Source organism: Mobula hypostoma, chromosome 10 (genome assembly GCF_963921235.1).
Source record: "Mobula hypostoma chromosome 10, sMobHyp1.1, whole genome shotgun sequence".
Taxonomy (NCBI): Eukaryota; Metazoa; Chordata; class Chondrichthyes; order Myliobatiformes; family Myliobatidae; genus Mobula; species Mobula hypostoma.
The window spans coordinates 34827604-34895448 of NC_086106.1; the positions used below are offsets into that span (position 1 = coordinate 34827604).

Below are 67845 nucleotides of genomic sequence, written 5' to 3' on the forward strand. Positions count from 1 at the left end.
GTCACGGTTGTTAATTACTATAATATGTTCCCACCAAACATGACTACTGAGCTCCATCCCTTGAACTCGTTACTACAGATCGAGGAGTGGCAATGAACAAAGCAATGTGAGACGGCTTTCCAGGTGACAAATGAAATGACGACGTCAAGCACAGTACCCACATATTATGATCCATATCGTCCAGTTAAGCTTGTTTGTGACGCCTCGCTTATGGTATAGGTTACGAGTGATGGAAATGAACGCCCCCTAGCTAATGCATTATCTTCTCTTGCCACAGCAGATTAACAGAGAAGCTTTCAGTTTGGTTTGAGGTTTAAAACGTTTCAAGCAGTAGCTGTATTTGAGGGAGTATACCCTCATTGCTAATGATCAAACACTGGTGTCATTTTCAATCCACAGAAGGGTATTCCACTAACAGCGACAGCATGAACGCAGAGATGGACTCCGTTTCCTGGAGGACATGATTACAAGTTCTAATTCAAGAAGACAACTAATCTGGGACATGCATTGTCCGGTCAAAATTGGAAAAGGAAATACTTGAAAAGTTTACAAAAGAGGACACTCCCCTTGATATATTCTCCCTAATACAAGTCGAAATTTTCTCCATTATGGCACACATGATCCAGAGGGAAACCACAAAAGACCTCACGTTGTCCCAAGGAAACATAAAATGATTGAATTGTGCAGCAGAAATTCCAATCCCCCCATTTTGCGTTGGATGAGATGCATACTATTAATAAAAAATGGATTTTTGGCGGTAAGCTTTTGCCTGGTGGCCTGTGATTGATGAGCAGATCAAGCAGCTAACCACACACTATTCGGAAGGTAATATGTCTAGAAGATACACAGGACAGCTCATCTCCTTCCGTGGTAATAGTCTGCTTTGCCCTGGGAGAGAATTCATGTGAGATTTTCCAAAGTGGCCAAAAGTGCTCCTAATAGACTCCACTGCAACCTCGAAGTGTTCACAAGCAGAATAATCCTCTTTTCCAGAAGTGGTGTTCCTGAGCACTTTGTCATTGAGGATGAAGCACAGTTTGTTGTAGAACATTTTCAGCCATTCCTGAAAATAGTTGGAATAAGATATATTACATCCGCACCCACCCAGAAATTGCTTGGTGGAAAGCTTTAGCCAGAGACTAAAGAAGGACCTGCGAGCAATGTCAGCAGAACCCAGTATACTGTATCAGCAGCTTGCCAAATTCCTCTTTGCATATCGCAATGCAGCACATTCCGCAACCAATAACTCACCAGCTATGCCGTTCCTTGGTCGTCCCTTGCCCTGACACTTGGATCTCCTCAAACCCAATGTCAGAAGGAGTATGCAGGACAAACAGCTGAGATAAATTGAGGGCTCCTCAAACAAGTAGCTCAGAACCTAAGATTCTTTATATATAAGATTGTTACAAGGAGGGCGCTGGAAGCGAACCCAAATACAAGACACGGACACAGAAGAACTGAGAACAGGACTAGGTTTATCGAGATAGCAAGAAGAGTAAGTCAGAAACAACCCTGGACATGGACACAGGCCCTGGATGAGGCAAGGACACCGGGCCTGGGCTAGGACTAAGACTGGGAAAGCGGGATCAGGAGAAGGAACTTCGAAAAGGAGACTGGGATAGGATTCAGAGCCAGAGACTGGACAGGGACCCGGAACCTAGCTCTTGTGTCGGGATCGGACCCCGGATCAAGGTGAGGACAAGACGTGGCTACAGAACTGAACGTGGCTAGGCTACAGGACTGGACGTGGATCTCCTGCACAGGACGAGGCACATGGACAGGACGAGAACACAAAACCTTGACGTGGACAGGACGAGGTTCATGGACGTCGCTCGGACCGGACGAGAGACTTCTGGACCGGACGAGGAAACTCCAGAACAGGACGAGGGAACTCCAGCACTGGTCTGGGTGAGGTACCGGAACCAGAAGAGGACACGAAGTGCATATTTGGACGGGGCTGGAACACGGTGCCTGGACTGGGTCTTGGAATTCAGGAACTCAGAGCCCTGGACGTGCATCGGAAGCTCAGAGCCCTAGACGTGGACTGGACGCTCAGAGCCTTGGACGTGGACTGGAAGAGGTAGTCCAAGGCAGCACGAGGTACTCCAGGGCAGGACAAGATTCCTCGACTAGGATTGGCTCGGCTCTAGGACTCGGCTTGGTTAGGCTGTTGGGTAGGGAGCCGGGACTGCTCCTCGGAGAGCAGGGCCGGGACCCTTTCTAGGACACAAGGCCAGGATGACTGCGGAGGTAAACTGCCAAGGTTTCGGATGGGGACGATCCAGCACAGAACGAGGAATCTCCAGCACCGACTGGCCGAGGAACTCCCGGGCTGGGCGAGGAATTCCTGGGCTGGGCGAGGAACTCCTGGGCTGGACGAGGGACTCCTGGGCTGGGCGAGGGACATGGACAGGACGAGAACACGAAACCTTGACTTGGATAGGACTGGAATGCAGCACCTGGAACTTGGAACACAGGAATACAGAACAGAGAGCCGGGACCCCTCCTTGAGAACAGGACTTAGGGTCGGGGCTTTACACAGAGTCAGGACCCCTCCTTGGGAACAGGGCCTAGGGCTGGGACTCTTCTTTGACACAGACACTAAATACGGGGATGCAAAAAGATAGTTCCAAACTCAACGATAGTTATTTCCTTATCTTCGCGTGGCAAGACTCTGGTCTTACTCTGGCGGTGGCACTTGACGGGGATATAGACGAGGCTTCAGACGGACGAGGAAGGGAACAGTCCAGCAGGGAATCCTTTTCTGATAGGTATTTATGTGCCAGCCCAAAACGAGAATCAAGTGCCTCAATTAAGGCACCCAATGGAACAAGGGAAAACAGGAAAACCTAGATTAAGGAAACGACAGACCAGACCGTGAACCGGAATGCAAACTTCACGAACCAGACCATGACAAAGATAATATAATATAATATAATATATAAGCTGACTAGAAAGCAATACGTTACATATTTGAGTTCAGATGCATTCGATATCGTGTTCGAGTTTATAGCTATGCAGTGACGAGTGTAGTGTATTTAATATTTCACTAATTTTAGAGTAATATTATAAATATATTGATTGATTGAGTATTCCTTCTTTGTACACATAATTCAATCTGGGTTATATGTAAGATGGACGTGAATGGCATAAGTCATTACGCCACTACGTCATATGTGAGCGCCTCACAAAACGTTTTAAAAATATGTAAGTAAACAATTATCCTTGCTCCTGTATTTTTTTTTCAATTAGTTTGCTCAGTTACAGAGCATAATATTTGTCAATTCTTTCTCCCTCCCAAACCCTAACCCCAGCAGATAAAGCGATCGAGGCAGAATGTAGATTTGGGTTGTCACATTGAAAAATACTGGAAAAAATAATTATATATTAGAGAAAAGTGAACCTGAGTCCTTAACTCCTGAAATCCTGATTGCAGTAACTATAGAACTGAAAACATATTGATGTATCCATTTCAGAAATGAATAAACGCTTTTGAAGATACGTATAAATACATATAACGCCAAATTGCAGTTAGAGGCAGGTGGAGGTCGTGGTGGTGCCAAGGTCGGGCATATAAAGGGGAGGCAGACATGTATTACTTGTGTCGAGTTTCAGCTGAATGAATAATAGCATATTTATCTCTAATTTAGAATAGTGTATTCGGTGCATTTGCAAACTAAATGCTAATTGTGTCATCGTTTGGCAGAGAAGATGGTGTTTGTTAGAACGATCGCGAGCTTCCACTCGCCTGACGGACTAACTTCGATATAACCTCCACTCAAAGCTCTCTTTCCACAATTTTATGAAGATCAATAGCTCAGCTTTAGGCTTGAAATCGAGAAATTTCAGGTTCCTTCCCAATATTGCAGCTCAAATTTCAGCTTTTTGTCTCTCTCTGATCCATTGTACCTCCACCTGGCATGTTGTCATCTCAATAAGACCCTAAGACCATTAGACATAGAAGCACAATTACGCCTTTCAGCCTGTCGAGTCTGCTCCGCCATTCTATCACGGCTGATTCCAAATCCCACTCAGCCCCACACACCTACCTTCTCGCCGTATCCTTTGACGCCCTGACCGATTAGAGAAAGATCAACATTCTGCCTTAAATATGGCAGCAGCAGAGATACAGAGGAGCAGATTGGGAGGCAGATGTTGGAAATGTGCAAAAATAACAGGGTTGTTATCATGGGTGACTTTAACTTCCTTAATATTGATTGGAACCTGATTAGTTCCAAAGGTTTAGATGGGGCAGAGTTTGTTAAATGTGTCCAGGACGGATTCCTGTCACAGTATGTGGACAGGCCGACGAGGGTGCATGCCATACTAGATCTAGTACTAGGTAAGGTACCGGTCAGGTCATAGATCTCTCAGTGGGTGAGCATCTAGGGGGCAGTGACCACAGCTCCCTGGATTTCAGCATTATCATGGAAAAGGATATAATCAGAGAGGACTGGGATTTTCTTTAATTGGGGATGGGCAAATTATGAGGCTATGAGGCTAGAACTTGCGGGTGTGAATTGGGATGACGTTTTTGCAGGGAAATGTACTATGAATATGAGGTCGATGTTTACAGATCTCTTGCAGGATATCAGGGATAAATTTCTCCTGGTAAGGAAGATAAAGAATGGTAGGGTGAAGGAACCATGGGTGACAAGTGAGGTGGAAAATCTAGTCACATGGAAGAAGGCAGCATATATGAGGTTTAGGAAACAGGGATTAGATGGGTCTATAGAGGAATATAGGGAAACAAGAATGGAGCTTAAGAAGGGGCTGAGAAGAGCAAGAAGGGGGCATGAGAAGGCCTTGGTGAGTAGGGTAAAGGAAAACCCCAAGGTATTTTTCAATTATGTGAAGAAAAAAAGGATGACAGGAGTGAAGGTACTACCGATTACAAATAAAGGTGGGAAGATGTGCCTGGAGGCTGTGGAAGTGAGCGAGGTCCTCAATGAATACATCTCTTAGGTATTCACCAATGAGAGGGAACTTGATGATAGTGAGGACAATATGAGTGAGGTTGATGTTCTGGAGCATGTTGATATTAAGAGACAGGAGGTGTTAGAGTTGTTAAAGTACAGTTGGACAGATAAGTCCCTGGGGCCTGAGAGAATATTCCCCAGGCTTCTCCACGATGCGAGGGAAGAGATTGCTGAGCCTTTGGCTAGGATCTTTATGTCCTCGTTGTCCACAGGAATGGTACCGGAGGATTGGAGGGAGGCGAATGTTGTTGACTTGTTCAAAAAAGCTAGTAGGGATAGTCCGGGTAATTATAGACCAGTGAGCCTTACGCCTGTGGTGGGAAAGCTGTTGGAAAAGATTCTTAGAGATAGGATCTCTGGGCATTTAGAGAATCATGGTCTGATCAGGGACAGTCAGCGTGGCTTTGTGAAGGGCAGATCGTGTCCATCAAGCCTGATAGAATTCTTTGAGGAGGTAACCAGGCATATAGATGAGGGTATAGCAGTGGATGTGGTCTATACGGATTTTAGTAAGACATTTGACAAGGTTCCAACGGTAGGCTTATTCAGAAAGTAAGAAGGCATGGGATACACGGAAATCTGGCCAAGTGGATTCAGAATTGGCTTGCCTGCAGAAGTCGGAGTGTCGTGGTGGAGGGCGTACATTCAGATTGGAGGATTGTGACTAGTGGTGTCCCACAAAGATCTGTTCTGGAACCTCTAATTTTCGTGATTTATATTAACCACCTGGATGTGTGGGTGGTAGGGTTGGCTGGCAAGTTTGCAGACGACACAAAGATTGGTGGTGTTGTAGATAGTGTGGAGGATTGTCAAAGATTCCAGAGAGACATTGATAGGATGCAGAAGTGGGCTGAGAAGTGGCAGATAGAGTTCAACCCGGAGAAGTGTGAAGTGGTACACTTTGAAAGGACAAGCTCCAAGGCTGAGTAATAAGTAAATGTCAGGACACTTGGTAGTGTGGAGGAGCAGAGGGATCTGGGGGTATATGTCCACAGATCCCTGAAAGTTGCCTCACAGGCGGATAGGGTAGTTAAGAAAGCTTATGGGATGTTGTCTTTCATAAGTCGAGGGAAAGAGTTTAGGAGTCGCGATGTAATGATGCAGCTTTATAAAAATCTGGCTAGGCCACACTTGGAGTACTGTATCCAGTTCTGGTCGCTTCACTATAGGGAGGATGTGGAAGCATTGGAAAGGGTACAGAGGAGATTTACCAGGATGCTGCTTGGTTTAGAGAGTATGCATTATGATCAGAGATTAAGGGAGCTAGGGTTTTACCCTTTGGAGAGGAGGAGGATGAGAGGAGACATGACAGAGGTGTACAAGACAATAAGAGGAATAGATAGAGTGGATTGCCAGCGCCTCTTCCCCAGGGCACCACTGCTCAATACAAGAGGACGGGGCTTTAAGGTAAGGGGTGGGAAGTTCAAGGGGGATATTCGAGGAAGGTTTTTTACTCAGAGAGTTGTTGGTGCGTGGAATGCACTGCCTGAGTCAGTGGTAGATGCAGATACACTAGTGAAGTTTAAGAGACTACAAGACAGGTATATGGAGGGATTTAAGGTGGGGGCTTATATGGGAGGCAGGGTTTGAGGGTCGACACAACATTGTGGACCGAAGGGCCTGTACTGTGCTGTACTATTCTATGCTCTATGTTCTATATATGCATGTATTTGGTCTCCAGCACAGTCTGTGACACAGCATTCTACAGATTAGCTACTCTTTGGCAAAAAGAAAGCCTTCTTCATCCTGTACTAAACGGTTGTCCCTCAACTTTGAGGCTGTGCCCTCTAGTTCTGGATATCCTCACCAGAGGAAGCATCCTTCCCACATCCACCCTATCGAGTCCTTTCAGCATTTGGTAGGTTTCAATGAAATCGCCCCACATTCTTCTAAATTCCAGTGAGTACAGGCCCAAAGCTGCCACACACTCCTCATTGTTAACCGCTTCATTCCTGGAATCATCCCGTGAATCTCCTCTGAACTCTCCGCAATTTCAACACATACTTTCTGAAATCTGGTGCCCGAAACTGTTGACAATAGACTAAGTGCGGTCTGCCTAGTACCTTATAAAGGCTCAGCATTTTCTTTCTGTTTTATATTCTATTCCCCTTGAAATGATCGCCAACATTACATTTGTCTTCTTTACGACAGACTGCCTGATAATTGATGTTCTGGAAGTTTTGCACCAAGACTCCTAAATCCTAGGTGCTATTATGTTTGGATCTTCTCCCTATTTAGGTAATAGTTCGCACTATGTTCCTTTTTACCAAAATGCACTATCTTAAATTTCCGAACACTGTATTCCATCTGCCACTTTTTGCCCATTCTTCCAATTTGTCCATGTCCTGCTGCAATCGCATTGCTTTTTCAGCATTACCTACTCGTCCACCTCTCTTCGTATCACCCGCAAACATTGCCACAAAGCTATCAATTCCATCATCGAAGTCATTGACAAACAATGTGAAAGCAGTTGTCCAAATATCACCCCTGAGGAGCACCACTAGTCACCGGCAGCCAACCGGAAAAGGCCTCTATTATTCCCACTCGCTGCCTCCTGCCTGTCAGCTATTCCGCTAACCATGCCAGTATTCTTCCTGTAACGCCATATGATTTTATCCTGTTAAGCAGCCTCATGTGTAGCATATTATCAAACCCTTCTGGAAATCCAAGTAAATGACATCCACTGCCTCCCCTTTGTTCACCCTGCTTGTTAACTTCCTCGAAGAACTCTAACAGATCTGTCAAGCAAAATTTCCCGTTAAAGACGGGACTTTCTGTAACCAATACTGACATTGACTTATTTATCATTAGTCTCCAAGTACTTCGAAACGTCATCCTTAATAATAGACTCCAACATTTTCCTAACCACAGGAGTTAGGCTAACTGGCCTATAATTTCCTTTCATTTCCACCCCCCACCCTCTTCTTAGAGGAGTGACATTTGCGATCTTGCAGTCCTCTGGGACCATGCCAAAATCTAGTGATTCTTGAAAGATCATGACCAATGCATCTGTTATCTCCTCGGCAACCTCTCTGAAGACCATCTGGCCCAGGTGACGTATCCACCTTAAAACCTTTGAGCTTGATCAGCACTTTTTCCTTTGTAATAGCGATTACACTCACCCTACTTCCTGACACTCACGAACTACTGGTATACTGCTAGTATCACCCATAGTGAAGACAGATGCAAAGTACCCATTAAGTTCATCTGCCATTTCTTTGACCCCATTACTACCTCACCAGCATAATTTTCCAGTGGTCCACTATTAGCTCTCACCTCCCTTTTACTTTTTATTTAACTGATATCTCATGCCCAGCATTTCTCTGCTGGATGCATCTTTTCCATCCAGTTTCTACTGCTAATATCTTTCAAGGTGTCATTGCGTCCGTCAAGTCTACGAAATTCCACCTTGCTTACTCTGTTACTTACCCTTGATTTGCAATGTACGCAATTAAAGCAATAGTAAGCTCCACCATTCAGTAGGGTCATAGCTGACTCTTTTCCTCTCCTGCATATTCTTGATTACTTTACTATTAATTTAGTCTGAAATATTCCCGTCACCTGAATCTCAACGACCAGCTTGGACGGAGAATTCCAAGCAACCCCTACGAGTTGCTTGAAAGCATTCGGTGTTTTTGTTTTAAACTGAAGCATCATCAGCTCCTAATTATTCTGTGAAGTCCCACGTGATTTCTTGTTCCTCCAAAGTTATGCATCACAGTTTCGTAATTTTCGAGAGATTATTTCTACTTTTTCTAGTATCTTATCAGTCGATTCCCAACGTCACCTCGTCATCCAGCGACTGATACTAAGAATATATATGATTTACACCAATTATCCGGGAAATTAACAGAACGTTACAGTTTATTATCGAGAAATTTGACGCAAAATAAGGGAGGTTTGCTAGAGTTTTAATGGACATTGTTGATATAACACCTGGAAATCTGTTTACGGGCATATTGTATATTGCTTCTTTGGAAATAAAGGCTCGCTGAATTGATAGATGTAACGGTGGGGTTGTGTAACCTGTCTTAAAATGGAATATTGAACAGGTTGCGAATGTATTCGCTCGGCTTTCAGGGTGTTGTAAGGAACAATTGAAACAAAATGTCAGGGATCGCGACGATATTTGGCATTATGCATGTGGACATGCCGTGTCCTGTAGAAGTCGCATGTAAATAAAGATCCGTATTTAAATTCGAGAATTAGAAAATATGACAATTCACTGTTCTGTTTCTTTTTGTTCTCTCTCCCTTTTCCCCTCTGTCATCCCTCTCTCTATCACTCTGTCCTCTTTCACTGCTTTTTTCTCAGTCTGTCTATCTCTGTTTCTCACGCAAGCACAACACACACAAATAAGCAGTGATACAGAACGTTTCCCTCTCATCACGCGCTCGTGCTCTCTCTCTCTCTCTCTCTCACACACACACACACACACACAGACGCACGCACGCACACGCACAAACACACACACACACCGAAACAATCTTTCATTGTTAACTTTCACACTTCTAATTCAAGGATATCAAATTCAACTGTCAACATTGAATCTTTCCTACAGATGCAGCGAGCTGCTGATTAATTTCAGCGTCTTCAGCTTTTGAGTTCAGTTGCATCCTACAGAACCCAACTGTAGGAAAGTTATATTGCTGACTACAGTTAAAACAGCAAGCACGTAATTCAGCAAGCGTTCACAAATGCTGAATTTCACGGATGCTAGTAATCCTTAGGAAAGTAACAAACGCGTATGTCTGTAACACAAAACGCGTCAGATGGTACTGCATCTGTAAGAGGCACAAAGGGATTTTATTGTGAATCATTGTCTTCCGAGCTATGGTCTTATTTACGGACATATATTCCCTGGACATTCAATGTTGAATTAGTGAAATGATATCAGTGGCCACATGTGTACAAAACAGACACGTCCATTGTCTTTTCTACACGTTATAAGAATAAGAGTGATCGCATTGAAGTGTGAAGTGTGAATAAAATTTACGCAGAAAGTAACGCTGGTGTAAGATCCTATAAAAGGATATGAATAAAATTAGTGAGATATGAGTAAAACTTCCTACTTATTCCCTCACAAGTTCAAACAAATATTGCCTAAATTTTACCCGGGAAATTTCGGGTTGGCTGAGACCAATAGCTTTTAGTTTTTTTAGATGAACATGTTGATACTCATGAGATAAGACGGATAAATGGATTTAGAACACAGAAACTTTGAATATGATGAATGCTTCAATCTTGCCTTGGCATACCAACAATGACCAGAGGATGGCAGTAACGGGGTCTATCTGAAATGAAATATATTCCAGTCCATAAGGAAGAATTGGAGATTTCAAATTCAAATTCTTATGGTATTCCAGATTTTTTAATGTTTGGATTCAATTAAGGTAGATTACTATCTTTGTAAGGACGAGGATCCTAAATGTATCGCGGTTATGTCAAGAAGTTCAGTTCGTGACACTGGAGCGAACTGGGTAAAGAGAAGAGACATTCTTTCCTGCAGAGCATGGCCCAACATTTTTTTTCCTGTTTATTTTTCTCATGCCTTGCGATCTGCCAAAGCTAACTTTAAAATATTTTAATGAGATGATGATCTCAAATTCTTGAGTTGCCATTGTTGGATTCTAACTCATATTGTTGGCTCCTAATCTAGTGGCGTATATGTTTTCAAATTAACCATCCATTCTATCAAAGCTCACACATTTTTTTATTTCCTTCACCCACGTTCACAGCAACATGTCTGAAACTTATTCCGGCAACACGGACTGAATGCTGAAGGAACTCAGCAAGCTAGGCAGCATCTATTGAGGGGAAACAGAAACAAAAACTATCTACACTCTTTTTTTCCTTTTCCAGGTGCAGCTCTTCTCTCTAAATCTCTTTCTATTCTCTCTTCCATGTTTTGTGCTAGATTGCCATGTCTAACGAGGGCGACGACGTTCAATTAGATGTCAGCGCCACGTCTTTCACTCTTTGGAGGAAAAAAAATTCCAGTGTTCCAGAATCACACCTCCATGAAACACACCCTCAATTCCAGCATGCATATTTTCCTCACTGTGCCTTTTTACATTTTCCAATTTGATAACAGGTGTTAATATTGCCCAAACGAATTGCATCCTGCTGTCCCAATTCTGTAACCAGCAACTTGCCGACAACCCTTTACTTTTAAATAGACTAATTGAGACTGATCCGAATAATTCAAAACCATTTTTCTTTTTGGAGTTAAGTCGTGGATGAACTTGCAACCTTCTAATAAGGATGATCGCAGAGAAACGGGCCACTCCTTGGATGTGCATATGGCAATGTGCATTCAGCTGAAGGAGAAAAAGTGAGTACATCGATTGGCAAAGCTGATGGATAAATGCAGAGAAGGGGGAATACAAAACTAATTTCGATCTATTTAAATGCAAGCAGTCTAATTTGGGTAGCTGAAGTCAGACCTTTAGTTAAAACTTTGATTTTGATTTTGGTTAAGGTTTTTATTTCCATTGGTGAGACGCAATTAAAAGCCAGCTAATCAGTCAACAGGGTATAAAGATTTCAGAGAAGACGAGGGAAGATGACAAAAAGGAGGTAGTATTACACTTTTGGAAATCTTGGAGTGATACACTTGGAAACAGTGTGTGTGTGCCCGGGTGGGAGTGTGGGGGTGTTGGGGTAGCTGGATCATCAAGGGATATCGGGCATGTTAAGGGCACATCTCGGTGACCAATGTGTATGTTTAAAAGAAAACAATTATGTGTATTGGTGAGGGCAGGATAGTAGATATGGCTGTCATAGTAGATACATCAGAAAGGCCAGCAATACGTCCAATTTAGGAAAGTAATCTGAAATATTAGGGCCTACTAGATTCAGGGAGCTATGCTAAAATGATGTTCCTGGTGACTTCAGAAGGTTTCTTCTGTGTATTTAAGAGGTAAAAAGATTGGTGCTGGGACCATTTATGTTTTCAATAAATGTGAATGGCATGAAAGTGCATCGGGACTTATTGTTAAGTTACAAAGTTCAAAGTTCAAAGCACATTTATTATCAAAGTACATATAATATCACCATATACAATCCTGAAATTCGTTTCCTTGCGGGCATTCTCAGTAAACCTATGAAGCATAATAGAATCAATGAAAGCCACACAGAACATGCCGGACAAACTATCACGCTGCAAAATACAACAAACTATACAAATACTAAATGGAGAAAAAAAATAATAATAATAAAATAATAATAAATAAGTATCGACACCATAAGATTAGGAGTCCTTGAAATTGAGTCGACAGGCTGTGGAAACAGTTCAATCATAGAGCAAGTGAAGTTGAGTGAAGCAAGTCCCATTGGTTGAAGTAGGTCTTAAGGCTCCTGTATCTTCTTCCTGCAAGAAGAGAGCATGACCTGGGTGGTGGGGGTTCTTGGTGACAGATGTTCCTTCTTGCAGTAATGCTCTATATAGATAAGTTTAATGGTGGGGAGTCCTTTTCCATGATAGCTGGGCCGTACCCATTACTTTTTTGTAGGATTTGTCGTTAAAGGGCATTGGTGTTTCCATACCAGGTCCTGACGCAACTAGTCAAGATATAGCTGCACCATATATCTATAGAACTTTTTTCAAAGTTTCACATGACACGCCGAACCTTAGCAAACTTCTTAGAAAGTGGAATGCTGCCATGCTGTCTTCGCAATAACATTTACGTGCTAGTCCAAGCCAAATCCTCTGAACTGATAACACCAAGGAATTTAGAGTTGCTGACACTCTCTATCTCTGATCTCCCGATGCGGACTGACACACGGATCTCCGATTTCCTCCCACCGAAGTCAATAATAATGGTGTTACTGGCAATGAGTAATAGTTTGTTGTTTGGCCCCACTCAGCCATATTTCCAGTCTATTTCCTATATGCTGATTGGTGACCACCTTTGATTCGGCCAATGACAGTGGTGTCGTCAGCAAACTTAAATATGACTTTGAGCTGTGCTTAGCCTCTCAGTTAAAAGCATAAAGCGAGTAGGGCAGGTGACTACGCACACAGCCTTGTGCTGCACATGTGATGATGAAGATTGTGGAGGAGATTGTGTTGCCAATCCGAATTGACTGGGGTCTGTAAGTGAGCAATGGAGGACAAGGTCTTGATGTCTATTGATTAGTTTTCAGGGGTTGATAGTACTGAATTTGAACTGTAGTCAAAGAAGAGCATGCTGTTCAGATGTTCTAATGTTGAGTGAAGAGCCAATGAAACGGCATCTGCTGTGGGTCTGGTCGCTCGTAGGCAAATTAAAGCGGATCCAAGCTGCCTCTCAGGCAGGAGTTGATATGTTTTATCATCAGTCTCTCAAAACACTTCATCACAGCTGATGTAAATACTAACTATAGTTATTCCAGTGGTTAACACGCTGTTCTGAGACACCCATGTAACTGCAGCTGCCTTGAAGCTGGTGGGTGCCTCAGACTACCGACGTGAGAGTTTAAAGTTATCAGTGAACACTCAAGCATAGTTCTTTGGTAATGAGCAAGTTATTCCTTAGGGCCCAGATGCTTCCCGTAGTGTTCCCACTAGAGGGTTACTTTCACATCGGCCTCAGAAATTCACTTGACCAGGTCATCGGGGGCTATGGGGGTTCGTGAAGATTCCGTCATGATTTTAACGGTCAAAACGAACATAAAAGGCATTTAACACATTTGGCTGTGAAACGTTGTTGACGGCTGTGTCACTTGTTTTCACTTTGGAAGAGATAATGGCAGTTAAGACCTGCCACAGCTGTTGAGCTTCCTACGTTGTTTCAGTTTTGGTCTGGAAATGCCACCTCACCTGTGAGATAGCTGTCTCGATATTGTACGTGGACCTCTTGTATCTTACTTAGTTGCTAGACCCAGATGCCTTTGATGTGGCCTTCAGCAGGTTGCGGATATTTTGATTCATCCAGGACTTCTGGTTGGGCATTAGGTTCCTTCAAACAAGCTTGACTGAAGTCTGCAAGCAGGATTTTAAATATGTTTGTCGTGCTCACTTTCTTGTTTGCTCGTGGCATCATTCAATACTTTGAGTGTCTCATTAACTTAGGCCTTTGGGGATATGTAAACAGTGGCCAGGGTCACGGAGGAATACTCCCTTGATTAATCCCCTTAATCATTAGATTTTCCAAGTCGGGGGTGGGGGGGGGGGATGGGACAGGATTACGACAGAATCGCCACGTCCAAACATCACAAGGAGTTTAACATGAAACACGGCACCTCCCTACCTTTTTACCTCCTCCGAATCAGCAGATCGATCATGCTATTTACCCCGAATAGTACCTGATTAGTTCCAACGATTTATATGGGGCAGAGTTTGTGAAGTGTGTCCAGAACGGATTCCTGTTACAGTATTTTGACAGGCCGACTAGGGGAAATGCCATACCAGATCTAATGAACCGGGTCAGGTCACAGATCTCTCAGTAGGTAAGCATCTGGGGCACAGTGACCACCGCTCCCTGCCCTTTAGCATTACCTTGGAAAAGGATAGAATCAGAGAGGACAGGAACATTTTTAATTGGGGAAGGGCAAATTATGAGGTTATAAGGCTAGAACTTGCGGGTGTGAATTGGGATGATGTTTTGCAGGGAAATGTACTATGGACATGTGGTCGATGTTTAGAGATCTCTTGCGGGGTGTTAGGGATAAATTTTACCCTGTGAGGAAGATAGAGAATGGTAGGGTGAAGGAGCCATGGGTGACAAGTGAGGTGGAAAATCTAGTCAGGTGGAAGAAGGCAACATACATGAGGTTCAGGAAGCAAGGGTAAGATGGGTCTATTGAGGAATATAGGGAAGCAAGAAAGGAGCTTAAGAAGGGGCTGAGAAGAGCTTGAAGGGCGCATGAGAAGGCCTTGGCGAGTCGGGTAAAGGAAAACCCCAAGGCATTATTCAATTATGTGAAGAACAGAGGGATGACAGGAGTGAATGTATGACCGATTAGAGATAAAGGTGGGAAGTTGTGCCTGGAGACTGTTGGAGTGAACGAGGTCCTCAATGAATGCTTCTCTTCGGTATTCACCAATGAGAGGGAACTTGATGACGTTGAGGACAATATGAGTGAGGTTGATGTTCTGGAGCATAGCATGTTGATATTAAGGGAGAGGAGGTGTTGGAATTGTTAAAATACATTAGAACGGATAAGTCCCCGGGACCTGGGGGAATATTCCCCAGGCTGTTCCACGAGGCAAGGGAAGATACTGCTGAGCCTCTAGCTAGGATCTTTATGTCCTCGTTGTCCACGGGAATGGTACTGGAGGATTGGAAGGAGGCGAATGTTGTCTTCTTGTTCAAAAAATACAGTAAGGGTAGTCCGGGTGATTATAGACCAGTGACCCTTACGTCTGTTCTGGGAAAGCTGTTGGAAAAGATTCTTAGAGATAGTGTCTATGGGCATTTAGAGAATCATGGTCGAATCAGGAACGGTCAGCATGGCTTTGTGAAGCGCATATCGTGTCTAACAAGCCTGATAGAGTTCTTTGAGGAGGTGACCAGGCATATAGATAAGGATAGTGCAGTTGATGTGATCTACGTGGATTTCAGAAAGTCAGAAGGCATGGAATCCAGGGAGGTTTGGCCAGGTGGATTCAGAATTGGCTGGCCTGCAGAAGGCAGAGGGTCGAGGTGGAGGGAGTACATTCGGGTTGGAGCGTTGTTACTAGTGGTGTCCCACAAGGAATTGTTCTGGGACGTCTACTTTTCGTGATTTTTATTAACGACCTGGATGTGGGGGTAGAAGTGTGCGTTGGCAAGTTTGCAGACGACACGAAGGTTGGTGGTGTTGTGGATAGCGTAGAGGATTTAGAAGATTGCAGGGAGACATTGATAGGATGCAGAAGTCGGCTGAGAAGTGGCAGATGGAGTTCAACCTGGAGAATTGTTAGGTCGTACACTTCGGAAGGACAAACTCCAAAGCAGAGTACAAATTCAATGGCAGGATATTGGTAGTGCGGAGGAGCAGAGGGATCTGGGGGTACATGTCCACGAAATCCCTGATAGTTGCCTCACAGGTAGAAAGGGTAGATCAGAAACCTTATGGCGTGTTAGCTTTCATATGTCGAGGGATAGAGTTTAAGAGTCGCGATGTAATGATGCAGCTCTATAAGACACTGTTTAGGCCACACTTAGAGTACTGTGTCCAGTTCTGGTCGCCTCATTATAGGAAGGATGTGGAAGCATTGGAAAGGGTACAGAGGAGATTTACCAGGATGCTGCCTTGTTTAGAGAGTATGGAGTATGATCAGAGATTAAGGGAGCTAGGGCTTTACTCTTTGGAGAGAAGGAGAATGAGAGGAGACATGATAAAGGTGTACAATTTATTAAAAGGAATGGATAGAGTGGATAGTCAGCGCCTCTTCCCCAGGGTACCACTGCTCAATGTAAGAGGACATGGCTTTAAGGTAAGGGGTGGGGAGTTCAAGGGAGATATTAGAGGAAGGGTTTTTACTCAGAGAGTGCTTGGTGTGTGGAATGCACTGCCCGAGTCAGTGGTGGAGGCAAATACACTAGTGAAGTTTAAGAGACTACTACACAGGTATATGGAGGAATTTAAATTGGGGGATTATACAAGCGGCAGGGTTCGAGGGTCAGCACAACATTGTGGGCCGAAGAGCCTGTACTGTGCTGTACTATTCTATGTTCTATGTTCTAAGCCTTTGAGACTTACGGCTGCATTAAGCATATCCGGAGTGTGCCATGTCTTTGTGAAACACAGAATACAGTAAATCTTCATTCCCCTTCTAATCGTTCCCCTAGGTCCTCAATCTTTTTCTCCAGTGACTTTGAAATTACTCACAAGATGCTAGGTTGATATGTTTCATCTTCTATGTTTCATCCAGCTTGGATTCCTCCCCTCCTCCGGCCGGCGATATACTTTTGCCCACTATGTCTGCATGCTTAAGTGTTAAGTCCACCATGTCCTTCAGAAGATTGTTAAATTGCTAGTTCATTAAGACGATTCAAAAGTACGTTGTCTACGGGGAAATTACAGGATGCAGATTGCAATGAGACTAATTCAAAAGAGGTACTATAGATTTAGAAGATTTGAAAGCAGTTTGCAGCACGTCACTGTGGTTCACCCGCAGCATCTTCCTACCCCAGAGTAATATCGATCTTTTCGTGAAATTAGCCATGGAATTTAATCCTGTTAAACGTGAGCCCATGCCTCCTGGGAGTATCAAAGAGGCTCGAAACATCTACCAACGAGTTATAAGGAGCAAACTGACCTTGATGTGCAAATCCGTCGATCACTGAGTTAGCAGTACAGGTGGATAATATTCTTATGAAAGCATGCGGTCTACGAGCTGTCATTTACCCGGCAAACAAACAAAAAGCAAGGAACTTATACTCTAATGACATAACAACAAAGTATGATTTCAGTTTCCATATGTTATGCAGATCTTGTCGACACATGAGAAGAAGAATGTGATAGCACAGGAGAGGGTACAGAGGGGATTCACTGGGATGTTGCATGGGGTTATTTATTACGAGAAACTGGAGTTTGTGGGAGGAGGTTAAGAGAAGATGCATAAAATATATCTAGTATTAGAAAAATTCATTTTTGAAGCATTTAATTCAGAAGACAAAAAATTAAGATAAAGGTGGTAAACGAGGTAAAATATATGGAGCGATTTAGAGCTATCTTATTTCCAAGAGAAGACCCAGTGCCAAGTTTTCATTGCCCAAAGGGATGGTGAAACAGCATTTAAAATGTATCTGGAGGAGCACAGGAATCAGCTCTGCGACTTTGAGCCGAGATCTGCAAGGTAAGATTAGCACGGATGTGTACTCACGGGTCAGCGTTCACATGCTGGGCTGAATGCTCTATTTCTATGCTATAAATTCCGATAACATTGTCACCAAGGACCTGTTTCTGTGTCAGCGCAACTGAGATTGAAGGAACGACCAATGGGTCTGTTGCCTGTTGGCGGCACTTTTGGAAAATAAGTACAGGGCATTTTCCTTGAAATGATCAGTATCCGCAAATACAGTACGCATCCGCCAGGCATCACGCTTAGGCGCATCTGGCTCAGTTCTGAACATTCCTCACATCATTCCTCCTATGCTTGAAACCCATTGAGAAAGTTTTAAAATTCCCGCATCTCTTCTCAAATTTCTTTCCTATATTATCCATCTTACCTCTAGAAAATCTGACTCTATCAATCTCCAAAATACGTTCAGTTCCCTAATACTCTCAGGTTGATCATCTCCATCCTTTGTCATGTTACCATTAGCTTTTAAAATTCGAGGCCCTCGAATTCCTTCAGTGAACGTTGTGGATCCTTAACATGGCTCTATCTTTTAAAAACTACCTCCTTGCCCTAGCTTATGTAAATACCGCCTGATGAATTTCAGAATAAATCGGTTCCGATTCTGAGTAACACACTAACCGTAGAACCTGGAACACGGAGCACAATCCAGCATATTATGGGCCCTTGGCTCAGGATGTTGTGCAGCAGACTAAGTAATGCAGTGACGTGTCGGTGTCATGGTCCGGTCCGTGAAGTCCGCATTCCGGTTTACGGCCCGGTCCATCGACCCTTGCTCCAGGTTTTCCTGTCTACCCTGTTTCTGTTCCCGTTGAGCACTAATTGAGGCTACTGATTCTCGTTGGGGCTGGCTGCATAAATACCTCGAAAGACCAACGCGTGGCGGCTGGATTGTTCTTGTCCTCACTCCTTGTATCCCTTCCCCTGCCTTCTGATTCCTTGCCCGAATCCTTGCCTTGTCTTGCCCGTAACTCTCGCCTCGCCTCGCCTTAAGTTCTTGTCTTGGAGCCACTCTGTATCTAGATCCCTTCCTGTCCCTTGCCTCCGTTGGGTAAGGCAGGCCATATTGCCGTTATCCTGCGATTGGTTCTGTCCCTTCCTGTCCCTTGCCTCCATCAGGTGTAGATCCGCTCCCTGACCAGGTGATCCGCGCCCTGCCCACAGGAGCTTCAAGACCCCATGCCTCTAGCCAAGCCTCGCCTCAAGTTCCTAGCCGTGCCTCGCCCCAAGCCAAGCTTCGAGACCCTAAGCCTCGAGCCTCGCCCCAAGCCAAGCTTCAAGACCCCAAGCCTCAGGCCTCTAGTCTCAAGCCTCGCCTCAAGTCTTTAGTCTCAAGCCTCTGGTCTCAAGCCTCGCCTCAAGTCTCTAATTTCCAGCCTCGCCTCAAGTCTCTGGTCTCCAGCCTCGACTCAAGTCTCTGGTCTCCAGCCTCGCCTCAAGTCTCTGGTCCCCAGCCTCGCCTCGAGTCTTTGCTCTCCTGCCTCACCTCAAGTCTCTGGTCCCCAGCCTCGCCTCAAGCCTCGCCTGAAGTCTGAAGTCTCCAGCCCCGTCCTGCCTGCTAGCGAAGTCACGTCCTTGCCTAGTTCTAGGGTCCGAGCCAGATGCAAGATCCAGGTACTGGGTCCTTGTCCAGTCTCTGGCTCGGAGTCCAAGCCCGGGCTCCTAGCTCTCTTGTCCAGTCCTGTTCCGGGTTCTCGGTTCTCGAGTCCATGTCCTAGCCCTCACCCGGCATCCTAGTCCTGTCCCTAGTACTTCAGTGTCTGTGTCTTGCACTTGGGTCCGTTCCCAGACACCCCATTATGACAGTCGGAATGAAAATGGGAACAGGAATTGAAGTGGGTGGTCACCACGAGATCCTGATTTTTTCTGACAAACTGTTGGAATGAACATCGATTTCTCGAGCTTCCGGTAGTTTCCCCCCACGGTCACAATTCCCATTCCACATTCCCCCTCTCACCTCATCTCTTTATTTGCCCATCACATCCCTCTGATATTCCTACCCTTCTTCTTTCTTCAATGGTCTTCTATCCTCCACTGTCAGGTTCCCCCTTTTCCAGCCCTTTGTTTCTTTTACCTACCAGCTTTGCATCTCTTTACTTCACCCCTCCGACTCTCCTAGTTTCACCTATCAGCTACTACCTTGTACGTCTTCCTCCCCTCACCCAATCTCCTTGCTCGAACTTCTTATCTTTTTTTCCAGTCCTGATGAAGGGTTTTGGCCTGAAACGTCGACTGTTTAATCTTTTCCATAGATGCTTCCTGGACTGTTGAGTTCCTCCAGCATTTTGTGTATGTTGCTTGGATTTACAGTATTTGCAGGTTTTCTCGTCTCTTGAAGATGTCAAGTGGTTTTATTTTCGCTCCTGGTCGTTTTGGACATCTCCACGCATGAATGCTTGAAACCTTAGTGAGCGACAGAGTTCAGAATTGTTTTTATGCTTATTTCTCGCCAAATATCAGTGATTTTTATGGACACAAACACACACAACAGACGCTATTAAAACCTGTTCGCTTTAAGTACGGCGCAGTGTTCAGCGGCCATTTTCCCATCCAGCTCTTTGTAAGCTACAACAACGTTTTCCAGCATACAAACCACCAGTGTTCGTGTCATCTGCAAACTTACTGCCCAAGCCTTCCACTTCCTTGTCAGAATCATCTGCTAACTTACTAACTCATCCTTCCTCTTCCTCCTCGTAGTCAATGATAACATTCAGAAAAAAATAAAAAATCAGAAAAAAATAGGGGGAGGGGGGTCACAGAACAATCCTTGCAGAACACTACTCGTCACCAATCTTCAGGCAGAACACATTTCATGTTTTACCATGCACTGTCTTCTGTCGGAAAGCCAATTCGAGTCAACGCAGCCAAGTTTCCATGGATCTCACCCCTCACGTCTGCGCGGAAATACCTGCCATGGGTAACCTTGCCGAACAGCTATCTAAAAACACGTACACCACTCTACCTATCTTCGTCAATTTGTTTAGTCACATTCTCTAAACACTGAGTCATGCTCAGGAGGTGGGATCTGCCCCGCAGAAAGCCAGCAAGGCTTTGTGATCTAAGTTCCACTGTATCTTGTTGTGAGCAAACCTATGGACCACAACACGAACTTTTTAAACGTCAGTTCATTCGCACATATTAAAAAGTTTTAACAGCAATTATACGACACTATTTGATAATCGTTTCAATGAAAGAACAACCATTTTGACGAAAGTCTTCACATATCAAGTAGTATACAATATTACGAAGCGCGTCGCCTTCAGTAATATGTATCTACATTATTCATTTCCCAGCTGCTACTCGTACACTTCAATTTAAGTATGCTTAAATTTGACTTAGTTGTTCTTGAAATAATTTAAAACATTTGTTTGGAAAGTTCAGTGAACAAATTAATTAAAATTATTAACGTTACACTACTAACGTAGAATAATTTAAATAATTTTGTATTGGTTATATTTAAAATTAATTGCACATTTTAATAATTTCCATTTTGATTTGCAACACGGCAAATTTTCCAAAAGATTATCTGATTTAGCCCCAAAGTACGTTGCTTGTCTGAGTTAAATCTTCCTTATTTTCGTTACTCAACATGTAGGTTTAATTGGCAATGTGGTTCAGTTTTATCAATAGTCAATAGAACATGGTAAAAAAATACAATATTTAACAGAACGTGTAAGCATGTGAAATTTAGACCAGAATTCCCAGCAGTAATAAAGCAGTCAATGAGCATTATATTGCATTCTCTTTGCTGATATTCTAACAGTAGTGTCTCACAAATAAGTAAACAAACAGTATCGGGCAACACGGCGATAAGCATAAAATCTTTTGAGGAGGTTATGTAATTTCCCCGTGATGTTAGGAATTTAAGTGATTCAACCCATTCTGACTTCATGCCAGAAAAATCAGATTTTGGCTTTTTCCGGCTTTCTGCAAGCATGAAAGGTTTAGATCCTGACATAAAGGAATTGGGATTTTCTCCAGTTAATCTGGCGAGAGTATGCGTTCTCCCTCTAGTGATCTTATTGCTACACTCCAAGAGCCCATGCAGTGTCTCCTTTCACGGGCAATTGAACACTCTGCAGGCATTCACATTTCCGTTAAATTTGCAAAAATAAATGCAGAAAATTTGCAAATCAGCGTTGGCTACCAATGTATGTCAAGAACCGAGTAATGCATACATTTAGAGCACCATTGTTCTTCGAATGTGAGCAGACATGCAGCTTCCGAGTTCCGGTAAAGCAACTTTCTGCCCTCAGTGAACAGCAGAACTCGGTGATTCCCAACTGTGGTGGAAGGTCAACAAGGAGGATTGTAGCCTTTGTTTCAGCCGAGCAGCATGACATGATTCTCTCATTTTCCATGCTCACTGATAGGAACTGCAGAGGCACAATCTCCTGGAATACCTACTGTCGTGGCAGAGTATCACTCAGCATAAACATAATCGTAATCAATATATTTCAGTTGTAAAATTCTACCTGAAAGAAACACTTAAATGGGATAATGTCATTCCTTCAAATGCAAATAGTTAAGATTGCGTATTCGCGCAATTTCTTTATAATAGTTCCACGTAGTTTGCTAATAATGATCATGCTCCCCCACCCCGACTTCTTAAAGCAAGGCAACTGGTTAAGCCAGCGGACACAGAGAAATATAGTTTGTTTAATTCAGCTACACTTTCTTAGTGCGCAGCCTTGAGTATCAAACCCTATTTTGGAACTCAGTCAACGGAGTGAAATACGAAGACTCATTCCTAAACAACTTATTGCTTTGTCAGTGAATATGGGTAGTAGGAGAGGGCGACGCTCATGAAGTCAAAATAAATTAATTGTTTCATTCAAGTACAAAATTAGAATGGCAGATTGCAAGGCGTATTGAATTTTTTTCACATTTGTGGTAGACTTCATATCTCTCACTGTTCGACAATGATTTAATCCCAGTTTATGTTACATTATTCAGAGGAATACGCTTTGCAACATTTCTGTGAAATTCTAACCAAAACAACTGTTTCACAAGAAAAAATCAGAATCAAACCCATGGAAGAAAGGGAAACAAAACTGTAATTTCACAAGCACAACATCGCAATTAACACAAATGTCCCAGAGAATAGTGGTTTATTGATATCATGTCCTGTACACTAGAGATTCTGCAAATAGTGGAAATCCAGAACAACGCACTAAAAGTTGGAGGAACTCAGCAGGTCAGGCAGCATGTATGGAGCAGACTAACAATCGACGCTCCAGGCTGAGACGCTTCATCAAGATGGTCACCATACGTCATCATTTAACTTCGGGTCCATTAAAACAAAAGCTGGAGCTGCGTCCGTTTTAGCAATCTCTAATTCACCTGTAACGATAGAACACGAACATAGAATCCAGTGAGCAGCTGAGAGAGGCAAACATTCAAAGTGACCGAATGGTCGAAAGAGTACAGTAACAAAAAAAAATGTTCTAATATTTTCCTTGTAAATTGTTAGATTCATTATCAGCTCCAGGCTGCATCCCCATGTTATATTTCTGTACCCTCCATTAAGCGTACTTATAAGTCGGAATTATACAGCAAAATGATTGGTCGACTGCTTTATTTTCAACGAACATCTGATCACTGACATGTCAAATATGAAGGAGTTGATGTATTTTGCAGCTTTCTACTTGATCTGATACCTCATGCCTGGTGTAATTTCGGACTAAGTATGACCTGACGTATTGTCTTATCCCGTTAGAGTGAGCGGATATTCTACAATACACTGTGCGTAGTTTTACATATTATTTTGGCGAACAAGAAGCACCATCCACGTTAAGCACCAAGAATAAATTCTTCTTTGCCCTGGTCTGAACTGTTGTGTTGTTGGTCAAGGTCTCTGGACGTAAAAGTGAAAATGTTGCCGAGCAAGGTTGAAAATAATCGGGGTGTATTTTGGCTCGTCCAGCTTTATTGCACAACAAATGGAAGTCGAAAAGTACAACGTGCGGCTAAGGGCATTCTTGGAATTATACCGATATTTTTCGTCTGTTTAATTAATATCAGACATTTGCATTGAAAGCACTATGGTAAAGGTTCAGTAGTTTATTCGTTGATATGAATAGTTTGCCTCAGGAGTGAGGATTAAAAAAATTGCAATTAAACATAATAGAATCATATACGCTGATGCTTTCAAACAAAAAAAAACCGCATTGTGAATGGTAATGATCAATATTGTGAAAGTTTCCGCGTATGAGTGACGTAGAACTAAGAGAAATAGAAAGAGTATGATGGCGGAACTCAGCAGATTAGGTAGTATCTGTTCAGAGGAGTAAGTAGTTGCCGTCCTAAACGGCGACTCATCATTCCTCTCCATAAATTCTACCTGACGTGCTGAGTTCGTTGAGGATCTATTGTGCGTTGCCCTTAATTTCCAACATGTGCAGGATGATCAGCAGCTAAGAGATACAGTTTCAGAAGAAAGAGCAATGAAGTAAAGGCACTGATGGGGAGGAATTTCGTCTCTCAAAGTGTTATGAAACCTTTAAATCGTGAACCCATAAAGAGTTTTAAGGCCGTCTGATAGAATACATAAAATATTGCATCGTTATCGATATAGTTGCGCCGAGTGATTAGGAAGGCCGGGTCGAGGCGAGGTAGGTTGTCTGTGCAGAATACAGACAGGAAGAATGTGTGTGAGGCCCATGTTCTGTGCTTGGTATCAGATGTGGGAAATCCGGAAGACTCCCGGCCTCCCGGACGGCCACCTCTGCACCAGGTGCGTCGAGCTGCAGCTCCTTAGGGACCGCGTTAGGAACTGGAGATGAAGCTCGATGACCTTCGTCTAGTTAGGGAAATTGAGGAGGTGATATAGGCAAGTAGTCACACCGGGACCTCGGGAGACAGAAAAGTGGGAAACAATCAGGAGAGGGAAGGGCAGGAGTCAGATGCTCGAGAGCACCCCTGTGACTGTACCCTTTGGCAATATGTATTCCTTCTTGAGTACTGTTGGGGGGGGTGGGGGGAGGAGGCCTACCTGGGGGAAGCAACAGTGGCTGCGCCTCTGGCACAGCGTCTGGCCCTGTGACTCAGAAGGGAAAGGAAAGCAAAAGGACGGTATCAGTGATAGGGAACTCTATAGTTAGGGGCTCAGATAGGCGATTCGGTGGACGCAGGAAAGAAGAACGGATCGTAGATTGCCTCCCAGGTGACAGGATCCGGGATGTTTCTGACCGCGTCTACGATATCCTGAAGTGGGAAGGAGAATAGCCAGAGGTCGTGGTACATATTGGTGCTAATGACATAGGCAGGAAAAGGGAGGAGGTCCTGAAAACGGACTGCAGGGAGTTAGGCAGGAGTTTGAGAAGCATGACAACAAAGGTAGTAACCTCGGGATTACTGTCTGTGCCACAGAGCAGTGAGTATAGGAATCGAGTGAGGTGGAAAATAAATGCACGGCTGAGGGATTGGAGCAGGGGCAGGGATTCAGATTTCTGGATCACTGGTACCTCTTTTGGGGCAGGGGTGACCTGTACAAAAAGGATGGGTTGCACTTGAATCCCGGAGGACCAATATTCTGGCGGGGAGGTTTGCTAAAGCTGTTGGGGAGAGGATTGCTGGGGTGTGGGACGGAGGAAGAGGTGGTTGGCTCAGAAGTAGAGAGAGTTTGGAGGCAGTGTGATAGGGAGTATAGACTGGTGATAGAGCAGGGACACGCTCAGACCGATGATTTGAGATAAGTCTATTTTAATGCAAGGAGTATTATGGACAAATCGGATGAGCTTAGAGCGTGGATCTGTACTTGGAGCAATGATGTTGTGGCCATTACAGAGACTTGGATGGCTCAAGGGCAGGAATGGTTACTTCAAGCTTCAGGCTTTAGATGTTTCTGAAAGGACGGGGGCGGGGGGGGGAGGCAAAAGTGGTAGGGACGTGACACTGTTGATCAGAGATAGTGTCACGGCTGAAGAAAGGAAGGAAGAATGAACCAATTGTCTACGGAGTCTCTGTGGGATGAAGATAGGAACAGGAAGGTGTCAATATCTCTACTGGGTGCTTCTTATAGACCATCCAATAGTAACAGGGTCATCGAGGAGCAGATAGTGAGACAGATTCTGAAAAGGGTAATAATAAGAGGATTGTCGTTGTGGGAGATTTTAATTTCCCAAATATCGATTGGCATGTCCCTAGAGCGAGGGGTTTAGATGGGGTTGAATTTGTTAAGCGTGTTCAGGAAGGTTTCTTGACACAATATGTAGATAAGTCTACAAGAGGAGAGACTGTACTTGAATGGTATAGGGAAATGAACCTGGTCAGGTGTCACATCTCTCAATGGGAGAGCATTTCGGAGATGGTGATCGCAATTTTATCCCCTTTACCATAGCATTGGAGAGCGATAAGAACAGACAAGTTAGAAAAGCGTTTAATTGGAGTATGGGGAAATGTGAGGCAGGAACTTAGAAGGATAAATTGGGAACAGATGTTCTCAGGGAAATGTACGGAAGGAATGTGGCAAATGTTCAGGGGATATTTGCGTGGAGTTCCGCATTGGTGCGTTCCAATGAGACAGAGAAAGGATGATAGGGTACAGAAACCGTGGTGTGCAAAGGCTGTTGTATATCTCGTCAAACAGAAAAGTAAAGCTTACGAAAGGTTCAGAAAACTAGGTAACGATAGAGATCCAGCAGGTTATAAGGCTAGCAGGAAGGAGCTTAAGAAAGAAATTAGGAGAGCCAGAAGCGGCCTTCAGAAGGCCTTGGCGGAGAGGATAAAGGAAAACACAAGAACATTCTACAAGTATGTGAAGAGCAAGACGATAAGACTTGAGAGAATAGGACCAATCAAGTGTGACGGTGCAAAAGTCTGTATGGAACCGGAGGAGATAGCAGAGCTACTTAATGAGTGCATTGTTTCAGAGTTCACTGCAGAAAAGGATCTTGGAATTTATAGGGATGACTTACAGCGGACTGAAAAGCTTCATTATGTAGATATTAAGAAAGAGGATGTGCTGGAGCTTTTGGAAAGCATCAAGTTGGATAAGTCAGTGGGACCGGACGATATGTACCCCGGGCTACTGTGGGAGTCGATGGAGGAGATTGCTGAGACTCTGACGATGATCATTGCTTCATCAATTGGGACGGGAGAGGTTCCGGACGATTGGAGGGTTGCGGATGTTGTTCCATTATTCAAGAAAGGGAGTGGAGATAGCCCAGAAAGTTATACAACAGTGAGTCTTACTTCAGTGTTTGGTAAGTTGATGGAGAAGATCCTGAGAGGCGGGATTCATGTACATTTGCAGAGGTATGATATCATTAGAACAGTCAACATGGCTTTGCAAAAGGCAGGTCGTCCCTTACGAGCCTGATTGATTTTTTTGAGGATGTGATTAAACACGTTGATAAAGGTAGAGCAGTAGATGTAGTGTATATGGATTTCAGCAAGGCATTTGATAAGGTACCCCACGCAAGGCTTATTGAAAAAGTAAGGGGCATGGGATCCAATGAGGCATTGCTTTGTGGATCCAGAAATGGCTTGCCCACAGAAGGCAAAGAGTGGTTGCAGTCGGGTCATATTCTGCATGGAGGTTGGTGACCAGTGGTATGTCTCAGGGATTTCTTCTGGGACTCCTCCTCTTCGTGATTTTTATAAAAGACCTGGATGAGGAAGTAGTTAGTGAATTGGCTGATAACACAAATGTTGGGGGTGTTGTCGATAGTGTGGAGGGCTGTCAGAGGTTACAGCGAGACATTGATAGGATGCAAAACTGGGCTGAGAAGTGGCAGATGTAGTTCAACCAGATAAGTGTGAGGTGGTTCATTTTGGTAGATCAAATATGATGGCAGAATATAGCATTAATGGCAAGACTCTTGGCAGTGTGGAGGATCTGAGGGATCTTGGGGTTCGAGTCCATAGGACACTCAAATCAAACCACTTGATTCTGTGGTTAAGAAAGCATACAGTGCATTAGACTTCGTCAATCGTGGGATTGACATTCGGAGCCGAGAGGTAATGTTGCAGTTATATAGGACACAACACTTGGAGTATTGTGCTCAATTCTGGTCTCCTCACTACAGGAAGGACGGGGACACCATATAAAGGGTGCAGAGGAGATTTACAAGAATGTTGCCTGGATTGGGGAGCATGCCTTATGAGAATAGGTTGAGTGAACTCGGCCTATTTTCCTTGGAGCGACGGAATCTGAGAAGTGACCTGATAGAGGCGTATAAGATGATGAGAAGCATTGATCGTGTGGATAGTCATAGACTTTTCCACAGGGCTGAAGTGGCTAGCACGGGAGGGCACAGTTTTAAGGTGCTTGGAAGTAGGTACAGAGGAGTTGTCAGGGATAAGTTTTTTTTTAATGCAGAGAGTGTTGTGTGCGTGGAATGGGCGGCCGGCGACGGTGGTGGACGCGGTTACGACAGGGTCTTTTAAGAGTCTCCTGGACAGGTACATGGAGCTCAGGAAAAATAGAGGGCTATGGGTAACCCTAGGTAACTTCTAAGGTAATAGCATGTTCGGCGCAGCTTTGTGGGTCCAAGGGCCTGTATTTTGCTGTATGTTTTCAATATATCGATGTTTCTAACCGATAATGAGGTCACCTGTGATATCAATGAATGACATTTCGGGGGTCTGATTAGTCTACCCCTTTTTCTATCTTGTCTGCTCCTGCTTTCCCCGCCCCCCTCAAGTATTTGGTTGTTTCCGTTTCTGAGCCTTCTGGTGAATGTTTCAATATATATTTCACAAAGGCGTACTGGTTAGAAAAATGCTTTACACTACTAGCTCACGGGTTTAATTTCTGGCGCCGTCCTGTAAGGATTTTTTACATTCTCCTCAGTGACCGCATGGGTTTTCTCCGCGTGCTCAGGTTTCCACGTGCAGTTCGGTTGGCAGATTGGCCAATTCCATCCGCAATTCGTTTCGTAGATTAATTGGTCATTGTAAATTGTCGTGTGATTTGGCCACGTGTTACAGGGCGGTGCAGCTCGACGGCTGATTTAAATTTCATGAACCAGGTTTCGGGGTTTAGATAATAACTTCCGTTCAGAAATAATGGAACTGAATACCAACGTCACAGTGAACATGAAGTATGCTCCAGCTACCTTGCGTACAATTGGATGAGCTGTGGATTCTGTGATAATTCTCACAGTATCAACGTGACTGGCTGCTACGATGATGGGAATCTATATTACAGTACGAATTGGAAAATGTAAATAATGACAATAATGAAACCTAATACCACCTATATCACTATGGAAAATTTAATAATTGAATTTTATAGAATCTTTCATGTAAAATTAAAATTATTAGATTAAAAATGACGAAATGTAGGATGCACTGAGCAGGGTACATCCAGCGACGCATACCGCGAAAAAGCTAACGTTTTGAGTCCAAAACCATTTCTCTAAGTGGTGACGAATTGGTTAACCTGACAGCTAGCAGCCGATTGTGCCAACTTGCCATGAGTGTTGTAAATAGCAGGGCCGTGGAACGTCCCCAGAAGGCTAGGCTGTACTAATGGAGAGAGAAAATTTGAACGAAATCACAGATGGATTACTGACAGAAATGATCAGTTCTGATGCAAAAAGAACTAACGTGCGAGTCACATGAATCTGGATAATTTGACAGTCCAGGCACGAGAGAAGATGATAGAGTAGAAAGGGTGAAATAAGTGTACTTTCTCTGATAGTGCATCCAGACAGCACGAACAGAAAATGAAGGAAGGAATGGTATGAAATAAGGTCGAGTTCTTGTCTATTCAAGTGATTAGCCAAATGTTTACTAAAAGTTGTTGTTTAATGTGCTTCTACCACTTCCTCTGGAATTGTCTTCGTTTCCACGTTAAATGTCTATCCTCTTCTTCCATACAGCCGAATATGACAAACATTCTAACTAAACGCCAACCATACTTATTATATTTCATCTGATTATATATCTTTGAAGCCATCCCTTGGTCTGCTTCGCTCCAAGAAGAACAAACCAAGCCTAACAAATTTCTTCTGATAAACTCCAGTCAAGAGAATGGAGAAATCGAAAAATGTCTTTTACATTCTGTCCAGCGCGATCAGGTGATTATCAAAGTATGGTGACCAGTACTGCGCAGAATAATCCAATCCCGGCCCAGTGAGTCTTTTTTAAATTGGAACCATGTGGCTCGAACTTCTTCAATCTATTACTAGTCCAGTGAAGAAAATTGCCACATCCCTTCGTTACTGCCACATCCTCTTGCTATTCCGCCTACAGGGAACAATTGATTTATACTCCAGTGTGTCTCTGCTCATCAAAATTTCGTAGTGCCCTAATCTGACCCACATATGCTCTAATTTTAGAGTATTTCACTTTCCAAAATACATCTCCTCATCTGTCACAGGACTAACTTGACGGATGACCAACGTTCTGGTCAGCTCGCCTACTGATATCCTACTGTATCCGTTGATAAACATTTTGGGCAAACTTACTAATAAGATATTCTACGTCAAATTCAAGTCATTAATAAATGTTACAGTCAGCAGCAGTTCCAGAGGTGACCATTGCGATGCACCACTCCAGAGCTTTCCAATCAGAAATTCATTAGGTTTTGACTCCTATCTCCAAGCCAATGATAGATCTAGTTTTACAATTTACTTTGGAGATCGTTTTCAAAGGTTTTACTAAGGTCACTGCAGACATCTTGCAATAGTGAGACCTGGATGTAGCATTAAGTACAGAGATAAATGGACGTCCCACATCACTTATGAGGATGAAAAGCAGATATTTTGCAAAGTAATCATCCAATTTCAAGTGGTGTCTCCATTGCGGAGGAGGCCATATCGTGAACGTCAAATATATTGCACTAGATTAGAAGTCTGAATTAGACTGAAACTCTGCTATATCTGAATTGTGTGGGTCCCTTGATATCGGGCTGAAAGGACTCGCGTTCTGTAGTGGCAAGAGGAAATGACATAGTGTTTTCAGAGAAGCAATTGCGGTGTATAGAGGCGCAGAAGACATGATGCAAAGGAAGTATATGTATTGGTCTGGAATTGTTTTGGCGTCGATAGAAATAGTGAGGCATGATTCATTGACAGGGGCGGTTGTAAAATTGAAGCTAAGGATCCGGTTTACTTACTTATTGAAATAGAGACGAATAGATTCAAAAAGCAAAGGTCATAATTAGTCCACGTGAAGACCAGAGCAAAATGATGCGGAAAGCTATAAACTTTATGCGTTCTATGTGAACGCAAGAAGCAGCAATAATGTAGTTCGTAGCCCAGGAAAACCCGTTGATGGAGGTGCCGAGCAAACTGAAACAAAGGCTGTGCTATCTGTTCCTCGAAAAGACGCTCCTAAAGTTTCATCTGAGTTGTCATGGTTCATCAGGATAAATTAAGAGATGTTGAAGGATATATTGTTCAATGTGTTGATGTTTTCATCCGCCAGGTAAATGAGTATATTAGAAACTCCCGTGCAAAGAGCTGGCCATAGTTTCCGACTTTCCCAAAGTCGACCAAGAACATCCTTTACTTGCTAAGTGACAGCCATGATCAGGCTGTAAACTAGATTAAAAAGTAGCGGTATTGATAGTCTCCTCTCCTTTCAAAGAACGTCACATGCAAACAGCAATGTTTATCCTGGTGTCAATATTGCAATGCAAGACAAAGCCGCAGTAACCTACGCACAACTCTGCTGCTACTGAGATGACTTGTAGCAATATACTGCGAGGATTAAAATGTGTGTCTACCTTGAGTATGGGTTCGCCGCCCTTCTTCTGAATATAGAGAACAGAGCATAGAAAAGTACTGCACAATGCAGGTCCTTTTGGCTCACATTGCTCTACCGAGCTTTTAAATCTACTCTAAAATCAACATAACGATGCCCTCCAGCATAGCGCTGCACTTTTCTTACATCTGTTTATCTTAAAGTCTCTTAAATGTCCCGAATGTACTTATATCTACCACCACACTATGGCAGCGCGTTGCGTAGACTGACCAATCCTTGGTCTGACATTCTACAATCTGAAACAAGAGAGAATCTGCAGCTGCTGGAAATCAAAGCAACACAGCAGCCCAGGTGGCATTTATAGGGTTAGAAATAAAGCACGGTCAACTTTTCGGGCCGAGTCCCTTCATCAGGATCTGGAGAAAAGAGATGAAGAGTAGATTTAAAAGATGGGGGAGGGGAGGGAGAAGCACTAGATGATAAGTGAAACCGGGAGGGAGAGACAAGATAAAGAGCTGGGAAGTTCACTGGAGAAAAATATACAGAGCTGGCGAAGTGGGGAGTCTAATAGGAGAGGACAGAAGGCCATGGAAGAAAGAAGACGGGGAGGAGCATCAGAAAGAGGCCGTGGGCAGGCTAGGAGATAAGGTGAGAGAGGGGAAAAGGGATGAAGAATGGAGAAGGAGGGTTGCATTATCAAGATTTCCTGAAATCGATATTCCTGCTGGATGTTCTTTTCCAGCCCTGTATCTCTTTCACCAATCAACTTCCCAGCTCTTCACCTCTCTGTTTCACCCATCACCTTGTCTTCCTCCCGCCCCTCTCCCCCCAACCCTTTTAAATTTACTCATTTTTTTCTACAGTCCTCCGACGTGTCTCGGCCCGAAACGTCAACTCTACCTATTTCCATAGATGATGCCTAGCTTGCTGAGTTCCTCTGACATTCTCCATATTCCTTCCTCCAGTCTTTTAAAAAATATATCCTCTCCTATTAACCAATGCCACTTGGAAAACGGCGTTTGGCTGGACACTTCATCCATGCCTGCCTCTTAACATTTTATACACTCTATAATTCTGTGATTCCTTTTTCCATTCGTCACTCCCCACTGATCTTCATTCTGGCACTTCCTCTGCCTCCCTCCCGGTTTCCCCTATCACTTTGTGCTTCTCTCTCCCCTCCCCCGCCTTTTAAATCTACTCGCAATCTCTTTTCTTCAGACCGCTGAAGGGTCTCGGCCCGAAACGTCCCTCCACACCACCATTCAGGGCCCTATACAGTCCTCTAGATGAGGCAACAGTTCAGCCGCGAGACTGCTGGAGTCATCTATTGTTTCCCGTGCTCCCGCTGCAGCGGCCTTTACAAAGTAAATTGGGAGATTGCTTTGACGAGCACCCACCGTCTGTCCACAAAAGAACAACCAGAAAATTGTGGCCAGCGATTTTAACTTCTGATCCCTATTCCCATTCCGACGATCGTTCTTTTACCGTCAAGATGACGCCACTCTGAGGTTGGAGGAGAAGCACCTCATATTTCATCGGGGTAGCCTCCAAAATGGGAGCATAAACATCGATTTCTCTAACCCAGTACTTTTTCCGACTTCCTCTTCCTGCCTTTTTCCTATGGTCCACTCTCCTCTCCAATCTACGTTTGTAATTTTTTTTCTTTAGTCCTTTACCTTTTCCGCCTATTACTTCCCTGATTCTCACTTCATACTCCCACCTCCAGCTACCTACCTTCCTCATAACCTAACTTCACCTATCACCTTCTAGCTTGTAAATCTTCCCCTCCGCTAATCTTATTCTGGTTTCTTTCCCCTTCCTTTACAATTTTGATGCAGGGTCTCGGCCCGAAATATGGATTCCTTTGCATAGATGCCGCCTGACATGTTTTTCCATCATTTCGTGTGCGATACTTCTATTAAGTCACTACTCACCCCCCGCCCCCCATTCCAAAGAAAAAAGCCCAAGCACGCTGGGCCTTTCATCCGACGACATGCTCTCTAATCTCCCCGAAATCCTGATAAATTTTTTCTGGACACTCTAAGCAATCACTTGCTTGCAATAATGAGGCGATCAGAAATGAACACGACACAATCTGGTAAACCAGAGATTCATGGAGCTGCAAGATTATCCAGCGGCTCTGGAGCTCAATCCTCCGACTAATAAAGGCCAACAAAGCATACACTTTCTTAACCAATTTATAGAGTTAAGCAGGAACTTAAGGACGTGGACACCAAGTCCCCTCTGTTCCTCCATGCTTCTGAGAATCCTACCATTAATCCTGTTTTCTGTAATGAAATTCGACCTTCTAAAGTAAACGTCTTCTCAGTTTTCTGTATTGAATTCCATCTGCCACTTCTCAACTCAGCTCTGAATCCTATTAGAATCTAATTTTAACTTACGACAACCATCTGGAATATCTATAACACCGCCAATCTTCGTGTCATCTGCCGGCAGACTAATCACCCTCCCACTTCTTCATCTAAGTCATCTGTAACAATTCCAAACAACAGGGATGGCATAACAGTTCCTTGCGGAATATCACTACTCACAGCCCTCCAGTCGAAATACCCTCCACTTAGTACCAAAGATCTGTTTCTGTGGGCGAGCTAATTCTGCTTTATTCAGTAAATGTGCCAGGATCGCCTGTCTCCTGACTTTCGAGATTAACCTAGTATGGGTAACCTTGACAAGTGCCCTACTAAAATGTATATTTACTGCATCCAGTGCTCAATCTTAATTGCTTGTTCTTTTCCCTTTCTCGAAAAAGTTCATCACTCTCGTGAGGCACCACCTCAACCTCACAAAGGAACGATCAGAACCCCTAATTAGATTTGGTTCTGCCACATACTCGTAGACGCTGTCTCTAGGAATTAGCTCTAATAGTTTGCCCAGCAGGGACATAAAACTCAATGCTTTATAATTCCCAGAATAATGAGTTCTACAAATTTACGTAACGATATTTCTGTCTAAGTCAGTACTTGGTTGGCAGTATTGCCCCTGTTTGCCACATTCTCCCCTTACTTCGCTTTGAGTCGAGGACAGACGCAGATCGGCAACCTGCTGAGCACTTCGGAGCTCTTACATTAATTCCCCCCTTAATCGTATCCCTTAGTTGTCAGATCCCAGCAAGAACGGCCCTTCTGTCCCCGCTTGTCACCCTCCATCCTCTATCTCCATATTCATCCAATCCTTCCCACCTGGCTACACCTGTTTGATTCTTTCTTTTGCCTTTGTCTGCCCCCACCTATCACATTACAACAACTTATCTCCCTTTTCCACATTTATCTGCTGCTGCCCGTGTCCATCACCCCGGCTAGGTAAGATTTTCACCTCCAGTCTTTTGGGTCAGCTATCCGCTCTCCTCTTCATAGAAGCTACCTTCCTTCTCCACACTCAGTTCTGCTTCGATATCCGAAATTCTCCCCTCACAATCTTGCATGGCCTAGCGAATTTCTCCAGTGGTTTGTTACTGTGCCAGATTCCCAGCAGCTGCAGAATCTTGTGGCCCATTCCTATGTCTGTGCACCTCTCCTTGCGTCCTAATTCTCGAACGGTCCTCATTCATTCTTAGATAAGACAACCTTGGTCATATCTTGTCATCGTGGTCATCCCGGTTTAATTCTATCAGGAACACTAATTACTCACTGTGCTTTACAAGTTTCTTTATCTTCTCACAAGTTCTGAAGAAGGGATTTCAACCTCAATTGTTCACTGCATTTCGCTTCCCACAGACACAGCCTAACCTGCTGAGTATTGCCAGGGTTTCATCGTTTTCTATTTAAATTCTTCGCAGTATTGAAGGTTAAGAAAATGTAACATTTTCCTCCAGATGAAGATAGTGCAATAAGATAGGAATAAACTTAAAATATTCCTCAGCCACTGGCACTGAGGTTCGCAAGGAATACTTTTGCCTAGGAAGCTATTACTGCTATGGGTGAATGACTCAAACGTAATTGTTTAATTTGTATTAGTCGTGTGAGCTACATAGGTTGCTTGTTCATCCGAATCAAGAATTATTTAAAGGTGTATGAAAAAGCGAGAGAAATCAATCACTTGTGCTCTGTTTCTATACAACATCGTCACATCCAATTTTACGATCACTCTGTTCTCTGTATGTAGAGTAGCTGTTATTACTCTGAAGATGAACAGAATTCTATAGAGATTTCATTATAAAATTTGATTACCACGTTCCATTTGTTGTTCAGTTGTCAATCATGTCAACGTTAGCTATGTTGATTAGCATAACTCAACGTTATTTGATAAATGCTAATTTAGTAGTCCCACCATTCCACTTTCTAATTACGTTTACTCTTCCTGGATTTGGACAAGCTAATAACCTGCTGGAAAATGGCCTTGTTTTCCCATCAGCTTCCTAACTGAGAAGTATTCCACCTCTTCCTCATACATGCTCCTCAGTTCTTCACCACGAAGATGTTTAAGCATAAGTAATTGTTTTATTGACAATTTCTCGTCTCCGTCCCAGCTGTTAGTTCTCTCTGTGCCTTTCTCTCTCTTTCTGTCTCTCTCCCACTCACTTAAACCGACAAAGATAGATGCGCGTACACACACACACACACGCGCGCGCGCGCGCGTGAATCGAAGAATCTAATCTATACGCATTCAAATGATGAATTAAAACTTATCGTTCTCTCAGCTTCCTCCCTCTCGTTTATCGCATTCTCCTGGAAAATCCCGCTGACATTGTCAGTAATTCCTCCCTTTAGAGTTATAATCTTCGTGCATGGCATTTTAATTATTTTATGTAGTGACAACACATTAATTCGCGTTATTCGGTATGGAATGTAAACACGGGGGAAACTACAGCGAATCCCAACCATACACTGGGGAAAATCTGAATTACTTACGTTAGAATAATTAATTCACAACTTGCACCCGGATAAAATGTGAAATATACGTCAGAGATTGTAATGGGTTTGCTTCGGCTACTGGAACATTGATCGTCATTACCTTAATAGTCGTTGTAAATGCGCTGTACATCATACTCATCATAAAGAGGATCACAAAGACGAGAAGCGTTGAAGGAGAGCAAACCTCTTCATCTAAGTTTTCAAATAGTTCTTCACCGTCTGAAGAGTCATCCAGGTCTTCCGGAATTTCACCGATTTCTGAAATCGAAATATATATTTTCTTAGGAAAGCAAAATACACTGATGACCACTTCCCTTGAAGTACTTGTTTATCAGACAGTTCTGAACGTCAAGTTTCAATTTAACATTCGTTCAATGGCATTTAATAGATCCCAGATTCCAAACTTAATTCGCTGTTTGCATGACTGAATTGGTTAGACCATGTCCTAACTAAAGAAAATAGTTCTCTGCCGTCCTTGTCAATTTTACTTGATGTGCTTTTTAAAATTACTGATTACGGATCTACTCGGTCCTGATTTCCGATAGTACAATCGCAGACGGTGAAATCCTTTTCTCTATTTTAACTTCTGGTACGTGAGTGCATAGAGCGAATTAGAGTTAGAATTAATTAGGTGTTGAGGAACTGGAATTCATCTTCCACATATAGGAAGTCGATTATATTCATCCGAAGACGTACAGTTCCATTTGTCATAATTGCAGTTAAATTCATGAAATTGACATCAAATGAGGAACAGGCGCTTGACGATATTCACCTCTTCACTCCTAAAATATTCCGAGCAGTTGCCTCCGTATCCCATCCCCATAGAGTAAAGGAAAGATATAATTCAATAAATACTGTGATATCCCTTTCTTCTGGCGAGGTTTGCTTTATGTAGTTGCAGCTTGCCTTCCACTTGAGCATTCTAATCTTCTAAATGCAAATTTATACTTCGCTATTGGCGACTGCTTTAGTCCGTGACATTTTAGTAATCTGCATGCATGAATTTCCTTCTTCTCTTTCGAATATCCACGGCTTCTAACAGGCTGATGTTTTAAATATATTTTCACTTATCCTCTAAACTGAGCACCTGACACTTTACAATGTTTGCCGCAACATAGCCCATTCTTTCATTCATTAATTTTCCTTCATAAGATCACATTGTTTACAATGCTGTCAGTATTATAGCCATCAGTCACTTGCACTTCTCTATACGGTCAGCTGAGCGGTTAATAATTGAGGAAAGGAGTACTAAAGGGGATGCAATGGGCCTCACCAAGCAAGACCATATAATCCTCAAAACTCACATACCTGCAGCCGAGCCAAGATAATAAGATACTTATATCACCACTCCAGATGTGAGATGAGAGATATCACCACTCCAGAAGCATATTAGGGCTCATCTGGAATTCATAAGGACCTATACAGTCTTTATTGGATTGAATTCGACTGCAGATGACTCAACGATACTTACATAGCTACAAGTTACATCTCCTTGAAAATCTATTAACTATGAACATGCGACTGTCCATTGCAGCCTCAGTCTGTGTTTTCTTTATTTTTAGCACTACTGGTGCTTTCGAAATAAATTTGTTGCACATTATTTTCTCTCTCTCCCTCTCGGTTATCCATCCCATAGGTTCAGTAGAAAGGAACAGCGTGTGCGTGAATGGATTTTAGGTGAGTAGGGGGTTGCAAAGTCCAGAGCCACCCTCTCGACATCCCCTCCCAGATCCAGCGGGATGGTGGGGTCGAAGACGGCTGAGAGAAGTCCTGTTACAGTGAATGGTCAGACCAAGCTTCGATACAAAGGAGGCCCTTTCCGCACTTCACGGAAGGTGTTTGTTAGATGGCCATTGACACTGCGAGAGGGTTCACCCGCCCTTTTGACATGTCTTGTTTTCCGTCCTGCAAGGTGTTTAGCCACCCTGCTCAACAGGCAAGTCTGGTGGGGAAGCTAGTTTAGTTGCCGACCACCCGACCATGCGACTGGTAGTACTGGGTTACATGGTACCAGTAGCACTCAGACGAGTGACCTGACAGTATCAACGTATTAACCAGTATGTTTCAGAATTATTGCAAGGAGTTGAAGGCTACTTGCAAGGAGTTAAAGGACAACAGCACAGTGCGGAATTAGGACTATTAGGATAGGTCGCCAGAGATTCATTCGCCCGTTGATATTCAATTTGACTTGCACAGCAAAGGAAAGCGCAGGGACGAGTGACGCAGTTAGTACTCACTGATTTGTAGTTATTTAGTATATCATTGTACCATTCACCGAAAAAATATCACGGGGAATATTTAACAACAAACGCCTTGGGGTTTTAAAACGCATGATCTAAATATCTAGATTTAAGTAGCATATCAATATAAATAGATGAGAAAAGGTGCAGACAGTTCTTGAACTATTTGCACTGTCTGGGACTTCCACATGACTGCCCAAAAATGGGTTCACCTTGAGATACCTGGTCAGGCTCAACGAGATTGAGAGGTCAAGGTCGAGGCTGTGGAAGCCCTGAATTTCAAGATAAATATGTTCACAGAGAGACTTTGGCAGATCTTTAACTCATGTACATCAATATGCATAGGGAAGATAAGCCAAATACCCTGTCTGCTGGAACACGATGACCCACTCTCTGCTGTATAAAAGGGCTCTCGGGAGGGAATTGCCACAGTTGTGGGTGCTCAGATATAATGCAAGGATAAGCTTGTAGTGGCAGTTCAGTTGATACAGACGTAGAAGTAGGTGTAGAAGCAGGTTAGAGCGAACATGGTTATCTATTTACGTTTCAATCAATTACAAGGAATAGGGATGGTGCCAGGTGAATGACTTTTGTATTCGCTGATGTCGAAGGCTTCGGTCTTCTTCATTCTCTTGAGCACTGGATGAAGTATACTGAGCGTCAAAGGTCAAATAGAGCATGGACTACAATGCTATTTACTTAGCATCAGGTATGTTTCTGCTTGAAATCAGCAACCAAGCATCACTTACTGTATTCATAAATATTCCCCATGGAAACGGTAAAGCCATAATCCAGAAGTAAGAAGAGATATTATTGAAGGAAATTTCTTGGCGAATTTTGGATAGACTAACGTGAAATCTGAAAACCAGCAGCTTAGTTGATCTTTTCGCATACGTTTTTGGCATAAACGTGATCTATAACTTTGCCGAAGTAACTGTTCTCGGCAGAATCTCAGAGTGAGATTAATCAGCTGGCTGAGTGGCGCCGCAACAACAACCTTGCTCTCAACATCAGTAAGAGAAAGCAATTTATGGTTGACTTCAGAAAGGGGAAGGCGAAATAACACACATCAGTCCTAAACGAGGGGTCAGCAATGGAAAGAGATGAAGTTTAAGCTCCAAGACGCCAGTCTTTCTGAATATCTATTGTTACGTACCCCGTAACTGGGTTGCCAAACCAGCAGAAATGGATCACTCAGTTGGAGTCTGGAGTACTAGAACTAAGAAAGTTTTATTAAAGAAACAAGCAACACAGTAATCGAAAGGATAATAAATGCAACAATTCAACAATGATAACCACACATGTGCACAGAATTAAGATAACAGCATCAATCAAGCTCTATCGTTGTCTAGGGGTAAATGACCAATTTCAAAATGACTCAAAGTTCAGTCCAGTTTGTAGTTCAGTTCGCAGTAATCGTTGCCATGGCGATGGACAAGGTGGGGGAAGAGAGACAGAATAGGAACAACTGATCATTCAGAACACTGCTTCACTCACAGACCAGCGGGATGGCTCACAGACCAGCGAGATGGCTCACAAACAGCTTTTGGGCAGGTCCTTGGTGATGTCACCTGAGGTCACCGACTGTGACCCCTCCTCCAGATGCGGTCGATCCTCTGCAGTGAACCCGGCACCCAGGCAAGGGCGGACACACACCGGGTTCCCGCTGATCGTACCTTTCCACCCTTGTCGTTGTCCGGTACTTCTCACCCACTCATGAGAAGCGCACCGCTTCCAGGGTCTCGTTACCTCGGGTGGCGTGTGTGCGTCTTAGCGAACCTGTCCCTTTTTATCCCCCTGCTGGGGTATCGCCTGTCCATCACTTCAAACAGTTCAGGGTTCAAAGGGGGGGAGCCGCTCCAGACAGCTCTCCCTCCCACATCCCTTCATTACACATCTCCAGACGCTGCTCCATTGTTCCTTATCTCTCCTTCCCCTGAGGGCAGGTGGCAGACCAACTGCTGATGCCACTGATGCTAGCCCAGGCCAGCAAACATCTTAATTTTATGTGTATTCTCGTAACACTATCCAGATCCCAAAATATAGATGCAATTAGGCAAAAAAAAAACGGCCAGTGTTATATTTCATTTGAAGTTAGAGAAGATTTGGTATGTCATCAAAGCCACCACTAATCTTCTGCGGAAGGCTAACATTCGAATCAGTCGAATCATCATCAGGTATGTAGGCGCTACCGCAAAGGATCGGTAAAAGATGTGAAGGGTTGCATCCAGCTCCTTCATGGGCACCTGACTCCCCAACATTGAGAACATCGTCAAAAACCGATGTCGCAAAAAATTGGCAACTGTCATTAAGGGATCCCACTCCCACCACCCAGGACACCTCTTTCCATTACTGTCACCAGGGATACAGAGGCACGAAGGCACGCACAAAAGATTTTCGGAACAGATTTCTTTTCCCTTCACCAACAGATTCTAAACAATCCGTGAACTCATGAACATAGCTCGCTCGCTTTGCTCTCTTGTATCGCTTTCTTATTGTAATTTTAAAGCGTTTTATGTATTGCATTATGCTGATGCCGCAAAACAATAAAATTCACGACATATGTACATGAAAATAAACTTGATCCTCATCCTTATTCCGAGCTGTTGTCTATGGACCTTTTCCTTTCAAAGTTCAGATGAGAGGTACAGATGCACGAATGAGTCCATCCGTCAAACTAGATCTCGAATATAATCTCCACGAAGAGCTAGGATCTGAATAACCTCAGTAATTTCCCCTACTTTGTTGCCTCTCCCGTCACCCTGCCATATTTGCAATATGTCAGAAGGAAAGTATAGAAGTATACCAGATATATTAATGAAGCTAATATATAAAGCCAAATCATGGTTTACTCTTAGTTGCAAAGATAAGAGAACACACCTGGAAGCTAAGAGGTTTTCATGCTGAATTTATTTCAATGTAATGTGGCATACAGAATAAATCGCTATCTGCTATCGATTCCGTAACATACTAACATCTGCGAAGTACTATACTTACAGAATCACTGTAAAGTTAAAAACGTTCTAATGTTCTCGCGAGCTCATCACAACATTATCGAACTGATGAGATTAATGGAATATTTCACTTGTGGTGGGATAATCTGAAGAGTGAATGCTATGCGTGGTCTTTTGTAAATCAGTAAAACGGAAACTCAAACAGCTACGCAGTAAGCAAGAAACACTTCCAAAGTATTAGTCATTGAGTCAAGCATAATTAGACGCACGATGTAAAGCTGTCAGTTAGTACGAGTGACACGTTAACTAAAGTAGGTTTAACGTGGTATTTATTAATACTTCTGACTAAATTTGTTGGTAACGACGGATGTCCAACCAAACAACTATAGGTGGTTCCCTTCTCCCAATCTTCTGCGCTGATCCTCAGTTTGCTAGTAACCGAGTTAGAGCCGTTTTCTTTATCGCTGTTAAATTGGATGGAGTTTCCGGAAGGTAAAAGAGTGTCATTGGCCATCCAGCCGACGTATATATCTTCCGGATGAAAACCGGTTGCAAGGCAAATTAGGGTAGCTGCTTCCTCGGCTTGAATCTCCTCAGCTGATGGGTAAAAGAGGTAGACTTTCGGACGGTGCACTTCAGTAACTGGAATAGGAAAATATATGTTAAATTAGTTTCGTCTATGATTTGCAGATTACTCCGTAATCCTCCAGATTAGAGGAGCTTTTATTTACTATTCAATTGACTGGTTCATGAATGTCACTGTCCAACAGTTTATTTAATGAACTATGTGACCTCAACACGGAGTTTAATTGCACTTACCCTTGGTTTTTTTGGTGGCCATTGTCAGTGGTGTTGGCAAATCACGGCCTTCTACGAAGCACAGGTATTCGGTTCCAGCGTTCCATTCCTCTACATTGACCTTCAGTTTGGTGACGATGACGGATTTACTTCCCCTCCACTCTGGACCGTGTGTCTTTACTCCGTTGATTCTCCGGCTGCCATTTACTCGCCAAGAGACTGTGACATTCTGTAAATCTGTGTAAACCACTTCGCACATAATTGTCGCTCTCTGAAGCGTCCAAATCTCTTGAAAGGAAGGCTTTTTTATGATGACATTAATATCAGCCTCATGGCAGTCTTCTGGCAAAAAAGTGGGAATGGTTATTTTCATTTTATGATATTAAAGATGTGGATTATTACAACTGTAATCAGGTCACAGTCGCTCATAATCCCAGTTACTCTGCATTTCTCAGTGTTTTTTTTTTCTTTTGCTTCGCTAATACCGCTCTTTCTGCCTTATCAGCTTGATTCCTCTGATTTCTTTGAATGATATCCTAAATGGTCCTCCCGTTTATTTATAACATAGCGCAAAGATTACATTAACACGAATTTAACCCTGACTACATTCGGGAATGCAAACGTTCACCCTCAGATCAACAAAATACTGAGGGAAAACGTGGCTCATTGGCCTGAACGTGGCTGCGTTGGAAGGGATTCACATAAAATAAGCAAAACGTTTGTCTTCCAGTTTCTATTGTGATGTTGAAACAAATTGACTGAATAAGCTAAATAAGCGTAAAGCTATACTCAATAAAAACTACAAAGTTTGCTATTTTTTTCCCATTACGGACAGAGTAGAATGCTGTTCAAAATAAGGAAACAAAATATAAAATACCCATGAATTCTAATGAGAGCGCTGCTGTGTGGTTAGCATTCAATACAAGCAACAATTTATGAACCCAGAACTGACTGCTATCTCCTCAATACTTTCCATCATATTTTGTTGGAACGACTCCACTAGAAATAGGAAAACTTGGCAGTAAAATGAAACACTGTCTCTGTAGGTTACCACGTGCCACAAAATATAATAGAAACATGTATTCGCAGCGAACTCTTGCCACATAATTGATCCTGAAAATTACAGAAGTCTACTGCAATGTATGAACCGACAACTGCAATATTTATTTCCCAACGCATTCCAGAAACAGAATTAAACAGAGCTATTAAAATACAGTAAAAATTTGGCAGAATAATTCACTTGCAAATGTGTACAGGCCTTTAGTATTTTTTTATTACTTTTATTTCGTTTCGATGCAGCTGGCAAGTTCATGATTTACCTGTCATGCATGCTGAGCCTCGAGAATGTGTGCTACTTTCTTGAACTATTTTAATGCTTCTGGTGAAGCATGATGTGCACTCATTTTGAGTAGTGAGTTGAGTTACAGGATGTAACCCATCGAAACTGAAGGGAAGGGACTATACGGCATTTCCAAGTCAGCATGTGGTGTGCATGGAAGAAGAAAAATACCCGTGTATTTGACGCCCCTGGTCATAACGATATCTTGTGTTTGGGAAGTACTGTCAGAGTAGCTCAGGTGAATAAATGCAGTCTATTTTGTACATGTTAAACCTTACGGCAACCATCTACCAGAAGCGAATGAAATAAGGGTTTACGGTCGTAAAAGTAGCGACCGGTACTGGGGACACAGCTGCTCTTAATCTATTTCAATGATATTACCGTTGCATATACTGTAATATGTCTATTTGCTGGGAAAACAAGCTGGGCGGCACCGTGATCTCTGAGAAGGCTTCCTGGAAAATTTGGTGGGATATGGACAAGAAAATAAATTGCTAAAACTTAGCTAATTGGTGGAAAACGTGAGGATACTGACTTAGGAGAAATGAATAGAACGATAGTGTATTCTATGAATAGTCGGAGACTGAGGAATGTTGGGGGTCGTAGTTGTCAGCATGTTATTTTACGTAAAGCATTGAATATCTAGCGCAGGTTGTTACAGTTTCTTTTAAATATTGTCTGGAACTAATGTCATAGAAATTTCACTTCCACTTGCCACATAGATCTTCCCGCAACAATACGTGGACAGCTTCATTTGATAAGGAGTTGTGATGAGAGTTGAGCAATATGCATTCATAAGCAATCATCTGCCATTATCATGGGAAGGAGTTAAAATTCATGAAATTCCGAAAGCGTATTTAAAAACTGCCCTGACAATCTAATACGATGATGTCCTTGTGCCTGCACAATGATTTTCATCATTTCCTTTGGGGCAATGTATGGCTCCAACCATTGCCAACCGACTGCACAATGCTAAGGTAGCGCAAAGGTAGAGCGAAGTTATTACAGGTCGGAACGTTCTGGAGTTCGGAGTTCAATGCCTATGCCATTCACAGGAGGTCTGTAAGTCCTCCCGGTGGAATGCATTGGTTTTCCCGGATGCTCTGCTTTCCTCACACAGTCAAAAGACCGACCCGGTAGGTTAATTAGTCATTGTAAATTGTCTTGTGATTAGATTAGGGTTAATCGGGATTGTGCAGCTGCTGGGGCGGCGTGCCTCGAACGGCTGGAATGGCCTGCTCCGCGTTGTATCACTAAGTAAATGTATTGTATTTCGCTGTATAAGGAGATATAATTGTCCAAACGATTCACGCAACTAGTTTTGCTTTGCATCTTCCTGTAAACTACATGTCAGTTTTTCCGTAAAATCGGCTATAGTCTGAACTCCCTCCAGCGTGGAATGAACCGTCCTTGTAGATATTCGCAGATGGCATTGTGCGTTGCTGTGAGATCAGGACCGAGCATCATCAACACCATGCGAGATAAAAATAAACTGGCCATAAATGTGGATTCACTCTCCGCACCGAGAGGCATATCTATTTTCCTGTTCCATGGAAGATGTATCTATCTATCTATCTATCTATCTATCTATCTATCTAGTTTCTTATTTTGAGATATACGCAGAATAGGCCCTTCCGGCCATTCGGGCCGCACAGCCAGCAACGTCCGATATAACCCTGGCCTAATCACTGGACAATTCAGAATAACCAACAAACCTACTACCCGGTACGTCTTTAGACTGTGGAAGGAAACCGGAGTACCAGGAGGAAACCCACGTATTCCACGGGAGAATGTACAACTTCTTACAGAGAATGTTTCTCACCCAATTATTCCCGCCGGTCATGTCGGAGTCTCATCACTAAAGCACCACTCTATCACTTGCGAGTTATTAGTATGCTAATTCTTATCTATTGATCATATTGCACTCGACCTTATATAAGTTTGCTTACAAGTGTGGTCGATTGGTGTATGATCTTAGAGTATAATTAGAACCGCCAAGAATGGCTCCGTTTATTGTGTCATTCATCAATTAATATTTATCCACGTTCTTCCAGCTTTGCCCTATTGAGATCCTATTGGTGAGGCATTTTAACATTATACTTCAGTTTGTCTCCGCATGTTCAACAGAGATCCGAATATATAACACTAATTTTAGTTGAATCTCACATGTGTTATTGTATCGCACGTCGGAGAGGTCTGATTACTAATACAGTACTACAGTAATAATCGTTTCAATCTGCTCATTGCCGAGCTTTGTTGTATTTTTATCTCTTGACTAGGATGTAAAGCACGGAATGGATGTTAGCCTTTTGACAAATTGTACTTACTTTTCGGAGGGTTGATGTTTGCTTTCACAGTAGATTGTGAAGGTGGGTGCGTGACGACACAGGAGTATGTTGCGTCCTTCTTCCACTCGGCTGAAGTCAAGTAAAGGAGGCTTCTGGTGTTGAAGGTCATGTCCTGTTGAAGTGCAGTGGGGAAGCTGGTAGCGTTCGAGTAGAATGCGGCTCCGTCCTTCTGCCACAAAACGGTTATGTTATCGGGGTAGAATCCCGTTATCGTGCATGTAAGCGTAGCGATACCCGCAGTTTGAATCTCCTCTGGAGACGGGGGCAAGAGACGTACCCTTGGTTCCACGGCTTTGGCTGCAAGAGAAGGTCAACCAGTGTTAATCTCCAAAAATTGTTTTTCCCAAATATGGTTGAAGCGAAACGGTGCAAAGCCACAGCAAGAATTGTAGGATCTGCGATGAAGGAAACAGTGGCTCTTTTTGCATTTGACTAGTTTCCTAACTATGCGCTGGTCAAGTTGTGTAAGAGTCCGTGGTGAGCCCCTAAGGGTAATGGTGATGATAACTTTCTACTTGGCAGTGCATCACGAGCGCGTACCACTGTCCTAAGAGCTTTGTTGTTTGTGATATAACAATTTGTATGTGCATATAGAAAATAAGATTTCTGTGCTAATGCGTAAGACCAAACTTTGTGGTGTTTTGAATCGCCATGACGGGTGCCCAAAGCTGCGGCAATACTGATCAAATACAATGTTAGATTGTGCGGCAGCAGATGGACAAATGCGTGTCGGTACAGTTTGGGAACTGAAGAACGGGGTATCCCGTGAATTGAAAAAAAAAGCTCATTATTAAGGAACATTTATGAACAGAGAGATACTGGGATTTAAGTCCATAGTTCCCTGAAAGTGGCAGCACCGGTAGTTGGTATGTTGACAAAAGAAGACGGCATACTTGCTTTCACAGGGTAGGATTAGCAGATGAAATTTAGGACGCTCTGTTTCAACTTTACTAAACACTGCTGCACTCGATTTTGAAATGTCTAGTCGCCTCGTTGTAAGGTAAATGGCATTGCGCTGGAAAGAATGCCTAAGAGATTCAACCGTATGTTAACTGGACTGGAGAACATCAGTTATGGGGAGTAATTAGAATCGTTGGGCTTGTTATTTTCTGGAGTGAAAGAAACTGAGTAGTGACCCGACAACGCCACGCAAAATTATCAGCAACGCGGGTAGGCTAAGTAGACAACAGCATTCGTATGTGTAGACTATGAAATTCAAACAGAGTATGTGTTTAAGTTAAGTGGAAGGAGCTTTAGAGGGTACCTTAAGGTCACTGCATTTGGCAAACATTTAGTCGATCACTGAAATAGGAAAGACATTGAAAGAATTTATTTTTCTTTTGCTGAAAATTGGATTGAGGTAGATGTGAAACATCTTTGAACATTGGGGTCAGAGAGCCAAATGAATTTCTGTGCATCATTTTATAACTACAACTTTTTAGAGGGGTAGTACAAGGATACAACTATTAGAATGCCTGCTGCAAGTCTCCAGAAACTTTGATTTCGGTCTTCACCTGCTGTACTGGAGTTTATAGGATTTATACGGATGAGCGTTTTGTTTTAGGTTCTCCGATTTCCATATCGAACATCATGCCAGTGCTAGCCGCGTCGACCACCATAACTTACTCTTAATGTAGACTAAAATCTGCAAGGAGTTGTTGAAGCTAAGAAACAATAAAATAGACCAAAGCGAAATTCGCTGAATGAGTGCTGAAGCGGGCTTGGTTTCTGTCGACCGAAGGGTCTATTCCAATGCTGTCGGGTCCTATGACTTCAACATTTCATGCGACGAAATCTTGGGCGGAACGCTATCGGTACACCACTTTCGGAAAACCTGTCTTCCCTTGTATAAGATGATGCATTATGACTCTAGCAGAGGGCAACTAGTTCACCACCATGCCTGTTTACCTCTGAATACTGCTGCCTGGCATCCGGCAGTTTCTGTTCCTCTTTCTGCATCTACACTGCTTTGCATTTCAATTGTTGTTATTGCACCTACCTTTTGCGTTTCGTGTCCTTTTTGATAGGGGAGCAGCTGATTGATTGTCCTGCACCGAGCAGGAGTATTCTACCCCGCTGTCCCACTCGGCCACGCTGCTGGTCAAACGGCCGACTGTCAAGTACTGACTCCCGATCTTTGCTGCTTGTTCTGTTTGAACACCATCAGCTCTTTCCTTCCGACCCACTGTCCAAGAGATGGAAACCTCAGCTGGAGTTGTAGCGATCACTTCACACACCAGTGTGGCAGTTTTGTTTATCCACATTTCTTCAACGGTAGGATCTCTGAGAAATAATGCGAATTCTAGAAGACATAATTGATAGGACTCATGACGAATCTGAAGTTTAGCAAAGATTTCAATTTAGTAATAATCCGCTACATGTTAAGAACTTAAGGTGGAATTTGTTCATTTTTAATCATGCATAAGTCGTCTTATCGTGACCCCTTGAGTCAGATGCTATTCTTCTATACTGAAAAGAAAGGAAACGGTTGAAAATGAATAACATATCGTCATTCACAAATAAGTGTGGCGAAGGATAGAGGGAGAGATACAGCCGGATATCCCCGGAAAGTACGACAGTGATAAAACACCGGCGTGGGGAGGGGACAGTGGCTTGTTGCAGAACAGTCAATGGGATGCAGCGAGACAGAGAGATTGACTGAAGGAGGACACAACACAGGAAGCTAGAAGATGTAAGTGAACGTTAAATGGAAATAAGTGCTAAATACATATGCAGTGTTCGATCTATTTATGCAAGAATGAAGGACCAGTTTAGCACAAGGTTTAACTGTCCGGTAAGTCCCTAGTTGCCTCGACTACTTTATTCCTTTCATTTGTTTCTTTTCCAAAATTTTCACTATTGCATGCTGATACCAGTCACAGATATAACACATCAGTAGAAATTAATGTGCTGTTAAAATAGAAAGTTAAAGATGATCACGGAAGATTTTTTTACCGCCCCTTTCCTGTGCTCAACTTTTAAGATGTCCGGATTCCTTAGAACCATTTCAGATATACAAATACTATTCGATGCATTAACATGATCAGGAATCAACATTCAGTGATGTGCTCTGACGTCTTCTGACTATACTTCGCAAGATTTCCTTACAATTCTTACCACTGATATTTAATGTTTGCTGCCTAAACATTCCGAATCACACTCTTATCTGTCCCTTACCCGAACTTGATGCTGAACTTTAGTAGTCTGGTTATTTTAAAATCCTGTCCGTAGATGATTACGGCCCACCAAAGGAAATACTGAGGATGAAAGTGGAAATACTGCATCTATGGACTGGGAACTGCTTCTTACCTGACTCAGCTCGTATTTCTTTGTGGATGTTGCTGCTGGTTGCAGAGTGGGATACTTGGCACGAGTACACAGCACCACTGGCCCATTCGTTCACAGGCACTTTGAGCACACTTGCTGAGGTAAACGTTTCGCTTGAGCTTTCAGTGGAAGAAGTGGTGGTAAAGCCGGACTGTACGGCTTGTCCGTTTTTCTGCCAGGTCACTGCGATGTTTTCAGGTAGGTATTCGCTCATGAGACAAATCAATTCCACAAACCCCCGTGCTTTTTGTTCAGTAGTTGCAGAATATACAAGATTGATGTTTGGCGGGGTCGGTTGTTTTGCTAAAATTAACAAAAACAAAAGTCTTGAAATGATTGGATCAATTTTACGTTCCTCTTCTGACAACCTGTAAGGCATAAGACAACTACAATATTCTTTGCATCATAAGAATCTCTACATGTCAAGAGCTACCTTTTGGCTGAAGGGATGACTGAAGCTGAGATATTTCCTTCAGTATAATGGATCACAGATTACGGTGTTTTTTTTATACCTTGAATGGTACTTTGAAGTTCCGCCTAATTACTCTTTGTCGTATCAAAGCTGCCGTTGGCCGTACGAATCAACTAGAGGAGAGAAATTGAAAATCTAGCTGTCAGAATAACATCTCTCACTCAATGTCAGCAAGACCAAGGAGTTGATTATTAACTACAGGAGGAGAAAACCGCGGCTCCATCTGCAGGTCCTCATCTAGAGGTCAGAGGTCGGGAGAGTTAGCAACTTCAAATTCCTCTGCGTTATCATTTCAGAGGATCTATCCAGAGTCCAGCTGGTAAGTGCTCTTAGAAGGAAAGCACAGCAGCACAACTACTCTCTTAAAGGTTTGAAAAGATCCGGCATGTCATCGAAAACTTTGACAAACTTACATAGATGTGCGGTGGAGTGTTTACTGACTGGTTGGATTCAGGTCTGATATGGAAATATCAATGCCCTTGAACAGACAGCCTACAAAAAGTGGTCGTGAATACAGCACAGTTCATGACGAATACAACCTTCCCCGCTATTAAGCCTATCTATACACAGCGCTGTGGCAGGATTACAGCATTTATCTTCAAGGACCCTTAGGTTCCCGGCCACGCTCTCTTCTCGCTGCCGCCATCAGGAAGGAGATACAAAAGCCTGGTTACACAAACTAATTGGATCGGAAACAAATATGACCCCTTCAACATCAGGTTCTTGAACTGGAAGGAATACCTTCATTCAATTTCGTTCCCCCTGACATTGAACTGTTTCCAGAACATATGGGCTCAGTTTAAAAAAAATGTTCATCTCATGTTTACAATATTTATTGTTTATTTATTTTATTTGGTTTTTTTTCTGTTCGATTTGCACAGTTTGTCTTTTGCCCTTTGGTGGTTCGTCTTAATGTGCGCGGGTTTTCGTTGATTCTATTGTGTTTCGTTGTATTTGCTGTGAATGTCCGCAAGAAAATTAATTTCAGGGTTGTGTATGATGATGTATATGTACTTTGAAATTTGATGATGATAATGATGATGATATGTATTAGTCGCAGCAAAAACATGAGTAATGTAGGCTTGTTAAATGGTAATCGCATCTGAAACGTCACCAGTCTGTCCATTTTACAGAATATCGTATGTTAGAGTCTGCACAATTTTCGACTAGGTTTACCTGAACGGGACAAAAGTTATCTTTCAACTTCAGCACCTTTCCATTTTTCTCAAACTGCAAGTTGCTGTTGATGATTGTTGAAGTGCACTGAATGTGGAAATCAACAATGGCAGGTTGACAGTGACTGCCGATAACAGTGATCATAATTCCACTTTAATTCTCCGAGTCCACCCTTCCAATTAAAGATCCATTTTTACATTACGGGAGACAATTTGCAGTGCCCGGTTCGATGACGGATTGACGTTGTGTACTTGAATTTTCAGAAGGCCTTTGACGAGGTGCCACACATGAGTCTGCTGAATATGCTACGAGCCCATGGAACTACAGGTAAATTCTAGCATGGAAGCAGTGGCCGCTTAGCAGGAAGAAAAGCGAGCCTTTTCTGTTTGGCTGCCGGTGACTAGTAGTGTTCCACAGGGATCTGTGTTGGGATCGAGTCATTTGTACGTTATATGTCAATGATTTGAATGATGTAATTGATAGGATTGTTGAAATGTTTGCAGATGATAAGAAGATAGGTAGAGGGGCAGGTAGTTTTGAGGAAATAGAAAGGCCACAGAGCGGCCCTAGATATATCAGGAGAATCGGCCAAAAAATAAATGGCAGTTAGAATACAGTGTCGGGAAGTGCATGGTCATACACCTTGATAGAAGAAATAAATGGGGAGAAAATACAAAAGAAAATGTTGGCGCCAAGTGACTTGGGAGTGCCTGTTTAGAATTCCCTAAAGATTAAATTTCAAGGTTGAATCTATGGTGAGGAAGGAAATGCGATGTTAGCATGCATCTCAAGAGGACTAGAATATAAAACAAGGATGTAATCCTGAACAACAGGAATTCTGCAGATGCTGGAAATTCAAGCAACACACATAAAAGTTGCTGGTAAACGCAGCAGGCCAGGCAGCATCTATAGGAAGAGGTGCAGTCGACATTTCAGGCCGAGACCCTTCGTCAGGACTAACTGAAGGAAGAGTGAGTAAGGGATTTGAAAGTTGGAGGGGGAGGCGGAGATCCAAAATGATAGGAGAAGACAGGAGGGGGAGGGATGGAGCCAAGAGCTGGACAGGTGATAGGCAAAAGGGATACGAGAGGATCATGGGACAGGAGGTCCGGGAAGAAAGACAAGGGCGGGGGGACCCAGAGGATGGGCAAGGGATATATTCGGAGGGACAGAGGGAGAAAAAGGAGAGTGAGAGAAAGAATGTCTGTTACTTATTTTTATAAACAGATGGGGTACGAGGGGGAGGTGGGCCACAAGGGCCATATCTAACGCCCTCTTAAATATAGCCAATGAACTGGCCTCAACTGTTTCCTGTGGCAGAGGATTCCACAGATTCACCACTCTCTGTGTGAAGAAGTTTTTCCTAATCTCCGTTCTAAAAGGCTTCCCCTTTATTCTCAAACTGTGACCCCTCGTTCTGGACTTCCCCAACATCGGGAATAATCTTCCTGATCTAGACTGTCCAATCACTTTAGGATTTTACGCGTTTCAATCAGATCCCCCCTCAATCTTCTAAATTCCAACGAGTATAAGCCAAGTCGATCCAGTCTTTCATCATATGAAAGCCCTGCCATCCCAGGAATCAATCTGGTGAACCTTCTTTGTACTCCCTTTATGGCAAAAATGCCTTTCCTCAGATTAGGGGACCAAAATTGCACACAATACTCCAGCTGTGGTCTCACCAAGGGCCGTACAATTGCAGTAGTACCTCCCTGCTCCTGTACTCGAATCCTCTTGCTATGAATGCTAGCATACCATTCGCCTTTTTCACCGCCTGCTGTACCTGCATGCCCACCTTCAATGACTGGTGTATAATGACACCCTGGTATCCTTGCACCACCACTTTTCTAATCGTCAACCATTCAGATAATAATCTGTTTTCCTGTTTTTGCCACCAAAGGGGATAACCTCACATTTCTCCACATTAAATTCCATCTGCCATGAATTTGCCCACTCACCTAACCTATCCAAGTCACTCTGCATCCTCTTTGCATCCTCCTCACAGCTAACACTGCCACCCAGCTTCGTGTCATCCGCAAACTTGGAGATGCTGCATTTAATTCCCTCTTCTAAGTCACCAATATATACTGTAAACAACTGGGGTCCCAGCACTGAGCCTTGTGGTACCCCACTGCGTGCCATTCTGAAAAGGTCCCGTTTATTCCCACTTTTTGCTTCCTCTCTGCCAACCAATTCTCTATCCGCATCAATACCTTACCCCCAATACCGTGTGCTTTAAGTTTGCACATTAATCTCCTGTGTGGGACCTTATCAAAAGCCTTTTGAAAATCCAAATATACCACCTCCACTGGTTATCCCCTATCCACTCTCCTCGTTACATTCACAAAAAATTCTATGAGATTCGTCAGATTTTCCTTTCACAAATCCATGCTGACTTTGTCCGATGATTTCACCACTTTCCAAATGTGCTGTTATCACATCTTTGATAACTGACTCTAGCATTTTCTCCACCACTGATATTCGGCTACCCGGGCTATAATTCCCCGGTTTCTCTCCCCCTCGTTTTTTTTTTTAAAAAGCGGGGTTACATTAGCCACCCTTCAATCCTCAGGAACTAGTCCAGAATCTAAAGAGTTTTGAAAAATTATTACTAATGCATCCACTATTTCTTGGGCTACTTCCTAAAACACTCTGGTATGCAGACCATCTGGCCCTGGGGATTTATCTGCCTTTAATCCCTTCAATTTACCTAACACCACTTCCCTACTAACATGTATTTCCCTCAGTTCCTCCATCTCACTAGACCCTCTGTCCCCTACTATTTCCGGAAGATTATTTTTGTCCTTCTTAGTGAAGACAGAACCAAAGTAGTTATTCAATTGGTCTGCCATGTCCTTGTTCCCCATAATCAATTCACCTCTTTCTGTCTGTAGGGGACCTACATTTGTCTAAACCAACCTTTTTTTTCACATATCTATAAAAGCTTTTACAGTCAGTTTTTATCTTCCTGGCTAGTTTTCTCTCATAAGCTTTTTTTCCCTTTCCTAATTAAGCCCTTTGTCCTCCTCTGCTGGACTCTGAATTTCTCCCAGTCCTCAGGTGAGCCTCTTTTTCTGGCTAATTTGAATGCTTCTTCTTTGGAATTGATACTACCCCTAATTTCCCTTGTCAGCCACGCATGCACTACCTTCCCTGATTTAATATTTTGCCAGACTGGGATGAACAATTGTTGTAGTTCATCCATGCGATCTTTAAAAGCTTGCCATTGCATATCCACCGTCAACTCTTTAAGTCTATCTGAGCTAATTCACGTCTCATACCTTCAAAGTTACCTTTCTTTAAGTTCAGAACCATTGTTTCTGAATTAACTATGTTACTCTCCATCTTAATAAATAATTCCACCATATTATGGTCACTCTTACCCAAGGGGCCACTCACAACAAGATTGCTAATTAACCCTTCCTCATTGCTCAATACCCAGTCTAGAATAGCCTGCTCTCCAGTTGGTTCCTCGACATGTTGGTTCAAAAAAACATCCCGCATACATTCCAAGAAATCCTCTTCCTCAGCACCCTTACCAATTTGGTTCACCCAATCTATATGTAAATTGAAGTCACCCATTATAACTGCTGATCCTGTATTGCACGCATTTCTAATTTCCTGTTTAATGCCATCCCCAACCTCACTACAACTGTTAGGTGGCCTGTACACAACTCCCACCAGCGTTTTATGCGCCTTAGTGTTACGCAGCTCTACCCATACCGATTCCACATCCTCCCGGCTAATGTCCTTCCTTCCTATTGCGTTAATCTCCTCTCAAATCAGCAATGCTACCCCACCTCCTTTTCTTTCATGTCTATCCCTCCTGAATATTGAATATCCCTGAATGTTTAGCTCCCATCCTTGGTCACCCTGGAGCCATGTCCCTGTGATCCCAACTATATCATATTCATTAATAACAATCTGCACTTTTAATTCATCCACCTTGTTACGAATGCTCCTTGCATTGACGCACAAAGCCTTCAGGCTTGATTTTACAACACTCTTAGCCCTTATACAATTATGTTGAAAGGTGGCCCTTTTTGATTTTTGCCCTGGATTTGCCGGCCTGCCACTTTTACTTTTCACCTTACTACTTTTTGCCTCTATCCTCATTTTACACACCTCTGTCTCTCTGCACTTGTTCCCATCACCCTGTTGTGAACTAACCTCCTCTCTCCTAGTCTCTTTAATTTGATTCCCACCCCGCAACCCTTCTAGTTTAAAATCACCTCAGTAGCCCTCGCAAATCTCCCCGCCAGGATATTGGTCCGCCTAGGATTCAAATGTAACCCGTCCTTTTTGTACAGGTCACACCTGCGCCAAAAGAGGTCCCAATGATCCAAAAACTTGAATCACTGCCCCCTGCTCCAATCCCTCAGCCACGCATTTATCCTCCACCTCATTGCATTCCTACTCTCACTGTCACGTAGCACAGGCAGTAATCCCGAGATTATTACCTTTGCGGTCCTTTTTCTCAACTCCCTTCCTAACTCTCTATATTCTCCTTTCAGGACCTCTTCCCTTTTCCTACCTATGTCATTGGTACCTATATGTACCACGACCTCTGGCTCCTCACCCTCCCAGTTCAGGATATCTTGGACACGATCAGAAATATCCCGGACCCTGGCACCAGGGAGGAAAACTACCGTCAGGGTCTCTGAACTGCGTCCACAGAATCGCCTATCTCACCCCCTAACTATAGAGTCCTCTATTACTACTTCCCTCCTCTTCCTTTCCCTACCCTTCTGAGCTACAGGGCCGGACTCCGTGCCGGGGTACTCTCTAGTACCTGATGCTTCCACTACCCCTTCCTAACAGTTACCCACTTGTCTGCCTCCCGTGGCCCCGGTGTGACCACCAGCCTGTAACTCCTGTCTATCAACCGGTCTTCCAGATGTAAAGATTTGTTAAAGCCTGATATGTGTTTCTAAATAGAAGACTTTTTTCTTCTATTCCAGGTAAATGACAAGGTTTTTCTCAACGAGTGTATGTTTTAACAACCCCTCGAATTATCAAGTTATTAATCTATCGATCCCTTTCTGAACTGAAACCTATTTCATATTCAACGTTCTCTCCTGCTTGGGTCTGCGACCATTGGGGAGTAAATCCACACTCAAATATGCCAAGATATGAGGACCCCGCACTTATATATATACAGCAGCTAATACTTTAAAGTAATTGTCGGACGGGGGTGGGGTGTAGCAGGTCGAGGGTAATTTGTGAGCTTCAATTCGTAAAAATGCTCCAAGTTTATTTTAGTTTTTTTTTAAACGAGAGAAAGTATTATCTTGCGAGGAGAAAGGCGTGCGCTTAAATTCTTTTGGAGTTCTTAGTAAATACACGTGGTTCTAATGAAATGCTTATACTCCAAAATAACATTATCATATTGCTGTTTTCGGTTTGCATCATTTAAACGAGAATATAATTATACTTCACCTCGGGGAAAAGTACGTGCTTTCTCAAAATGTAATAAAAAAAATATCACTTACCAGGTATCACAGTCAGCTTTGTGCCAGCTCCGTCATGGTAATAATAACACAATGATTAACTTCCTATTCAGTACAATTCAAGAAGTAATCATTGCAACTGAATTGTAGACGGAGGCTTTCCACAATAATACAGGAGTACCAGGACTGTAGGTAGAATTCAACCTAAAGGAGAAGTAACATTGTTTGAAAAACGGTGTTGAGTAATATCCATGAACGTAAAGGCATATTTTGTAATCCCATTTACAAATAAATGATCTTAAAACAATAAAAACAGTCTCGGAGGTTTGCGCTATGCATTAGACTACTGTGGCACAGTACTGGCACAGCAGTTCACATGAGCACAATAACCTCCTTGTTCAAAATAGCGTATAAATCCGTCAGATAATCACATACGTCCATGATACGATGGTAGGGGACATGAATGAAATGGTTGCACTGGTCTGTTTAAATCCCGTCGATAATAGCTCTCAGCCAGGTAGATAATATCAAGACTTTCTTATTAATATGATGATCACATATGTACTGCAATTATGCAAACATATAGAGCAAGGCTGCGCTTTGTGTACCATTCTCTGGCAGAGATAAAGAATGTTTGTCTGAACGCAGTTTTAGTCCCTAAAGGAATATCTTGCATTAATTTGGCATTAATAACCGCCGAGACGATTTATGCATGACCGGGACTGAAGATTCATCACTGTGACAACACCCATCCACACAGTCATTGATACTAGTACTGAAAGGTTCCTTCTACTTTAATACAAGAAACCGAGGTCACAGCGCAAATTACAATCTAGTTCCTAAAGCATTATTCTATACAACTTTTTTTATAACCAATAATCCTTCGAAAATAGTGTACAGTTTTATACATTATATATCTTCATTGTACAATTCAGGACCGGGTTAACATTGACTTTTCTCCAATTATCAAATGCATTGATGGTTTTTGAATTGCAGAGTCCGTGTTTTGGATCACTGTGACAGTATATAGTGGCACAGTGGTTGATTCAATAGCAATAAGGTCTCCATTTACATAACTCTGGGAGAATACTGACGATGCACCTCCAACTGCGTCCACTTGGATAAAAGCGGCATTGTGACTGTCGCCAACTTAGTACTGATGTACACTCGCTCTACAGCGGAATCAACTGCTGCTCAGTAATTTTCGTTTCCAGAAGAGCGAAGCAGTCAGAGATTCTCGCGTGCAAGATTTTCAATCTTTTTGAATTGGCGTGTGCTCAGCTGCGTTAGTGTGGTCTTGAGCTTTACAAAAATACGTGGCCGTGTCTTCAACGATTAGGTTGCTGATCTGCAGGGAAAAGGACTTTGTTGGCTTGTTGACTGATTCCGCATATCGTCCTCCAATAGATAGCCTTTCCCAATCCGATCGACCCTTTCTTTGGATGAACCATGATGTGCTATACAGGCCACAGGCAGCATCTCTTAAAACACAGTTGATGGTCAGAGTTTCGCCTGGTTGTTTCGTTGCTTCTCTTGGTGTTTGTTCTACCCATGCACTGAAGGCATCTGAAGGGAGGAAAACAGATTTTATCATCGCATATCTGAAGCAGCACGGGATTTAACAACGCAACGGCAAAATAGTAACCATTATTCTCTCTAAAACTGAACTGCACTTACTCGGCAACCAGGTTAAAAATATCGAAACATATAAAATATTCATTGTTCCTTCACGACCTGAAAGCCTGTTAAACAGAGAAGGTTCCAGACATCAGCGCAGGCTGTCTGTGCAACCTTCTGGAGAAGCAAAGACTTTATAAGCCTCGAGAGCCTGGCCTCATTTGCATAATGTAGAATGACTGCACATTCACCACGATTATAGCTTGGATAATGATATGCATTATACTGTATCCGATAATTACATCGGTAAAATATATGACGCATTAACGTGAATGTACGGATAGAAATTTAGAGAAAGATCTTCATTGCTTCCTTCCATCGCACTGAATGTATTTATCTTTGCTCTGTTATATGGAGAGAGCTTCACAAAAATACGTTAAAAGTCTAATGTTCATTATGACACAGCAAATGCTCTAAACCAATTCAGTTCATCACCACGAATAACTAAAGATTATTCCTATTGATGCAGACAAACTGAGCACATCCCTGTCTCTCTATGTTACTTCCTCTATTCACCATTGGTAGTTAACATGAATCTGATGCCAGCCGTAGTAACAAAATCTGAGCCGAAATTTATTATCAATTGTGGTTTCGTGACTTCGCATGCAATGTGCGTGGATATGAATGAAGCAACACAAGATACTGGAGGAACTCGACCAGACAGAAAGCATTACGGTGAAAAAACTCAGATATGCCTAATTTAGGGTAGTAATCCGGGTCATTTCTGATCAGAAGACAGAAAGGAGATGGATTTGTCAAATTCGAACAACGTGGCAAACTACGGACCACATTCCATAAGGATGTCAAAGGGAGAAGAGGTTGGGCAATGATTAAATTCTGAGGGTAGCCGATACGCATTAAATACACAATTTTAATGGAATATATAACTTCTTGGGAAGAGTGGATGGCGGCATACGTGGCAAATTTGGTCAAGAAGATAAAGAAAGCATGATTAAGGTTTAGGGAGATAAAATCGAACAGTGATACTGAAAAAATATAAATAAGCCAGAAAAGAATTGAATAAGAAAATTAGGAGAGTGAGTGTGTGTGTGTGTGTGTGTGTGTGTGTGTGTGTGTGTGTGTGTGTGTGTGTGAGTGAGAGAGAGAGAGAGAGAGAGAGAGAGAGAGAGAGAGAGGGAGAGAACGAGAGAACGAGAACGAGCCATATTTTGGCAAGTCGGATACATACATTAAGAAACAAAGATAACTCGGCAGAGGACAGAACCATTCACGGATAAAGCAGGAAGCATGCTTTTGGAGAGCGATTATGTGCGTTCAGTCCTAAGGTGTACTTTGCCCATGTTTTTACCAAGGGGAGAGAATTAGAGGGTACTGAGACCAGAGTGGAGCGTGCTAATTTGTCAGGACATTTTGAGATTAGGAATCCCTTTAAAATCATCCATTTTGAAGTGTTTGCAGGGCCTATTGAAGTATTCTAGAGAAAGGTGAGAATGGTGATTCCTGGCGCCATGACCAACATATTTGTACAAGTTCAATTTGAAGTTCGTTTATTGTCATTTGAGTGTACATATAGAAAACCAAACGAAACAACGTTCCTCCGAACGGCGGTGCATCCACACAACATATATCACACGCATACAAAACACCAAAGTATACTATAAATAAGTTAGCAAATTATAATTATAAATGTATGTAGTAATGGGGAGCGCAGATAAATAGTAAACAGTACAGTAAGCAATGCGCTGTCCTAGAGACGATACATAGGTGTTGGTTGGGTATCATTATTCTCACACCCTGAGGGAAGATGCTGTTGGGTGTGGGGGGGGGGGGTGTAGGAATGTTGGTCCCTTGTTCGGGAATGAAAATGGCTTTAATCTGGAAATAATAGATTGGTGGATCTTATTGTCAGTGGTAGGGAAACTAATGTAGAGGATTCTTAGAAATAGTATTTATGAGCATTTGGAAAAGCATAGCCTAATTAGGGATCATCAGTATAACCTTGTGCGAGGCAGCTCATTTCTTAGTATCAGTATTGAAGGTTTCAAGAAGGTGATGGAGATGATTGATGAAGGTAGAGAGTTAGAATATGTCTACGTGGGTTTTAGGGAGATATGCGAGAAGGCCACTCATGGGATACTCGTACAGAAGATTAAGAAGCATGCTATCCATGGTGGCTTGGCCATTTGGATTCATGATTGTGTTGCCTACCGAAGACAGATTGTACAACTTGATTGATGGTTCTGGTTGCAAGTACGTCACTAATGTTGTTCCGTACCAGAACCTCCGACGTTAGTGATGATATATACAGTGGCGTGCACTTGGTCCATGATGACAGACAAAAAAAATGCTCGTTAGGTTCGTTTCATTCAGCAGACGCTTTTATTGGGACAAGCACCGGACGCTATGACCCGGGGAGAAACCCACTCAGTCACATGCAGACGGCGAGGTGATTATTACATACCCTGGTTACAGTCACGGTGACGCACAAACGCAGAAGCAAATAGTGTCAGCCGGTCCCGGTTCGGCACGACTGGCTTCGGCCACTCAGGCAACCGCACTCGGTATGATCGGAGATGCAGTCGAGCAGCTCTGCCGGCCCCTTCCAACGGATTACAAACTCGGGGGATAGTCTCTTCTTCCGGCTGCGGTAGTAGACCCATACCGGGGCCTCCACCTGGTACTGCTGCACTGGCGCCCTAGACTGACTCCGGCTCGTTCTGGGACGTGCAAGCATCTTTGCAGTGAACGAACAGCTCCACGTCTTGCCTGTCCACTGGCCAATAGAAGCTTTCGCGCAACTTGCCCAACGTCCTTGCGACCCCGAAACAGCCTGTCCCACCAGTCCGTGCACGGACTGTAACACCGTGGCCACGGCCAGAACAGCAGCCCGTCTGGCTTCTCCAGCGTGCCCACTGAGAGAATAGGGCTTTAATCTCTGGATCTAGGGCGGAGACCTCTGCCCACTCCGGCCATCATCCCACGCTCACTAATCCCTTTACTCGGAGCAGCAGAGGATCGCTCACCTGCCAGCTGTGCAGCTGCTGGTCAATGGTGGGGAGGTCTACATCGCCGCCAGCTGCCATCTGAAGTACCGCCACTGGCGCTTGCCCCTAGTGTCGCTGTGTTGCGTTGGGCCACCTCGCGGTCTCCTGAACTGTCGCGGGTCGCTGTGAGACCATGGTGCTTTCTGCTGCCCCCGCCAGGTCCGCTTTCTGAAGGTGCCCTGCCGGAGTAGAGTATTGCCGCCAGTACATCTACGCCACCCCCCCCCCCCGCTCACCCCCCAGCGGGACAGTAGGTTCAGGGCAATGGGGCAGGACTCCCGGATTGTCATATGGGCGGGGGGGGGTGCTGGTGGCGGTCCCAAATGCAAGACACAAACACTGAAGTACTATGAACAGGGCTAGGAAAGCTGGACCTGGACGAGGAACTACGAACTTGGAACCTGGACAAGTACTCCTAGCCAGAGACTGAACAGGAATCGGGAATCTGGGTTTTGACTCGGGCTCGGATTCCGGATCCAGTCGAGGACAAGGAGTGGCTACAGGGCGTGGTGTGGCTATGAGACTGGACGAGGACCTCATGCACAGGACGAGGCACATGGAAAGGACGAGAACCCGAAGCCTTGACTTGGTCTTGAGAGAACAGGAACACAGAGACTTGGTCTTGGCAGAATTAGAACACAGGGACTTGGTCTTGGCAGAACTGGAACACAGGGACTTGGTCTTGGAAGAACAGGAACATGGAACAGACAGCCGGGACCCCTCCTTGGGTACAGGACTTGGGGCCGGGACTCTACACAGAGTCAGCACCCCTCCTAGGGAGCAAGACGTAGGGCCGGGACTCATACACAGAACACTGAGAGACAGATCTCTGCTCAAGGTAGCGGTATATGGCCGGACCTACCCAGCGGAGGGGAGGGCACAAAGAGGCGGTTCTCAACACAAGGTAGCGGCAAACGGTAGGACCTACCTAGCGAAGGCGAGGATACAAAGCGACAGTTCCAAACAGCGAAGTACAGCTCCTTATCTAGACACAACAAGGCTCCGGTCTTTCTTCGGCAGCAGGATTTGACAGCGATTCGGTCAAGGACGCAGACAAGGCTTCAGACAAAGGTTGCAGGCAAGGCTTCAGGCAAAGGTTGTAGGCAAGGTTTCAGGCAAAGGTTGCAGGCAAAGGCTTCAGGCAAAGGCTTCAGACAAAGGCTTCAGGCAAAAGTTGCAGGCAAAGCTTCAGGCAAGGTTTCAGAAGGAAGGGAAGAAAAGGGAAGGGAAGGGAACAGTCCAGCAACTGAAGCTGAACCCAGGAGCTATTTATGTAGCCGGCTCAAAATGAGAATCACCTGCTTCAATTTAGGCACCCAACAGAACAAGGGAAACCAGAAACCCTGGAATAAGGATCGATGGACCAGTCCGTGAACCGGAATGCGGACTTCATGGACCAGACCATGACACGGATGTCAGCCATACGCAACTATTATTCTACTGTGTTTCCCCCACTGCGATGTGTAGCCACCCCTTCCCCCTCAGCGCTGCACAGTTGCAGTAACCGTATGGCAAGGCAAACCATCCGGCGTGGTTGTCCACCCAGGCAGGGTGGATGGGCCGTCTTGCGAGGAAAGCCGGATAGGTAATGGTGAGTATTGACACCGTGTCCACCAACGCAAGAGCTCTGATGCCCTCTACCACGCAGTCCACGCAAAAGCCTTGTTCTTCACCAAAACGTCGCAACCGGAGAGGCGACAACCGAAGGATTCTGCTGGAGGTGTCGAGCAGTGCCGTCTGGCTGAGCTGGGCTATGGCATGGCGCTGCTACGGAGCAATTCCAGGCCAGATGCCTTGCCTTGCCATACCGATAGCAGAGACAACTCCGTGGCACGCCATGGGGCCTGAGCGGTGCTGGTCGGAACTGTCTCACGGGCTCCTCTTCGTCAGTTTCCTCCTCCACCTCGATGACGCAAGCCCAGCCTCGCAGCATGCCGAGTGACACTAGAATGCCGTGGGGGAGTGAAGTTGCTTCGCCCTTCTACCTCTGCCAGTGATGATAGTAATGTTAGGGGAACATGCTGCCGAAGACTCTCCGGCGTGTGCGCCTTTCCAAAGGCGTGTATGGCAAGCTCTTCTTGGACCGCGGAAAGGAAATGGGGTTGGCCATGACGAGCATAGTGGCGGAGATCTGCTGCGACCGCCCTCCAGGCTTTCTCTTGCACGGCCCCACCTGCTGCCCAGTTCTTCTCTCATTATTTTCTCCAATGGCCTCTGCCAGAAACGCAGCTCCTGCGCTGCTTGGATAGCCCTATAGTCATACTGCTCAGCTGGCGTTAGGTCAAGTAGGGCCCGCAGGGAATCCCCCTCCAGTGCCAGGACAAGGTCCATAGCCGTTCTGGTGGGGCTCTACAATTCTGCCATGCGGCAAATTTGACCTGTAAGGTAAGGCTCCAGGCGGCAGGTAGCATTATATCTAAGAGGCTTCAGGGTGGACAATGTAGCATGAGAACTGAGTCCTGTTATTCCTCCTCTTCCTCCAGCGGCGTTGTTGGCACCTGCCATGTTGCCCGTCCTCCCATGCTGCGGTATCTTCGGTTCTCCGGTGTGGTCCAAGATGGAGGTGGGTGATGTGCCCCGTCATCTCCCCCGGGTTCGGGAGCCTGGGTACGCCTGCCCCGTCGTGTTTCATTGCGAAGGCACAATGCTCATTTCCCAGGTCCTCCCTCCGGCTCGGCGTCCCGTCTCTGGGAGCCCAGCCTGGAGTAGCATGTAGACATACCTCTCAGTCGCTTGACTTATTGCCCGGCTTTAAGGAGCTTCATCCGATGTCGTAGCTCTTCAGTCTCGCCGTGAATTTCTAATCCCACTCCTGATCCCAATGTGGCGAGCATTCGGTGACAAACGAGAACAGTTCCTTTAACTCTTCAGCCGTCTTTATTGCTACAAGCACAAAAACAGACTGGCCGTTATGCACCGAGGAGGGAACGGCCCAGTCACATACTGAAGGTGGAGGTCAGTATCACACACACTAGTTACAGCTCATGTGACCCATAAACAAACATATGAATGACTGTATAACCCAAGTTAAAATGTAACAATAAATGAAATTCAACAACCCACCATAATCTCACGAAAGCATTTCAAAACAAGAAAAATAAATAGCGCTGGCCACTAGGAATGCTGGAGTGGGTTGTCGACCAGGCCCACTCCGCGCCCCCCCCCCCCCCCACACACACAACTCCCGCAGCCCTACAATATATATTCATATATTCAAGTACATTTGTTATCAAAGTATGTAGAAATTATACATCCTTCAGATGTACTTGCTTCCCGGTAGCCACAAAGCGAGAAATCGGAAAGAACACAATTTAAAGTGAAAAGAATAACAATTAAAAAAAATAAGAGACCAAGCAACGCACACAAAATGTTGTCGAACTCAGCAGTCAAGGTAGCATCAATGGACAGGAAGTGCACAGTCGATGCTTGGGGCCCAGTCATGCTGCTCAGCCGCCGTTAGGTCGAGCAGGACCCGCGGGGCGTCCCCTTCCGCTGCCAGGACAAGAGCTACCGCCGTTCTGGTGGGGCACCACATTGTGCCATGCGGCAAGTAAGGCTCCAGGCGGCTGGTAGCATTCTATTTGAGGAGTTTAAGGAGGACTATGCACCCTGAAAACTGAGTCCTGTTGGTCTTCCTCTTCCTCCAGCGGTGTCGGTGGTACCTGCCATATTGCCCGACCTCCCATTGCTGCGTTTTCTTCAGCCCCCGGTGCGGTCCAAGAGGGAGGTGGGGGATGTGCTCCGCTATGCCCCCGGGTTTGGGAGCCTGGCTACGCTCGCCCCACCGGGTTCCTGGGGAAGGCATAATGCTCAGTTCCTAGGTCCTCCGGGTCGGCGTCCCATCTTCGGGAGCCCGGCCCGGAGTAGCGGGGTAGACATACTGCTCAGTCCCTTGGCCTATTCCCCGGGTTTTAAGGCATTCTATCCGATGTCGTAGTTCTTCAATCTCGCCGTGAATTTCTAATCCCACTCCTGATCCCAATGTGGCGAGCATTCGGTGACAGACGAGAACAGCTCCTTTAACTCATCAGCCGTCTTTATTGCAACAAGCACAAAAACAGACTGGCCTGTATGACCCGAGGAGAGAACCACTCAGTCACATACTGATGGTGGAGGTCATCATTATGTACCCTAGTTACAGTCAATGTGACCCACAAACAAACATAAGGATAACCGTATAACCCAAGTTAAAATGTAACAATAAATGAACTTCAACATCCCACCATAATCCCACGAAACAAGAAAAATAAATAGCGCTGGCCACTAGGAATGCTGCGGCGGGCTGTCGACTAGGCCCACTCCGCGCACCCCCCCCCCCCCACCCCCCGGAGCCCTACAATATATATTCATATTCAAGTACATTTGTTATCAAAGTATGAAGAAATTACACGTCCTTCAGATGTACTTGCTTCCCGGTAGCCACAAAGCAAGAAATCTGAAAGAACACAATTTAAAGTAAAAAGAATAACAATAAAAAAAAATAAGAGACCAAGCAACACAGACAAAATGCTGGTGAACACAGCAGGCCAGGTAGCATTAGTGGAACATTTAAACGGTCGATGCTTCCGGTCGAGACCCTTCATCAGGCATTTTTTTTTGTGTATTGCTTGGAATTCCAGCATCAGCACGTTTTCTCGTATTAATAAAAGACCAATACTCGATGCACAAGAGAATGACAAAAATACAAGGCAAGCAAACAATTGAAGCGAACAGCAGCATTCCAAACCAAAAATGAGTTTTCAGATCCGATTCGCAGAGCACCCCGGAGTAGACCCAAAGCGTCGCTGATCAGTTCATCTTATTCGTGGGCACGGAGCACAGCAGCCGGAGCAGTCTTCATAGCTTCAGCGCCATGGAGATGCCCATGGTGGAGAACGAGCGAAATCGGCTCTCGCCTCCGATCTTGGCCGGCGGTTTAATTCTACTTCACATTGGGATCCAGGTACCGTTGATTTGAAAGGCCCTGGGACATGAGCACGCTGCCCTGCGACACGCTCCGGCCCTGATTTCGTCGCCCAGCCCGAAGCCGCTCTTAAGTTCTTCAAGTACGCTCAGCCTTTCCTTTGCCTTCACTGTGATGGAAATCTGGCACATTGCTTTGACTCCCGGGCAGGAACGCTCCCCACTCTCCATTCCTGCCCAGCCCTTCATGTGCAAGTCGGGACTACGAATTGCTGTCAATGTGCCGACTCCCCGGCCGGCATTTCAGGAAGAGCTCATTAGCAGACAATGCCGCCAACCACCGATAGCCTGTGGCATCCAATTTCGAGGTCAGGATATAAGTGAATGGGTTGTTGTCCAAACTCACCTCGAACTAGGCACCATACATATAGTCACTTAGCTTATCCTCCACAGCTCATTTCAATGCCAGGAACTCCAACTTGTGTGGGGGGTGATTTCGCTCAGAGGGTGACTGACTGCAGCTGACGAAAGCGACAGGTGTTAACCCTGTGCCCTGATCCCGATACAGAACTCCCCTGAGCCCTGTCTCTTGGCATCCTTATGCAGTACCTACGGCAATCGGGGGTCTGCGAAAACCAGCACAGGCTTTTACGTCAGCAGCTCCTTTAGCAACTGATAGGCCTCTTCACATTTTGGATCCCATCTCACTCCAAAAATCTCGGAAGGGCTGAAATAATCTTTACTAGCTTTTCTTTCCATCCTCCTCCCTTTCTTCCCAAAGTGAGCATAACAGAACAGAAGCTGATTTAAGTGGTAACTCACTTTAGAATTGTCCTTCACGAACCTCCGATAGTTCTCACAGAATCCAAGGAACGAGGGCAGGCTGCTCACAGACTGGGGCCTTGGCCATGTGATTACCGCCTCTATCTTAGACGGATCAGTACCTACTTCATCCATGAGACTATGTGCCCTACACAGTTGACAGACGTCCTGGTACTTGTCCAGGGAAAATTTTACCCTGCAGCTTTCAGGCAGCCCAGCTTCTTTCAGTAGCCTAGCCTCATATTTCTTCAAGGTGTACGGGAATACTGTGAGATCATCCAGGTTCAGCAACACCTTAAGCACGTTCATATTCCCCACAGCTTTCTCCATGACACGCTGGAAAGTTGCCGGGGGCTCCTGATATGCCATGGGCTATCCTTTCAAACTGGAAGAATCTCAGTAGCCGTCTTCTCTTTCTCTGCCTCACTCATGGGTGTCTGGCAATATCCACTGCTGACGTCCAGCCCACTGAACCACTTCGCACCACTCAGGCAGGCCAACGCATCCACCATTCTCGGAACAGTATACTGGTCGGCGACTGTACGCCTGTTCAGAGCCCCATAGTACACAAACATCTGTACCTTCCCATTCTTCTTCCTGCCCACCATTTTTACAGACGGGTAAGAGCTACTCGACCCAGTGATGATCCCAGCTTCCTTCGGCTTCCACAAATACTGCAGAACGTCCATACCTCTACAAGCGCTAGTCACCGCGACCTGTCTCTGAACGGGGTGTTCTCTGTCTCCTGAATGGTGTGGCGAGTGCTCTTGGAGCAACCCACATCAAACTCGTCAGTGGGAAAGACATCTTCCAGCTTCAACATCTTCTCTATCAGCCTTCCCTTACAACTTCCATGTACCGGGGAGTCCCCAAAGTTGAATGAATCGGCAGTCAAATTTCCCTTTTTTGTAGAGAGTTTCTTGCCGACTTGTTTCTCAGGGACACTAGATTTTACCGTCACCGGAAAGAGATGTGCCATTGGCATATGCCGGCTAAGGGTGCCCTCCCTCCCCGAAGTGTTCCTGACAATCACTGTCATCCTGTTCACTTGTGC

The 67845-nt window shown here is 44.1% G+C and overlaps 1 gene segment (V, D, J or C); it reads right to left on the minus strand.

Annotated features, from left to right (window-relative positions):
- Positions 1 to 41414: 41414 nt before the first annotated feature.
- LOC134353272 (Ig heavy chain C region-like) lies at positions 41415 to 58164 on the minus strand. The segment is given in 8 exon segments: positions 41415 to 42117; positions 42295 to 42615; positions 45940 to 46257; positions 47960 to 48262; positions 49270 to 49590; positions 56428 to 56589; positions 56821 to 57951; positions 58063 to 58164. Coding segments are annotated over 5 exon segments (1557 nt in total).
- Positions 58165 to 67845: the final 9681 nt, after the last annotated feature.